We start from the raw sequence: 72,089 nt of genomic DNA, 5'->3' as shown, positions 1-72,089 counted from the left end.
GGTAGGTTTTTTTTTTTTATTTATATATTTTGTTTTCTTTTTTGTAACAGGGGTAAAGGAATTGTGGTTTATGGAAGGGCTAATGAAAGAAGGCTCGATTGGATCAGACTAGCGGAAAATATACTTAGGTGGAATTTCTAGCTATGTCGATCCAAAAGGGCCTAAATTCTCTCTTAGGACATGGTATAGTGGTCAAGCAAGTGGGCGTGTGATTTCTCTATTGAATATGCTTCTCCCTTGTGTCATTTCTCAAATGTTTCACTCATATAAGGTTTTAGGCTATATTCTCACGAGTTTGTAGAATAAGTACTCTAGCCTAGATTTCATAAACTTCTTGTAAAACAATCATAGATACTCATGTAATATATTTATAGATAGATGCAAAGATTATTACCTACATATTAACCTAAGTTTCTAAAACTATTCTAATGCAAAAGCAGCGTGAGACTTACGGATTATTAAGAGCATAGAGAAAGAAACAATACCAATATTCATAAGTGTATAGCATAAACTTTTTTATTTTTATTTTTTATTTTTTATTTTATTATTATTATTTTTAAGACAAATAATATATAATATACAACCTAATATGTGTTTAACATTTACATCATGTTTCTATACCACCCCTAAGCAATTTGGGAGAAGGGGTTCATGAAACAATTCAATATCCTGAATTAAATTATGTAACTAACTAATTTTTATAATTTTTAACATTTTATAAATAAAAGTCGTAATTTACATCCTAAAAGTGTCTAATTTTTGCAAATGTTTCTATCCCTGAACAATCGAGCGCTTTGTCCTCAAAGTGTAAAGAGATAAGGAAAGAATTTGCCATAGAAAGCGTGGCAAAAGTGGTAGTACACAATAGAAATATTGTAAAGATGATATGATAAATGAAGCCTGAATTAAAAGTGCGTGCTAACTAACACAAACTCTTTGGAGTAAACATGCCAGGGCTTAGGGTGGCAACATGATTTGAAATGAATACCAAAATCGCCACCCCAAACAAAATTGGAAAACTCTTTTAAGTTTGAAAATTTTGTTTGGCCTATACTCGAAGAAGTTGGTATTATGCAGAAGAAGAGGCCTTTTCGATTTGAAAAAATTGGGTTTTGGACTGATTCTACGGCCCAGAAACATGGCTCAAGCCTATGCGATTTTGGATCTGAAGTATAAAACAAAAGCTTAGCTCTTTGTTAATGGTAGATAGTTAGGTTAGAAAATAAATTAGGTTGGGATAAGAAAAGTAGCCATTAAACCTTAGTTCTAGATCTAGTTTTAGATTAATTAATTAGTTTGTATTCTTGCCTTAAATTCGATTATTAAACTATTGTTATTGCTATTCATTAGATAAATAAAGTTAATTAGTTCTCCGTAATCTAGTTTCATTTTCATTTATTTATTAGTTTTAAATCCTTAGATTTTCTTTATTTGTCATTATTAGTTTAATTGATTATTGCCGGTAGTAGTTTGGAATTGAGTTTAAACAAGTAAAGTTCAATTCTTTATAATCATGTCTTGTTAGAATTTCATTGGGAATTATAGGCGTGATGATTCTCGACTAAACTTCCATTAGAGGGTTGAAGCGCGATGAAAGCTTGATTCAGGTGCTCGTTAAGTCGTCATAATTTCCTTTCCATTCTAGAAATGATTAGTTCACATGGAATGGGTGTGTCGTTCACATGCTAGTTATGAATTGGTAGAAATGCCATGTGTAATTAGGGATTGGGGTAACAAGATTGTTCTGCTTGAAGCTGATTCAATTCGGATTCGACGATTAGATGGATTAAGTAGGATTAAGTCATTTCCAAGGTGGAATCAATCCCCCTCTAATGCCTTATCATAGAGATCGGCGTAGTATTCCATAGTTGTTCTAATAGTGCGACTAGTTGCATCTTGTGGGTAGTTGCACATCATAGTCTAGTTGCCATTTAAATGCCATTTCCGTTAAACTTTAGATTGGGCTTTTGAAGAACATTACCATCTTGGCGGAAGGGACGCTGGAGTGGAGGAATCATCGCTCCACTATATCTCAAGGGATGAAATCTTTGAAAATTAGGCGCATTATTAAGTTTTAGCTGGCGTTTTTGAGTTTTCATGGATTCACTAGGTAAACTATCATTTTGACGTTTATCAATTTTGGCGCATAATCATAATCATAGGTCTTTAATTTCTTTAATTTTTTAGAAATTACAATTCTTATTTCTTCAATGGTTTGATTCTTAACTTCAAGCCACTCTCATAATTTTTTCAAGTTACATGCACCACGGTTCTAATTTGGCATGCGGCGGTTTTGGCAAAACCGCCCGTTAGGTACTTGGTTTTAGCGGCTCCGCCATAGATGCCCGCCCGGTTTCAGCGCGGTTTTAAACAAAACGGCCACGCAAACGGAACTGAAATATTGGCGATTTGGTGTTTGGTTTTGTTTTTATCGACATGCGGTCTCACGAAGTTGAAAAAACACCAAATTCTTGATGCTAGGTTGATATCAACGCTAAAGATGCTCGACATGTTGATGAAAACACCAAAAATAACCAAAGCTAGCACCAAATGAAGCCAATATTTGGTTGCTAGCTTTGATGCTATATCAAATCTCTCCCGCGGTTTTCTAATACCACATGGGCTTGGGCTACAAATGAGCTTCTATGTTGGCGTTTTGCCAAAAGAGCGTGAGGGTGGGAAAAGAAAATAAAGAATAAAGTTGATGCGAGACATTTAGCGGTTTCACCAATGGCGTGAATGAGCTTTTAAGATGGTTAGTCAAATTACCTTACTCACGTGGGATTGGTAGGATAGGTCGAGTAAGGGATCGTCCAAACCTTGGACGCGGATAGGTTCTGGCTGGAGTTACAACTTTAGGTGAGTAGGATTTTTAGGTTTCTTTTAGTTGGTTTTAATTAAAATAGCGGTAATGCAAATAATATAAATTACTCACGGCGATTATATGTAGGTAAATAAAAGTAGAGAAGCAGGGGAGAGTTAATCATGCTCATGCAAGAATCATTTTTCAACAGTTTTATTACTAAATCACTACATCTCTAGTTCGTCTCGTTTTGAGACGGCGTCGAGTATTGATCCCCTAGTGCATGCCCACATCTCTAGGTCGCATTTCACTAGCATAAGGAGTTTTGATAATACCTCATCTACGGTATATTATTTTCCGCTCGGCGCAGGTTCACATCATTTGGGCCGAATTGGGAGGCTATCGACACCGAGAAGAGTGTCGCGAGACATTTTGGGTGTGGCGGCTATCTGGAACATCGGCACTCCAACTTTATGATCTCGATCATTTTGGGACGGATGTTAATTCTATGTCTAATTCTAAGTAGTGATTCTAGAATATTAGCGAGTCAATCCATTTTTACGGCGGCATAACCACTCCCCACGGGGGATTAGCTCATCATCATAGGAGGAATAATAAAACTTCTTTGTATACATTAAGTAAATAAATGCGGACAGAAATTAAACAAGGAAAGAAATAAGCTGTTATTAAGGGTAAAATAACTTCTTTGTATTAATTTCTTTGAAATAAAATAGCGGAATGTAAGTCTTGAAAAAGAAATTTAGCGAAGCTAAAGCATTAAAATCTTTGAAGGCCTTCTAATGAAGGCGAAAGCCTTCATATATCAGGCAATACAAAAGTGACCATTGAATATTTAAGATTTTGTTCTTTTGCTAATTGAATGGTTGAAACCAAACTTTGTTTTCAATGTTTTAAGTTTTTGTCCTTTTTTGCCATTTTAATGTTTTTTGTTTTAGCTTATGTTAATTCAAACCACAGGTTTGAATTGATCGATCTTCTTTCTTGACGGATGGTATCAATTTGAAACCATCAATTGCCACCTGCCTATCTGACTCATCATGCCTTACGGCCCGCGTAATGTGTCCACTTAGTGTGTCGATTGGCAAAATTGGCGTTTTACGACTTTTGTCCTTAGCGCGAGTTAAATTCGCCGAATTATTTATAAAGCTTCACTAGCCCGCGTCGGCACCTAGATTTATCGATTTGAGCCGGAAGTTTCACGCCTCTTTTTATGTGGGCCCGTTCTGCGCTGGTTACGTTCTTTTGGAAACCGGCTCTGTCGGGGCTTTGTTTGGGCTTTACGGGGATTGAGCGGGAATTCAATATTCGTATTCTTGTACTTTGGCGGCTTCACTAGCCAGCGTCGGCACCTAGATTTATCGATTTGAGCATCGGAAGTTTCTGCTTCTTCATATGTGGGCCCGATTACGCCGGGTTACGTTTCTTTTGGAAACTTTGGCTTTTGCGGGGTCGAGTGGGAAACTCAAATATTCCGTATTCTGTACTTTGATGCATGTTTTATCGCTATCTTCATTTTAATTGCGGAAACACGCAAAGTCACGAAAATATAATTATTACATGATTATTAAACACATAATTGACCAAAATGCTATGTCTCGAGGGTTTAATATTACGGTTTTGGGTGCTTATCACACCACCCCAAAACGGACACTTTGCTTGTCCCAAGCAAAGAAGAGACGATAAAGCGATAAGTGATAAAAAAAAATGTGTTGTCTGGCTAAATCTCATTTTAGCGAGTGCGGTTGCATTGACCGTATGCAACAAGGCCTTGAACCACTAGGAATTCCCTAGTGGGCCGAGTTATAACCTCGTGAGAGTTTTCGAGAGAAGATACTCACAAACTTCATTTATCTTCTGGCGACTTCGGTAACAAGGGCTTGTTTCCTTAATTAATCTCGGGTATCTAGACATCTCACTAGCAAAGGGAAATAAGGATTTTTATTCTTTCGAAATTCAAGTTAATATACATACAATAATCGAAACATCTACGTATGAGCATGCATGATTGATCTAATAATGAAATGAAATACGAAGCGGGGCGTTTGGATCCTTTGGATAAGCGTCCTTAAGTAGGTTCTTACGAGGTATGTGTCGAAACACAATTTCTCTCTTATTTTTCCACTCGAGCTTTGCTATCTCCGGTTAATGCGGTGGGCACACGTTTCCTCATATACTTAATGGCGGTCGAGGAGGAGGCGAGGTCGAGAAGTCACAACTACTACTTATTATCACACTATCCTATTCCTAATTGAGCTAGAGGTCTTTATTAGGTGTTATGGGGCTTAGGTGGTAGTGTAAAAGAAACTGGAATGGAAAATTCAAAAAAATGATAAGTATGAGAGAATAAGGTCTTGAGATATTTATACTAGAAATCCTTTTTTTTTTTTTTTTTTTTTTCTTTCTTGCTTCTAACATGGTTTCCACACTTGGATTTTTCAAGCTTTTGTATTCCCCTTTTTATTTGATCTTTGGGGGAAATTCTAACCTTGATATTTCTTTTGATTTTTGGAAACATATTTCTATTTTCTTTTTCTTTTCTTACGAAGCAGTGGCGATTTTGATTTGTGACAAGGTTTTTCTCTTCATTTTTCTGCACTTCATCCTATTTCTCATACTCATCATCTAGGTAGGCTTATTTATTTGTAGTTTACTAGATGGGTAATGATTTTTATTGGTGAAGTAGAAAGGATTAATGAAAGGTTAGGTGAGGCGACTAAGCGGTAAATTTTTTTTTTGAGGTCGAATTTTTGGCTATATCGATCCAAAGAAGGCCTAAATTCTCGCCTAGGATTTGGGTAGTGATCAAGTAAGTAGGCGTGTGAACTTCTCTATTAGGAAGAACTACTCCTCGTGTCATTACTCATATATCATACATTTGAGGCTTTTGGTTAGATTCTTACGGGATATGGAAACTAAGTTGTCTAACCTTGGGTCGAAACTTCTTCTTTGTATACATTTAATGATAGTCGGTGCATGAATGCTCATGAAAAGATGTAAAACTATTGCATCATTATTAAATTAAGTTTCTAAGAACAAGTCCCTAATTCGATGCTAGGGTGAGATTTCTAAATATTTTTCATCATAGAAGAAAGCGAGAATTTGTCACTAAATCGTTTATTTAGATATTAAGTAAACTATATACAACTATGCATGCCTAATTTTTGCAAAAGGTTCTCACCACCCCAAGCGTCGGACCTTTGTGTCCTCAAAGTGTTTAAGAGGAAGAAAGAGTATACGAGAGGCTTTTGAGCAAAATAAAAGTGACATAGATCCACAGAAATTTATTGTAACACACTATATATTATACATCATAAAAGTAGAAGCCTGCTTTGTTAGTAGTAGCTTTGCTTTGTTAGGTCACTTATTTATTTCACATCAAAACATAAAACAAATATGTACATGCATCGACTCACATTGCCCTGACCTTGGCTGGGGGATAGTCCTTCCTTGCCTCGTCCTGTAGAAATGCCATTCCTTAGCATCCTTGCCAATCTATCATAGCTTTCGGACTTCCTCCACTTCCTTTTCTTTGCATTGTCTAGATGAGCTATCATTTTATCATCATTAGGGAAAGAGCGAACTTTCTTGAGATACCTTGCGGCGTGTCCATGTCGAAATCGCAAGGAGCGAATTATCTTGTTTGTTGGACACATAGAGTCGACCTTTACCCGTCTTGAAAGGTGGCTGCAAACTTCGAGGGAAGTATGTCCTCACTATCGCATCTTTATGGCTGGCGGGGGTGATATAGTCTTACCCGAAAAGACCTAGCCTTCTTAAGATTCTCAATTACTAGTTACGTAATGTCGAGAAGGTGAGTGCGTTCTTTGGGCCAATGCATGGAATGTCTTACCGCGCTTCCTTTGATGCGTGGAAAAATGCCAATCTCCCATGATGTTGAGGAAGAATAAATAACATGGCGGTTCCACATTCATGGTCATCTTGGCTAGTGGAATAGTGAATTCGGCCATCGGCCCGAAACCGGCACGTTCTTTGGCGTGGGCAAGGCCATCGCCATAGCGGGCGACAAAATCCTCCCTAGAGTAGTCATTAAGGTCATTCTCTATCATGTATTGGATGGGAGGTGCGGCTGGAGAGGAGGAAGGTCTAGAGCCATAGCCTTTGTTGGCTCATAAAAGCGTGTCGGGTGTTTCCAATCGTAGTGTAAATCCATTCAAAGGAAACCACGGGCCGGTGGTAGATCTTCCATGTTATTATAAAAAAAAGCGCCAAACTGGGGGTATATGCGCTCGGGTGTAGAATGAGAGAGTTCCACCCAACTTGAGTGATGTAGTCCACGAAAAGATGTCCATATGCGGGAGAATTCAACAATGAATGGAAGGATTGTTCGGAATCATCTTTGGAGCTTCCATTGTGTGAAAAAATGTGACTGTTTAGACAAATAAACAAATATTAGCATGATGAGAATAATTACGTAGAAACAATTTACCATCTGAAAATTAAAACTAAAAGAAAATGATAAATAATATAAAATTTCAAAATTTAAATGGTTTCATTGGCCCAAAAGTAGCGGCTAGGATCTGTTGTGGAAGGGATCCGTTTATAAGATTTTCTATGCGTCAATCCGTTACAATGACTGTTGCAACATTTTGCTTCTGTTTGGTAAATCTTGGCGTGGTTCTCCATTATGAGAGTGTGATTTGCCAAGAACTGGTTGTGGGTACATTGCAAAAATTGTGCTTGTTCCTCTTCGTTTATTGTCCATGAGTCACGAAATTCAAGAAAATTTGGTGATAATAATGTTACGGCGTTTGAATAATGTCATCGTCCTTGTTGAATTAAGCGAAGCCCTTCCATTGGATTAAAATCGTTGCATAATGCATTTTCAGTAAAAATGTTATCGATTGGAACAATCGTCGTTTGGTCACATACCGACATGGTTCTTTTGCGTCGGGGTTCGAGAATCCGTTCCTACATCTTGAGTGAATGGTAAGAATGTTAGGCTGTTGAAGAGGTGTATGAGGAGAACTGCTAGAAAAACCCCAATTTATCATGATAAGTGTTACAATGGTTGGTAAAAGGGCTGCCTTTTTTCCTATGCGTCTGCAATCGCATTCCAGAGAAATTTAATAATGCAAAATTCATTGCAGTTAGTCTGCAACACCCAGAGTAAATGGAGGAGTGGTTTTGTTATTTCGGAAGTCTTAGATGTGCCTAGGACATTATGAGCTACCCATTGGATCACAGATAATTGGTTCTTTTGTAAGGATCGCTGATAAACAATACGGTTCTTCCGGTTGTATTCGCCGTGAAGGATAGTTGCAAACATCAGATGCCGGATATTATCGAAAGGTGAATCTGAAGGTGTACTCCTTGGTTTGTAATAGGAATTTGAAATTACCTCGAGAGATGATTTCCATAGTCAATTCATTTCGCATCCATTATACGGACAAAGAATTGTCCGTTTTGGAAATAACGCTTTTATAAAATAACAAGACTAATTCTGCGGAATAAAATGTTTGCTTATGGTGTAAAAGAGGGTACCATCCTCTACGTAATATTTCGGTGTCAAAGAAAGGATGAAAAAGACCATTTTGAAAATTTTCCATAAAATTTTGCTTTCGAGGCCTGAAAACTTCTAGTGAGGGGCCATTAAAGATGGAGTGGTGAAAAATTATTTTGGAAACGGGGAAGTTAAATTTTTGAGGTGTCTATCCTTGGTATAAATAGGCACCCATCCGAAAAAAATGTAAAAGATCGTGTCGAGGTGTCACAGGGGTAGTTAGACCCGTGTATCTTCTAAGATATCATAAAAGTGGATGAAGTGTGGATAAGAAGAATGGGGCATATGACAAGGAGTTTTTTTTTTTATTTTTTTATTTTTTTTTTTTTTTTTATTATTATTATTATTTTTTTATTTTTATTATTTTTTTTTTTTTTTTTTAAGCGTAGTAGAAGGACAAAGGAAAGCGTAGATATATTATCACAATAGGATGTAGAGCGTTACAATGGTATGGAAACACAACATAATGATACGATGACTTAACTACAAACCTAAATATTAGATAGAACTATATGCCACATTAACAACATGACTATAATAAAACAACCGAGCATGAAAACTTGAGTAGCATATTCAAAAACATTCTTTGCTCAAACTTTTCTAGTGCATCCATGAATCTTGAGCTTGGAGTGATCCAAAAGCGGTTTTGTAGAATAAGAAGTGTAGAGGGAAGAATATAAGTGAATATGGAGGAAGAGTTGAACTTATTTATAGAAAGAAAATTGCCGTTTTGACCGTTTTCGACCGTTTTCTAGATGTGGTCATGACCGTGACCGTTTTTTTTAGATGTGGTTCATGACCGTTTTACGACCGTTTTTATAGATCGTTTTCATTATTGGTTTTACGAGCGTGTTAGAATTACGTTAAAATTTGTTGTTTAAGTATGACATATGAAAATATTTTATATATATATATGTATATAATTTATTACTACTAATATATGTTCCTACCTATATACTATAATATTAGATATAGCTAATATGTCAAAATAAAAATATTTTAGGAACTATCTCTATTAAGCTAGAAAGTACAAACCGTAAATAAAATATGCGATATAATATTATACAAGACCCGGAATAAATAAAACTAGCTCTTGATGATCCTGCGGTCTTTGTAGCGAGAATCCTCGGGCTGCTTGAGAAGAAGAACCGGGGAGTCTGCTGACGTCGTCGCGATCTGAGCTCCGTGGAGGCTAACTGCTCTGGATATCACCAAGAGTATCCATCACGAGCTGGCCCGATCTTTGGCTCGCCATGAACATTATTTGAAACTGGTTACGGCGGTAAGCATCTTGTCTGAAATGTAGTCATGGAGGCTCTCATCTCTGCTGGAATTCACCCATCTTTGTCAATCATCGACTTCGTGGCGAGTGGTCATATCTGTCCTTAACTTCGCCCAAAGTGCGTCTCATCGATACGGCGAGTGTACATGTCTCTCGGACCCTTTGTTCTTTGCGTAGGGCCCTATGGGTTGGGTGATCTTACTCATGGCAGTCTCATCAAAGTATGGTGGGTGAGAGGATCCTACTAAGCGTGCTTTCGGCTGCCCTAGGTCTTTGTGGGTTCCCAAAGGGTCTTGTATGCATTTCTTAAACACCGGCATATTCTCATATTGTGGTATAGGGAGTAGTGGGGTGGCGGACAAAATCCCAGATTAATCATGACTTGCGTTACTAGAGCGGCAAGGGGGCGGACCTAAGAGTGGCATGTGTGATAATATCAAAAGAAAGGTAGCGATGCGAGAAGTTACCCTTTTCGCTCTGGAGGATCAAAGAAGGTGGAGGAAGGTCTTGTTGATGTCGGAAGGCTTGAGGTGCCAATGGCGTTGAGTCCGACCATTGAGTTCTTGCTAGCTGGTTTACGTCGCACCGGTAAGCCGATCTGGCGCATTTTCGTCGATGTTGTACTCTCCCTCGATAAAGCGTGTCGAGCATTAGGTCGTAAGTCCGTGGGTACACGGACTCTCTTCTTGAAATCGATCCGTGGTCGACCCGATTGGAATGCCCGTGATCGGGAGAGCAACACCGGTGTGACTGTCGTGTCGCACACCCTCGACGGTGATCAAAATGGTCGCCATTAAAGCTTCCATTGTCGTAGAATTTCATCACCAAATCCTTAGAATAAAGCCCTCCATTGGCATATAACAAACTCTCCCATCCTCTAGAGTGAATTTCGGTGATCAAAGAATGGAGCAAACATCCGTTTTCAAACAAATTTCCAAAATTTTTTCCACACAAATCCGTCTGTTTCCAGCCATTCTTTGATCTAAGAGGGAGGATGGCTATGGATTATTGATGAGGGGAGAATTGGGATGATCGGCGGAAGGAAATTTTGATCGGGCTGTGAGGGTCTCGTAGCGAGACCTGGTTTTAGTGTGGGCCTATCTCGTGCGAGGCCCGATGCGAGAGGGGCAAGATCCGGTTTTAGGGAGGCGAATCGTGGAATAGTGTGGCGTGTTATCGGGTTGGTTGGGTTTAAATGGGCGAGAAATCGATATTTGGGTTGGGCCAAAATTTTTCGAAGCCCAAATCAAAGCCTAAAGCCTGATTTAAACCTAAAATCTAAATCGTACCCATGACTCGTTTGGGCTCGAATTGGGCCGAATGAGATATCGAAATGATCGGCACGAAAAATTCTATCAATTGTATGAGTCATTCTTTGAAAGTTTTTTTTTTTTTTTTTTTTTTTTTTAGAAGGAAAGTGTAAGGGTTTTATTTACATACAAAGGGAGATATCGTGAAAAACGAATGTCGGAGTCACCATCTTAAATCGTAGACAACTGTCATGTCGGCTCTGGGAGGCGAACCCAATCCGCCCGTTTGTGGCTTCACCTCTATGTATTATGGGGTTAGGGGCGGGGGCGGTACCATCTGGACCCGTTGGCCTTCTGGTCTATTAAAATTGCCCTTTTACATACGGCTATCCTCAAACCGCCCCAAAGGGACTCAAAGTAACCAATTCTAGGGTTGGTGCGGTGGAATCCATTGCCCGTTTGTGTTCCAAGTATGCAACATCGAGGTTTGACCGCGAATCCCTTGTGCAAAACTTAATGCAAAGGGAAAAGGTAACAAAATAAACATATTTACAAGGTGAGTCTTTTAACGTCGGATCCTCAAGGCGAATTGAGTCTTTTAACGTCGATTCTCAAGACAAATCGAGTCTTTTATCGTCGATTCTCAAGGCGAATCCCATCACGTGGGAGAAAGCGGTGGCGGCGGCGAAGATTATCTGCGCGGCTGGTGTTAGACAAAAGTATACCTTAAACTGGCTAGTATCGGATAGGAAGTCGGAGCCTAGGCGAGGAAGGGTGTTTGGCAATGCATACACCAGCCCATCGCAAGCGCCGCGTCGTTTACGAGCAAAAGAACTACGACCATTCCCTATTCGTGATGAGTGAGACTTACACCAAATGATTAGCTGAAGTTAGCGAGGTAGGAGTAGAAAAGGGAAGAAAAGGAAGGAGGTGAAATTTTAGGTACCCATCGTTTACCGAAAAGCCGCGTTTGCTTTCGTGTTGCGAGAATACATTTATACTCCGTTACGTAAAAGAGTTTTCGTGGACTAAGGTTCGGCTTGCAACCACACACTTCAAAAAGAACTTTGGAGATCATAAGATAGAAGATGGCCCGGCTACCAAAAATGGCGTACCCTCTATAGAACAAGATTAGAGCGTAAGCGAAACATCTAGTCGGTGTATCTTTGGATTACGAAGAAGAGTACATTCAACATCGGTGGCGTAAATTAGTGGTAATGTTTTTGGCGTTGTCCATTGACTTGAAATTCACTGTTATCTTTTGGATTAAGCAAAAGATTGCCCCATAATGTTTCACGGTGACACAATGAAAGGACCGGACCATCGTGTTTTCAATTTACGGGGAAAGATGTGTGTCACGGGTTATGCGGTAAAACTTTTTGGCCAATATTGAAATCCTTACGCCAAAATGTGCTTGTCGTGCACTCTTTTCATATTAGCTTTGTAGGATTTGAGAGATCATAAGCATCACTCGAATCTCCTCAAGCTCGTTTAATTGCGGTTTTAAACTTCTTCTCTGCCTCGATGATATTGTAATTGAGGCTTTTGATGGCCCAAAAGCCGCGATGCTCAAGTTCTCTTGGCGGCGGATGACAAAGGTTTTCCAAAACAATGCGGTAAGGAGACATCCCTATAGGTGTCTTAAATCTTTACATTCGGTATGCCCACAAGGCATCCGATAAAGCGGAGAGACCGATCCTTTCTTGATGGGTTGGCCAGTTTTCTCGAATAGACTTTATCTCTGTTGGAGACTTCCACTTGGCCACTCGTTTGTGGGTGGTATGGAGTAACAACCTTGTGAGTAACTCCATATTTCTTCATTAAAAACCAAATTTTTTGTTACAAAAATGTGTACCCCATCGGTGATGATAGCTTTGGGAACACCAAAGCGAGAGAAAATGTTTTCTTTTACAAATCTCACGGCAGTCTTATGGTCATTCGGCGACATCACGAGTGCCTCAATCCATTTGGACACATAGTCTACGGCGACTAAAATGTATAGAAAACCTTGAGAAATAGGGAAGGGTCCCATAAAATCAATGCCCCAAACATCAAAAATTTCCACAATCAAGATAGGATTTAGGGGCATCATATTTCGTTTGGTAATTCGACCTAGGTGTTGACAACGAATGCAAGCTACGCAATGTTCATGTTCATGTGCATCGCGAAAAGGGTAGGCGATAAAACCACATTGTAACACTTTGGCGCGAGTTTTCTTTCCACTGAAATGCCCTCCATAAGATTGTTCATGGCAAAAGGATAATCGTCGGTGTGTTCCCGGTCACGGAATGCGGGGACGAATGAGTTGGTCGGAACAATACTTAAAGAGGTAGGGTTCATCGAAATAATATTTTTCTGATGGATAAGAACTTTTTATGATCGGGGCGTGACCAAAAGGAGGGACTTCCTCGAAGTAACTAGGTAGTTAACGATATCGGCGTACCATGGAGATGAGAAAATAGAGTACAAGTATTAGATGCAGGAAGGAATCGCGATAGCTTCGAGAATCACTATCGATGTCACCAACCGGCCTTGATAAATGGTCGACTCACGACATTTTCGGTTCCTTTCTTGTCTTTGATTTCGGGTGAATTCTTGTAAGAGAAGGATCAGCGGAACAATCGTTGTTTTCGTCCTTTTTAGCGGTAAGTACCGAATTGCGGCATGGTGGATATATATACTATGGTCGATGTTCCAACTAGGTAGGGTGAAACTTATCAAAGCATAGACAATGACTAGGAACTCTTTTTCGGTTGTGGTATAATTACGTTGGCGTCGTTAAGAGTTTTACTAAGCGTAATAAATGACAACGGGTTTTGTCGTCGCGTCGTTGGCCTATACGGCACCAATAGCAAAGTCGCTAAGCGTCACACATCGATTCGAATGGTTGAGACCAATCGAGGGGGTTGAATAATAGGGGCGGTAGTCGAGGCGGTTTTAGTGTATCAAAAGCTTGTTTGCAATTGAAATTGAAGTCGAATCTGCATCCTTAAGCGAGGAGATTGGTTAAAGGGTCGAGCAACTTTAGAGAAATCTGAATGAATCTCTGTAAAACCAGCGTGGCCTAAAAGGCACGGATATCGAATGCGTGGGAAGGGTAGCGAAGAAATTTTAACAATTTTAGCTTTATCAACCTCTATCCGTCTTTTGAAACAATATGACCTAGAACAAGTCCTTTGGTAACCATGAAATGACACTTCTCCCAATTGAGCACCAAATTTTTTTCTCTTCGCAACGCGTTAAAACTTTGGAAAGGTTGGATAAATCGTTAAAGGAATTTCCGTAAATGGAAAAGTCGTCCATGAAGACTTCCATATAACGTTCCACCATATCACTAAAAATGTGAAGCATGCGGCGTTGGAAAGTGCACGGGGCATTACAAAGACCAAAAGGCATTCGATGCGTAAGCAAAGGTTCCAAAGGGACGCGTGAAAGTTGTCTTTTTCTTGATCGGTGGGATCGATGACAATTTGGAAGTATCCGGAATAGCCATCAAGAAAACAGTAGTAAGCATGACCGGCTACGCGTTCTAGCATCGGTCAATGAATGGGAGAGGAAAATGATCTTTCACGGGTTACGGCATTAAGTTTCGCGATAGTCAATGCAAATTCTCCATTTCAAAGGAATGCGAGTGGAGATGCATTCACCATTTTCATTTTGCACAACTTGAATGCGGACTTTTTGGGAACAACGTGGGCCGGGACTAACCGATCACTATCGAGATAGGGTATATGATACCCGCATCAAGTAAGCGTAGAACTTCCTCTCACTACTTCCTTCTTAGCGGGATTAAAGGCGTTGTGGTTCTCGTGATGTCTTTGTGCCGTCATCAAGATGTATACGATCGTGCATATGCTAGGGTCTATTCCCTTGATATCATCTAAGGACCATCCGATGGCGGGCGGTGTTCACGAATGACATGAATCAAAGCGTGTCTCTTCATGCGTAGTCAAGTGGCAGAAATTATTATAGGGTGACTACCATCGGGATCGAGATATGCGTACTTCAAATCGGGGGTAGAGGTTTTAAATCCGGAGTTGGAGGATTGGGGATCAAGGATTCGTGAGGATCATCTCTTCAATGGAAAAAAGCGAATCCGGTTCTTACGAATTAGTTTTGCACCGCGCATTAGGGTCAAATAGTGGTGCCCGACTCTAATAATGCATGGACATCCCTTATATGCGAGTCATCGTCAAACTCGGATTATCAAAAGAAAGAAATTGGTGTATCTCGTGCGGGGAAAAGAGTTTATGAAATAATCATGTTCGGACTATCAAACAAAGCTAATCTAAGCCCTCCATTATAGGATCGGAAATTGTTTCATTATTTTGAATACGTTGAGTTAAATGAAAAGGTTCGAAAGACAATGTCATTGAACCATCCGACAATTTATGAGAGGCGTTAGCGATTGCAAGGAAAGGGCGTCCCAAGATGATAGGGATGGAGTCACAAGCTGCCGATTATCTAGAATGACAAAATCAACCTGGATAGTAAAATCTTGGACCTTTACTATAACGTTCTCTACTATGCCTTTTGGGTACTTGATGGAGCGATCCGCGAGTTGCAGAGTCATATTGGTAGGTTTCAATTCATGAAGACCTAACTGCTTAAATAAGTAGTAGGGAAGTAAGTTAACACTGGCACCTAGGTCTAAAAGTCGCGATGCGGTATATACTTGTCGCCCTAACGTGCATGGTACCGTTGGTCGACCTGGGTCCTTGTACTTCACCACACCATTGGTAGTGGTAATGGAGGGAAACTGCTCAGTGAGGAACGCTTGTTGAGGTACATTTGTACGTCGTTTGGTGGTGCACATGTCCTTCAAAAACTTGGCATGCTTGGGTAAATGCTTTAGCGCATCTAGGAAAGGTAAGTTTATGGTCAAATTTTTGAAGGTTTCACGGATCTCATCAAAATGTTCGTCACGTTTGTTCTTTACCAAACGGGCAGGGAACGGAGCTTTTGGACGGAATCTGCGTATAAGGATCAGTGGTATCTTTTCCTAGGGACGTAGGTGTAGATTTTGAAGGTACAACTTCGTCCATTATAGGTTGCGAGGTAGGAGTTGGAAGGACGTCAGTCGTGACTTCCGTCGATTCCTCGTCTGGCATACGTATATTATTGTCGATGGTTCGGCCAGAACGAAGAGTGGTAATGGCATTTACCTCACCCTGGCTTGGATTACTAGGTCCTGGTGCATTGTTGAGTTCAAAGGCGGTGTTTGGGAGGCTTAGGGTTTGGAAGCTGCTTGGCGGGGAACACGCCCTTTTGACTTTTATCTGAGCTAACAATTTGGAGAGACTGCATTGGATAGAAGCTAGGATTTGATTTCTGTTGATTCATGTATGTCGGGGAAAGTTTCAGCCGTTTTATCGGCTGTGGATTGTACCAAAGGAGCGGCAGGAACTAGTTCACGGTTATTATTTACGGGTTGATTTTGGTAGCCATATCCTTGGTTAGCGGGAACAAGGTTGCGGTTGTTTTGGTATCCCATATTTGCGTTGTTGGGAAAATTACTTTGCCCTTGCTGAAATTGTGGAGGATTTCCTTGACGATAGGAATTGTAATTCGCGGGTGGTCGTAACGAGGAGCGTTGTTGCCACGGAGGAGCTTGTTGTTGGACGGGGGTGCCCAAGCTAAATTCGGATGTTGTCGCCAAGGTGCGTTAGGGATGTTGAAAGCACAAGCCTCTTCAGAAGGTTGGGGAGGACACTCGTATACCAAAGGACAATAAGAATCGGCGTGCTCAGGACTTAAGCAAAGAGGGCATGGGGAAGCGTTGGCAGCCATGACCTGTTTGGGTTTTTGTTCATTTACTTGTACCGAAAGAGCATCGACCTTTTTGTTTAAGGTCTCGATTAGAGTTTTTAATTCCGGATCGGGTTTGACCTCGAACATAGACGTAACTTTGGTAGGAGTGTCTTTAGAAGATCTAGAAGAATCAGTGTTTCCCCAATGGGTGCTTCGTGAGGCTTGTTTCTCAAGAAAAGTGTATGCTTCAGTAGCGCCCTTGTCCATGAAACAACCGCCGTTCATGATGTCTAATGTTTCCTTTTGATGGTCAGAGAGACCATTAAAAAATGAACGGACTAATACAGCGGTGTCGAGTTGATGATGGGGACATTCGAGAAGTAGATCAGTAAATCTGCTCCCGCGCTTCAAAAGGATTCCGGGGGGTCTTTGGCGAAAGAATTGAATCTTTTGAAGCATTTCTGTAGTTTTCTTTTGAGTATAGAACTTTATCATGAATGCTTGAACTAGTTTGGCCCATGTGTCAATGGATTGCGGCGCTTGTCCTGCGAGCCAAACTGAAGCTTTGTCAGCTAGGGTGAAGGGAAACAACCTAAGTAAGACTTGTTCGTTGGTAACAGTCGGATGGCGGAAAGTGGTGACTACTTGTTGCATCCGACGAAGATGATTGTACGGTTTTTCATGGTCTAAACCATGGTAAGCGGTAACAAACCGAAAATGTTTGGCGGAATCTGAAAATCACCTACAATCGCGATCGAGTTTAATGCGGGAAGCGAGTCCTTCGTAGGTAGGCGATATAGAAATCGAAAGGGTTTCTCGACCGTGAGGTTTTCTTCAACCATAATTAAAGGAGATAATGGAAAGCGGGGATGTTTGGCGAGGTTGATTTACTGAGGAGGAGGAACTATGCCTAGGAGATAACATAAGCAGTTGTTTCTTGTATTTTCGGCGATGATATGTAAGTTCTAATTCCTTATGTTTACCGGACCGTAGTCTCATACAAATATAAATTTTAATTTAGTGCTCATAAGGAGCGAATAATGATTTTTTTTTTTTTTTTAGAAGTTAAGAAGGAGGAAGTTGAAAACGCCTTCACGGTACATTTGCTAACTTTCGGCGGGGAAGCTAGGATAGCGTGTGAATATTCCGCCAGCCCGAGTCTCTGAGAGAATTAAGGGAGGTTGTTACGTGCTAGCACGTTCCTTAATTAGGCAACCTCAATTTTTTTTCAAGTTTCCTAGGCAGCGATGGAATAGGATGATTTATGATGGTGTATTATGCGGGGGTGTTATTAAGATGATTTAGATGAAAATTTTTAATTACTATGATTTTTTAATTTTTTATTTTTTTTAACTTTTTAATTTTTTATTTTTTTTTTAATTTTTTTTATTTTTTTTATTTTACGTAATTAGTGTATTATGGAGGCGTGATTACGAAATATGCAATTAAAAGCGATAAATGTCAAAATAGAAACTAACTAACATATACTAGTTTCGAGAAAAGTCTACCCATGCAAATCTATATTACCTATCGTGCAACTATATGTAAGTTATCGTGAGCTAGGGGAATGTCAAAACGAACTCATGCAATTGAATACCGTGTACGCGTGAATTGATGTTACATACACATACAAAAATATTCTAAGCAGGTGGTTTGACTACGCATATTATCAAAATATATTGAATCATATTAATTGTGTTACGTGAATATGTGATGACGAACCACCTTTACATGCACAGAGTTCTCATGTTAACATACAAATATACGAGGTAAAACAGGTTATAGCGAATAATATCCTCGACAAAGTTTGAGGAGTTTAAGAGTTTGAAACCTGGCGTCCCGCGATTCCTCGTATAGCGATCGACTACTCCCGAGCTTATGCTACTAGAAAAACAGGACCAAAGAGCCCAAAAGAGTACTGAAAAGGAAAGTGGCTCAGACCTGAAAAACCGGAGTGTTGATACTCGAGGGTTAGTTTCAGCGTGCTTACTAATTGGTCTCGTCGAGACTCTTTTTGTCTGTTTTAGTACTTCAAATTCCCTCACGAGTACTTAGACTGTGCTAATGAAGATAAACAAAACTTGGCTCACAGTTATTTGTTAGTAGAAAAAAAATTACGGTAAAGAGTTAGTATTGTAACAGAAATGACAATTAAAAAGATGATGAGGTAAGGGAGGGGTTTTATGGATGTATTCCGGTTATTACGTTAAGTCGAGTCCGCCCGGTGCGTGGCCATTTGATAAAACGGTTTTTAGGCACGTTTATTGGTTTTGATTACTTATTTTCTTAAGTCCGAGGTCCACAGTCCAAAGTCCGAGGTCCGGTCAAGTCCAAAGTCAAAGTCCAGCGTCCGTATTGTCGTGCGTTTTAGTCAAGTTACCTTACACGTGGGATTGGTAGGATAGGTCGAGTAAGGGATCGCCCAAACCTTAGGACGCGGATAGGTTCACATTTGGAGTTACAACTTTAGGTGAGTAGGATTTTTAGGTTTCTTTTAGTTGGTTTTAATTAAAATAGCGGTAATGCAAATAATATAACTTACTACGGCGATTATATGTAGGTAAATAAAAGTAGAGAAACAGGGGAGAGAGTTAATCATGCTCATGCAAGAATCATTTTTCAGCGGTTTTATTACTAAATCACTACATCTCTAGTTCGTCTCGTTTGAGACGACGGCGTCGAGTATTGATCCCTAGTGCATGCCCACATCTCTAGGTCGCATTTCACTAGCATAAGGAGTTTTGATAATACCTCATCTACGGTATATTATTTCGCTCCCGGCGCGAGTTCACATCAATTTGACCGGAATTGGAGAGTCATGCGACACTGCAGAGTCGTAGCGAACATTTTAGGTTTGGCGAGGCTATCTGAACATCGGCACTCAACTTTGTACAGTCTCAGTCATTTTGGGACCGGATGTTAATTCTATGTCTAATTCCTAAGTAGTGATTCTAGAATATTAACGAGTCAATTCGGATTTTTACACGAGCAGCATAACCCTCCCCCTGAGGGGGGGGATTAGCTCATCATCATAGGAGGAATAATAAAACTTGCTGTATACATTAAGTAAATAATTGCAGGACAGAAATTAAACAAGGAAAGAAATAACTGTTATTAAGGTAAAATAACTTACTGTATTAAGCTGCTGAAACAAAATAGCGGAAGGTAAGTACTGAAGAAAGAAATTTAACGTAGCTAAAGCATTAATATGCTGAAGGCCTTCTAATGAAGGCGAAGCCTTCATATATATAGGCAATACAAAAGTGACCCGTGAATATTTAAGATTTTGTTCTTTTGCTAATTGAATGGTTCGAAACCAAACTTTGTTTTCAACGGTTTTAAGTTTTTGTCCTTTTGCCATTTTAATGTTTTGTTTTTAGCTTATGTTAATTCAAACCACCAGGTTTGAATTGATCGTCTTCTTTTCTTTGACGGATGGTATCAATTTGAAACCATCAATTGCCACACTGCCTATCTGACTCATCATGCCTTACGGGCCGCAGAGTGTGTCCACTTAGTGTGTCGATTGGCGGCGAAAATTGGCGTTTTACTACTTTTGTCCTTCTTTGAGTTAAATTCGCCGAATTATTATGGCGACTTCACTAGCCCACGTCGGCACCTAGATTTATCCGATTTGAGCTTCGGAAGTTTCCTGCCTCTTTATATGTGGGCCCGTTCTGCACTGGTTCTGTTCTTTTGGAAACTTCGGCTCTAGTCAGGCTTTGTTTGGGCTTTTACGGGATTGGCGGGAATTCCAATATTCGTATTCTTGTACTTGGCGGCTTCACTAGCCAACGCGTCGGCACCTAGATTTATCCGATCCGAGCATCGGAAGTTTCTCGCTTCTTCATATGTGGGCCCGCGCGACCGGTTACGTTCTTTTGGAAACTTCGGCTTTTACGGGTCGAGTGGGAAACTCAAATATTCCGTATTCACGTACTTTGATGCATGTTTTATCGCTATCTTCATTTTAATTGCGGAAACCTGCAAAAGTACGAAAATATAATTATTACATGATTATTAAACACATAATTGACCAAAATGCTATGTCTCTCGAGGTTTAATATTACAGTTTTGGGTGCTTATCACATGTCGCGCTCAACTTCCATTGTTTTGAGCGCAGGTGCACTCCTTTTGGGCGCAGGTGCGCCTCAGGGTTTTGTGATGTCCAGTGTTTGAGCGCGGGTCGCGCTCAGTTTGGGCGCGGGTCACGCTCAGGGTTTTCAAGTTTTAGGCCTTTTATCGTACTCCAAAAAATTTTAAATTTTGACAGTAATTTTCTAAGACGTCTATCAAGTAGCCTGTAAAATTTCAGATCAATCGAAGCTATGAAAGTCCCTCTACTGCTCTGCAAAGTTTGCAAAACAGTTTTCGGACACAATACAAACAACCGAATGGTTAACCCATCAAAACAAAGCCAAAAATTTCCAAAATTTTACTGGAGACTCCTGACAGATCCTAATTGTTCCTGTAAAAACTTAAGAGCAATTGGAGTTCTACAACCTCTCCTTATCGGCTGGTGTTCTAGATATTAAGTGTTTGCAACACTGCAGAAAAACACTGGAAACACTCTACTATTTAGGAGGTCAAAACAAATCAAAAACTCGTCAAATTTTTACTACAAACTCCTGACTTAGGATAGATACTCCTGTAAAAATTATAAATTTTTAGAACTCCCTAAGTAACCTTACTCGTCTGTTTTTCAAGAACATACGGTGTGAAAACTGAAATGCAGCACTGTAAAGATCGTATTTTTTTCACATGGTAAACCAACTTTGAAAAATCTGAAAATATTTCAGTAAATCAACAACACATTAAATATTATGTCTGAAAATTTTCAGAATTTTCGAAAATTTAGAAATACCCTCACCGCAGTGTTTTTCTCTGTGAATCCGCATCCCCTATGCCTAAAACAGTGAACAGTTCCGAAAATTCAAGAAATAAGAATGAAAAATTAAAAGGGTGGGTGGGTAGAGAATGGAGGATTGCCCCTTGGATTCAAGCAATTGAATTCTTGTCTTGAATGAGATTAAGATGGCAGCGGCTCCATTTGATAACCATAAAAATAATAGTATCCTAAATATTAATGTTAACAACACTAATACGTAATCCTACCGTTCTTACGTTTAAATCAATTCTTCTTACTCTCAAAACATAATCATGTAATATAATGAGTAAGGATTCGTTCCACTCTTAACTGTTTAGACTTAAATTGAATTCAACTAATCAAACCCAAAAGGAACAATGGTGAGAGTAATGATTTGATGTGAAATTTCTATACTACCATTCCCAACACAAGAACAATAATAAGAACAAGACATAATTAAATTAAACTGAAATTAAAACTAATTTAGAACTAAGATTGTGAATAACTAATTATGAATTTAAGACAACTAAATCCAAATAAGAATTTAAGCAATAATCTAAATTGAAATGAAAAACTAATACTTTATTCTAAAAACTAAATATGATTCTAAACTAACTAATTGAATGAATGTAAAAAAAACTAGATCAAGATCTAAAAGCTAAGGTTTAATGGCTACTTTTCTTATCCTAACCTAAGTTATTTTCTAACCTAACTATCTACTCTCGTTTCGCTGAGTGCGATTGCATTGACCATATGCAACAAGGCCTTAAACCACTAGGAATTCCCTAGTGGGACGAGTTATAGCCTCGTGAGAGTTTTCCAGTGAAGGTACTCACAAACTTCATCTATACTACAACGACTAAGAAATAAAACTATTGTTTCCTTATTTATGTCTCAATTATCTATACATCTCACTAGCAATGAATACAGAATAATCATGTCGAAACCTAAGCTAATATATGCATAATAATCAATCATCTACTTAATAAACATATATACAATGAGTAATGCTATGAAATGCAAGAATGTGTCCGTTTAAAAACTTTGGAATAAGCGTCCTTAAGTAGGTTCTCACATAAAAGTCAAGACAAAAATCACTCTGATTTTTCCACTCAAGTTTTGCTACTCCGTGTTAAGTGCGGGTGGGCATACTTTACCTTACAATCTCAATGACACACAAGGAAGCCGAAGTTGACCAAACACATCTGCCACTTACTATCCCACTAACATATTCCTAATTGAGCTAGAGGTCTTTATTAGGTGTTGCGGGGATTAGGAGATGGTTTAAGAATGAAGGAAACGGATATTCAAAAAGACAAGTCTGAGATAATAGGGTCTTCATATTACGTAAGTAGAGAAAACCTTGTTCTTTTGCTTCTACACTTTGTTCCCATCCTTAGCCTTTTTCTTTTGGCTTTTCGACTCCTTTTATTCTATTTTTGGAGTTTTTATTTTATTTCTATTTTTCTTTTTCTTTTATTTTCTTTGGATGAAAAAACTTTTTTTTTTCTTTTTTTTCAAGCAACTAACTAATTTGTTTTACGTGGTTTTTTCTTTCTTTTTCTTCACTCATCCTATTCTCAGACTTATTCTAAAATGGGTAGGTTGATTTTTTTTTTATTTATATATTTTGTTTTCTTTTTGTAACAGGGTAAAGGAATTGTGGTTTATGGAAGGGCTAATGAAAGGCTCAGTGGGTCGACTAGCGGAAAATATACTTAGGTCAGAATTTCTAGCTATATCGATCCAAAAAGGGCCTAAATTCTCTCTTAGGACATGGTATAGTGGTCAAGCAAGTGGACGTGTGATTTCTCTATTCGGAATATACTTCTCCCTTGTGTCATTTCTCAAATGTTTCACTCATATAAGGTTTTAGGCTATATTCTCACAGGATTTGTAGAATAAGTACTCTAGCCTAGATTTCATAAACTTACTGCCAAACAATCATAGATACTCATGTAATATATTTATAGATAGATGCAAAGATTATTACCTACATATTAACCTAAGTTTCTAAAAACTATTCTAATGCAAAAGCAACGTGAGACTTCTGGATTATTAAGAGCATAGAGAAAGAAACAATACCAATATTCATAAGTGTATAGCATAAACTTTTTATTTTTATTTTTATTTTTATTTTTATTATTATTATTTTTAAGACAAATAATATGTAATATACAACCTAATATGTGTTTAACATTTACATCATGTTTCTATACCACCCCCAAACAATTTGGGAGAAGGGGGTTCATGAAACAATTCAATATCACAATTAAATTATGTAACTAACTAATTTTTATAATTTTTAACATTTTATAAATAAAAGTGCGTAATTTACATCCTAAAAGTGTCTAATTTTTGCAAATGTTTCTATCCCACCCCAAACAATCGAACGGCTTTGTCCTCAAAGTGTAAAGAGATAAGGAAAGAATTTGCCATAGAAACGTGGCAAAAATTGGTAGTACTGTGAATGTAAATATTGTAAAGATGATATGATAATATGAAGCACAATTAAACCGTATGCGTACTAACTAACACAAACTCTCTTGGAGTAAACATGACAGGGCTTAGGGTGGCAACATGATTTGAAATGAATACCAAAATACGCCACCCCCAAACAAAATTGGAAAACTCTTTTTAAGTTTGAAAATTTTGTTTGGCCTATACTCCAGAAAGTTGGTATTGTACGAAGAGGCCTTTTCGGACTGAAAGAATTGGGTTTTGGACCTGATTCTCTGGCCCAAAACATGGCTCCAAGCCTATGCACGATTTTTGGATCTGAAAGTATAAAAACAAAAGCTTAGCTCTTTGTTAATGGTAGATAGTTAGGTTAGAAAATAAATTAGGTTAGGATAAGAAAAGTAGCCATTAAACCTTAGTTCTAGATCTAGTTTTAGATTAATTAATTAGTTTGTATTCTTGCCTTAAATTCAGTATTAAACTATTGTTATTGCTATTCATTAGATAAATAAAGTTAATTAGTTCTCCATAATCTAGTTTCATTTTCATTTATTTATTAGTTTAAATCCTTAGATTTACTTATTTGTCATTATTAGTTTAATTCAATTATTGCACGAGTAGTTTGGAATTGAGTTTAAACAAGTAAAGTTCAATTCTTTATATCATGTCTTGTTCGAATTTCATTGGGAATTATAGCGTGATGATTCTCGACTAAACTTCCATTAGAGGGGGTTGAGAAGCCTTGATGAAAGCTTGATTCCGATTATCGTAGAGTCGTCATAATTTCCTTTCCATTCTAGAAATGATTAGTTCACCATGAGAATGGGTGTAATCGTTCACATGCTAGTTATGAATTGGTAGAAATGCCATGTGTAATTAGGGATTAGGAGTAACAAGATTGTTCTGCGAAGCAGTTCAATTCGGATTACGACGATTCGTCGTTAGTAGGATTAAGTCGAGCTAAGGTGGAATCAATCCCCCTCTAATGCCTTATCATAGAATCGACGTAGTATTCCCATAGTTGTTCTAATAGTCGACTAGTTGCATCTTGTGGGTAGTTGCATCATAGTCTAGTTGCCATTTCGTAAATCTCTCATTAGACTTTAGATTAGATTACTTATACGTAGAGAACATTACCATGCGGAAGGACTAGGAGTGGAACGAATCATCTACTCCACTATATCTCATAGGATTGAGAGTAGAAATCTTTGAAAATTAGGCACGTATTAAGTTTTAGTTTACTTGCGTTTTGAGTTTCATCGTTCATTTCGTAGGTAAACTATCATTTTTTACGTTTATCAATTTTGGACTGCATAATCATAATCATAGGTCTTTAATTTCTTTAATTTTTTCGATTTTGAATTACAATTCTTAATTTCTTCAATTGCACAATTGTTAATTTCTTAACTTCTATGCACAACTCATAATTTTTCAAGTTCTATGCACCACAGTTCTAATTTTCAGAAAAAAACGCACGCGGTTTTGGCAAAACCGCGCCCATTGAAGCCCAAGCCCACGCGGGTTTGCCAAAACCACGCCATAGATGCCCATTTAGCAGCCCAAGCCCACGCGGTGTTGGAAAAACCGCGCGGTTTTCACAAAACCGCGTGAGTGATTTGATACAGCACCAAACCTGGAACCAAATATTGGTCGATTTGGTGTTTGGTTTGGTGTTTTTATCAACATGTAGTTCTCCTGAAGTTGAAAAAACACCAAATTCTTGATGCTAGGTTGATATCACTGCTAAAGATGCTCTGACATGTTGATGAAAACACCAAAAAATAACCAAAGCTAGCACCAAATCGGCCAATATTTGGTGCTAGCTTTGGTACTGTATCAAATCTCTCACGCGGTTTTTCTAATACCACATGGGCTTGGGCTTCTAAATGGGCTTCTATGGCGCGGTTTTGCCAAAACCGCGTGAGAGATTGGGAAAGAAAATAAAGAATAAAGTTGATGTGCGAGACATTGCGCGGTTTTCTCAAAACCGCGTGGGCTTGGGCTTTTAAGATGGGCTTCATTGGAGCGGTTTTGGAAAAACCGCATGGGCTATATGGCGCGGTTTATCCAAAACCGCGTCATTTGATGTCGAGAATTTGATGTTGCTCCTAAAGTTGCTTGGCGTTTTTTTGGTTTGGTGTTTTTTTGGTTCAAAATTTTGGCGTTTTTTTGGTTTCTCTGCTAAAGATGCTCTTAGCATTGAGAAGCTAGCCAAACAAATTTTATATATTAGAGTTTCTCTGAAAATAAAAGTAATGTCCATGTATGTGAAAGTCTGATTAGTACAGCATGTAGCTGTGCAGTGTAAATGAGGTTTTGTCTCTACGCAACCAGATCCTCATCTTTCTTTGCTATTATATAATCCCTTATGGTAATTTGGTTTGAGCTGCTAGATGCTGTTAGAAAAATGATTTGCTCAAATTCATTTGAGATATGAATGAGTAATTTGTCTCCCAAGTTATCCCACATTGAGATGAAATGGGTTTCTCTTGAAACAGTACGTAAAGTGAGAAAAGGCCTCTTGAGAGCAACGAACAGTAAAGCCTCTTGAGAACAATGAACAACGAAGGTTCGTTGAATTTGTGAGTGTATCTTCTTTAGTGAATATAATTTGTTTATGCTTTTTGGTTTTCAGGAATAACAAAGTGGGTTTCTATTTCAGAATAGAAATGACAACACCACCAGGTTCTCCTATTCATGCTGTTCCTATGTCATTTGCTTTACCTACTAGTTCGTTGAATGGTATGAACATTTCGGTCCCTGATGATGACCTTATGTTCGTAGAAGTGGAACTCAACAACTACGGGTGTCTACTAGCAATGGTGGATACTGGTTCAACTCATATGTTAATCTCTGAGTATGTATTCGAGGCTATTGGATTGAAACTCGCAGAGAATGTACTGGGCTCTATGAGAGGCTTGAACCAAGAAGTCGAACCGGTGAAAGGACTCGCTTTGGAAGTTGACATTAAGATGCTGGCGAGGAAAGGTAGACTGATGGTAGCTTCGCTTAGACCATTTTCAAGTCATTCTTGGAATGGACTTCTTGAAAGCAAACAAGGTGGTGGTAATGCCACACTTGGAGGGAATTATGATCCAAGATTTCGAGAATCCTTGCTTCATTCCGGATGTTAGGAATGGTCGGTGCTAAAAGGGTTCTAAAAATATTGTATTATTTGTAAGATGTATGCGTTTTACTATTGCGCCAAAGAGTGCCAATAAAGAAGATTGTTTAAGATATTGTTCTGTAAGCATACTTATAAGCAAAATTGAGGTCTTAGAAGTGTTTCGACACTATATGAATGATATGTGATATTCTTTAACAAGACGCCTCACTTGCTAAACATATATCTAAATGGTTTTCCAATTTATTGACTTTGTCATGAGAAATTGGGAAAATGTGGGGATTATGAATCTCCTTGAATTAATTAATTCAAAATTAGAAATTTGTTGAAGCATTACTTAAAAGACATCAAATGTGGTGTTTTACTCTAGGAGAGATGCATAAATTTCTTGGAAATCCTCAAAGCAAACGTGCATATCAAGGTCCACTATGGAATCAGAATTCATAGCGTTGGACAAGGCTGAAGAAGAAGCAGAGTGGCTTCGAAATTTCTTAGAGGATATTCCAAATTGGGTTCAACCTGTGCCAGCAGTGTGTATACACTGTGACAGCCAATCTGCTATTGGTAGAGCACAGAGTAGCATGTATAACGGGAAGTCTCGACACATACATCGTAGACATAATACCGTTAGACAATTGCTCTCAAATAGAGTTATCTCAATCGACTATGTAAGGTCAAAAGATAACATTGCGGATCCGCTTACAAAAGGTTTAACAAGAGAGAAAGTAGAAAGATTATCAAGGGGAATGGGCTTAAAGCCTTTGAGATAATCAACCAAGAGTCATCATAATGGAAAAACCAACCTAGTTGACTGGAGATCCCAAGATCTAGGTTCAATGGGCCAACTGAATTATGTTTGTGACTCAGTTAGCACTGGAGAGTAATATTATACTCTAACCCATTCCTATATAAAGAAGAGAGGAGAAAATTAAGAGAAGAAGAATGTGAGTCTCAACAAATGTCAAATGTTGGTCCACATACTTGCAACAGAGCAATAGGGAAATTTCATGTTTACATTACTCCCACTCGGTTAAGTACTTCAATGAATGACTTAGTCAATTTGGCATTTTGATTCTGTGTTAAGTGGAGACACAAAAGAAAGAAGGATGTCTTATAATATGGAAGGAATATGTACATAGGCATTCGTCAAACATGCATTTGACTCCATGAGTGATGATACGTAATGAATCAAATCAGGTGTCCCTTATTCAGATTGTATATGCTCGAGATAGAGACACAATTTAAAGGAGATTCATCCACAATCAGGTTTTGCATTTGCATACTTTTTTATAATGTATGTGTGTTTGATAGCTCTCTGCTCTCTCTTGTATTAAGGAATTAACTATTTTCTATTGCAGATGCTGCATCTGTATTAAGGATGGGAAGAAGCACATAGACTGTAAGTTTATAGAAAACATTAAAGGAAACCATAGCTAGAATAAGTGTATTTCAAGAAATTAAAAGCATTTTGAGGGCGGGGTTCAGGTCGATATTCAAGAGGGGAATGAGGAAGGCTTTCACTTAAGGTTTTATTTGATTCACACGTCCACATGCAAAACAGCTGACCTGTAAATAGACAAAATCTCCAATATTAAGTTGAGTCCCAGGAATTATTTTTAAGTTTTATTATAAAAAAAAAACATGTTTTAGTCCCACATCGTATTTTTATACAGTGTTTATTACGTATTTATTAAGTTTGATAATAGAAACAGATGCTGAGGACTCGGGTCACTCGAGTGGAAACCCCACTCCCCGACGAGGCATCTCACCACCTACCGCCCCACTTCCTGCTGAGGACTTGACCGGGGAAACACGACCCCTCACTGAGGCTGAACCCCCCATGTCATCGAGGCACTTCCACCCCCTTCTCGGTGAAGGGGCTCCGCCCAATTTTTTTAACTTTTTCAAATGGTTTTGTTTCCAAACTCTTTTAGAAAAAATAATAATTTCTCACTGTTTTTTCTTACCAAAGTTAACATGAAAACTCAATGTGTTGTGTGATTCTTGGCCAATATGCGGCTGTCTGGTTTAATGTAAGACATTCAGTGGTACGAGTTTCTCTTCTGTTTAGCTCAACTCTGAATTTTGCAGAATTATTAGTTCAAGTGCAGATACATTCCGGGGACAACTAAAATCTGTTGCTTTCTTTTCCAAAGAGTTCCTTCAGTTTTCTATGTTTACTTGTAGACCTAGTGCTATGTTCTCAATCCTATGTTTGTGTAGCATCAATTATTTTCGTTTAAAGAACAGATTAAGAAGACTGTATCACTTGCTAAATCCACTGAAGTAACTATATAGCGGGGTGAGATAGGGAGTAATTTGCATGTCTTTTTCCAAGTATCCTGTTCACACACAATTTCTATCCATTGGCGCGTTAATTTTTTATCAGTTTTTGTTTTCAGAAAAACTCTATCTAATGGGTGAAAGCTGCACATGGCCAAAGATCCTTGACATGTTTTTGTGAAATAGTTTAAAATTATGTGCATGTTGGTATGTCTTGTCTTCCGGCTACCTGATGCACTTTATTACCAGAGTATGCCTGACCAAATATGTAATATTAGTATTATTACAGATGAAGAGTATCTAAGTGCTTCGCCTTCATCAATCCCAAAGCATACAAAGCTTATGTCCACTTGTTTACTTTGCCATCAATTTCTTCTTCCAAAGGTTTATTTCAGTTACTCTAGTTTCAGTTTGCAATATGGCTTGGTTGGTTTTTCATATCTTTACATGCTATGTCTTGACTGATGAGCAGGGGAGAACCAGAAAGAAATATTAGAGCTAGTTTAACTCTGTGTCCTGAGCAGTCCTGTCAAGTTCAGGTAGTTTCTTCTTTGTTTTCTTTATTTATCTTGGATCTAAATATTGCTGCCGTGTTTCATCTATTTAAAGTAGACTCTGATTAGTAAAATTTATATCAGATGTTGAGTTTAATACTATTGTTTCAAGGGAAAAGAAACCTGCGTGCAAAGGTATTTCCCTGATTTCTTTTTTGTATATTACTCCTTATCATTTTTTACTACGCTTATCAAGATTACAATACTCAAAATTTAGGATTGGTATTCTTGATGGCAGGTAGGAGAATTCATTGATGTCAAACGATCCACGGTGTACCCACGCGCAACTTATTAAAACTGAAAACAACGATCTCTCACTCATCAACAATCTCATCACCTCGTATTCCAAATCAAATCTCTTATCTGACGCTTTACGTCTCTTTCGTCAAATTCCATCACCCAATGTTGTAACATGGACGGCGCTGATTTCTTCATACACAAACACCGTCTTCTCATTTCATCACTTCATTTCCATGCTCCGTTACCCTAAACTCCCCAACGAGCGTACCTTTGCATCTCTCTTCAAAACCTGCGCATCTCTTTCTTCGCTACCTTTTGGTCTTCAACTTCATTCCTTTTCTCTTAAACTTTGTCTCTCTCACTCACCATTCACTGGTTCTGCTTTGGTTCATTTTTATTCAAAATGCCGTCTCCCCAATGATGCTGTCAAGGCATTTCATGAAATTCCTGACAGAGATGAAGTTAGTTTTTCTGCTATAATTGTTGGTCTTGCACAAAATTCTCAGCCAATCCATGCGTTATCCCTTTTTGCTGATATGGTGTCTAGTAATGTTGGATCTACTATGTATAGTGTGTCAGGTGCGCTTCGTGCTGCTGCTCACCTTGCTGCACTTGAACAATGTAGGATAATTCATGCCCATGCTTTTGTTGCTGGCCATACTGAGGTTGTTGTAGGGACTGCATTGGTTGATGGGTATGGAAAGTCGGGTACTGTTTCGGATGCGCGTCGAGTGTTTGATGAGATGTTAAGTAACATGAATATCATTGGGTGGAATGCTATAATGGCAGCTTATGCGCAACAAGGGGATGTGAATTCAGCAATTGAATTGTTTGATGGGATGAAACAAAGAGGATTTGTTGCTGATGAACTTAGTTTCCTTGCGATTTTGACTGCTTGTAGGAATGCAGGTTTGGTTCTTGAAGCTGAGAAATGGCTTAATTGTATGATTTCAGACTATGAGGTGGAACCTGGACTTGAGCATTATACCTGTGTGGTGGGTGCACTGGCTCGAGCTGGAAGACTAAGAGATGCCGAACGATTAACCAAGACAATGCCGTTCACGCCTGATGCTGCAGTGTGCAGATTGTTACTCTCAGCGTGTGCAATCCATGGTGAAACAGAAATGGCTTCCGAAATGGCTCAGAAATTATTAGAGAAAAATTCACAAGATGATTCAGCTTATGCCATCCTTGCGAATGTCCATGCGGCTTCGAAAAGTTGGGACAAGGTGGCTGATGTCAGGAAGATGATGAAAGTGGGAAGAGTGAGGAAGGAAATTGGGCGGAGTTGGATTGAAGTACGTGGAGAGGTCCATGAGTTTTTTTCTGGGGATACAAGGCATGAAAGAACCAAGGAAGTATATGACAAGTTGGAAGAATTAATGGAAGCAATACGGAAGTTGGGTTACAAGGAGGTATCGGATGCAATGTTGCATAACATGGATGTGGCAGAAAACAGCAAGGCACTCTGGTATCATAGTGAGAAGTTGGCTGTGGCCTTTGGGGTTGTTAGTGGCGCTGCACCTCCAGGGAAGGCCCTGAGGGTGGTAAAGAATCTAAGGATATGTAAGGATTGTCACGAGGCTTTGAAATACATGAGCATAGTGATAGAGAGGGAAATTCTTGTAAGGGATGTGAACAGATACTACAGAATCATGCATGGGAGTTGCACATGTGGTGATCATTGGTGATTATATTGGCAGAGTGTAGAACACTGCTACAAAATGTTTCAAAGACATTCGGGAAGATCGGAAAGAACACAACTACAGAATCATACATGAAGATCAATGAAAGCACCAATGGAAGATGTTTACTTCAGTGTGAAGACCGCAGAAAGATCAGAAGGAATTGATGCCAGAATTTATTCAGTGCATGCCTTGATTGCAGACCCAGTCACATAGCAACCCTGGTGATGTGCGAAAACTTTGCAGCATGGGAGCAAAATTTAAGTTTCAAGGTTTCGAGATCGACTTTTTGCTGTAAACGTTCTCAACTCGACCATTATGAAAGGGCTGTTCTCTTGTAATTATTCTCTGATATTGGCTCGTATATAAATCTTTTTAATCAAGAAATACATTCTTAATGTGGATAGGCTTCTCCTTGCCTCCTTCAGTTATCATTATGTATTAACATTTTAGCATTTGCAGTAGTGCTAGAACTGCAAAGCCAACACTAGAGTTGTAATTAAAAGCTAATGAGTATATGATCAATGTAAGAAATGTAACATGGGCCATTGTAAACTTAACATCTATGGATCCACAACCCATTTTAATGGTGTGCCCTAAAACTAAACAAAAATAGGGAAAGCAACAAAAACAGCCCAAAACCCAACCAAACAGTGACAAAATCTTAATGATTAGACTCAGAATATTTAAAACACTACGCATTCCCGTTGAAAGTGGTGAAATAGTCAGATCCCACCGTTGGTTATTTAAACCAAAGGAGGCACTATATATATTTGAATACTTTGCTTTCAAGTCAAAGAAAGACACATTCCATTCTGACATGAGAAGAGTGCTTCATTGCCGTTTCCACACTTTCTCCTTTTTGACTCTTTGCCTATAATAAGAACTCATGTGATCATCTAGTTTTCACTCCCGGCCTGTTCTTTAAAACTCTTCACACCATATTATCCACAACTCAAAACCTCAAGTTTGCTAAACCAGTAAGTTTTCCACTTGGTTATAACTATGATTCTTTGATGAAAATGGTGTTTTCTGATGTGGGATTTCGTTTATTGTTTGTCAAGTGTATCCTAGAGTTAAAGTGAGGCAAGTGGAAGAATCAGAAAAGGATGATGAATATGTTGTTCCAGCTGATAGACCTGCTTTGCTGTGTTTGAAGGATTTCAATTCTCCAACTTTACAGGATAATCGACTTTCGCACGGTAACGTAAACTTCTAATAATAATTTTATTGTATTCTGTTTATTATATAGGACAAGTGTATGTTTCCAATCCTTTTAAGCCTTTTCTAGGACCTAGCTTAGCTTTGGTATTATCTTACTTGTCTGACCTCAGCTAGGCATACTATTGAGTAAATGAAAATTTGGATTCTAGAATTTTGCTCAACCTATGTAGATAATCAAAATGAACTGTTAAAATTCTGTCAATTACCTGTATTCCACTTACTAGTAGATGGGATCTGCAGACTACAAACAGAAAGGAAGCATTGGATCATAGTTTCACTGTGTTGCTGAATTCACATTGAACGGATAAAGTAGCATAAACCCGGGTCATTATGACCCTGTACCACTCCCCTCGATCGAGCCACTTCCATACCACAGTTTCCAAAAGAGCTTAATAAGTTGTTCCAGAATCAACTAGAAGTTTAAATATTTATAATTGGCCTAAGAGATAGAAGCTCATTTGCACAAGGGTAAGCTGGAAAATATGAACCCTGATGCCTATGCAGCTAGCTAAAGGGATATGATGCTAAGTCTGTGAAATTTTGTTTGAAATACCATCTAAAATTATCAGTACTTTAGTATTGCATACTTGTGTCGTGGTGCTTCTGGTTGCTATCAATATATGTAACATCTCCAAACCGTCAAGCTTGAAGAGCTTAGAATCGATTACTAAGAAATTGTGATAACTATTCTAGAACTGATTATTTATTCATGCACATATTATAAAGTCTTATTTAGTGGCTATATATTCAGCACATTACCATATTTGCCTGACCAAATGTGCCATATCTACAGATAAAGAGTACATAAGTGGTTCGCCTCCTTCCATTGCAAGAATTCCAAAGTTTTACGTCCCGTCATTCACTTTGCCCTCAATCTCTTCATCAAAAGGTTTATTTCAAATTTTCTTGTTTCATTTGCAATATTGCTTGGTTGGTTTGTTTGTTATAATTTACATGCTATGGATGGATGGATTGCAGGGGAGAACAACAAAGAAACTGAGGATATCAGACAAAATATTAGAGCTAGTTCGATTCCACCCCCTCGAGCAGTCCTGTCAAGTCCAGGTAGATCCTTCTTCCTGTTCATAACCTATTTTGCATTTGAGTGTAGTCATGTCTTTTATCCTGTGTCCATGAAGGTGATTCTGAACTCTCCTTTAGTTTCCAATCAGTTTTGATGATCTTGACGTTATGAACACAGACTACACGACCTTAATTAGAATATTTCCGTTACAAGGCTAATTAGTTAGGGGTTTTTCGTAAAAAAATAAATACGAGTTGCTGGGAATCAGATACTTCCATCTGAGTGGAATAGTTGATTTAGTGTCGGTTTTTGATAGTTCATAACTTCATAAGCTGACACTCCACAACTTTTGTCCTACAAGAGTATGAACAAAAAGTGTAAGTTTGAGATCAAAGTGAAAAGTCTTTTCAGCCTTTAGCTTCTTAAAAGTAGAATACTTCTGTCATTGCAGTGTAATGAAACCAAGTCAATTAAGTTTCTAATTCCATTAAAACTATGACTGACCCCTCCTTAACCAAATTTCAGTTGGGGATACTAATATTGATTTTTGATTTTAAGTTGTCAATGGGAGATTCAGTATTAACTACACACATGATCTATGCAAATGGTCTCTAGTGTCTGCATATAGGTAATGAATCCAAGAAGAAGTTAGACCTGATATATTATTACATCGGTCTTGAATCAACTATGTTTTTTTATTTTCTACTGATAAATTGTATTTCATTGATGAAGCAATTTATATCACTACAATGAGACTAGTGGTGAATAGGCATCTGCATAGTAACTAAAATATACCAACTAGGTCCACACCTCTTAGTGTACTCATCCTTTTCCATCCCTCTCCTTACCCCTTAGCAAGGCACTAAGGTAAGCGTATAACCCAAGATGGATGCATAATATGGAATTCCAATTGCAAACGGAGTCCTGAAATTTTAGTCTTGAAATTGGATGAACCATGTCTCAGTTCAACAAAGACCTATTGGAACGTGTATGAGTTGCTGAACTAGGGCATAAAAATTAGTTCGAAGTTGTATTCATAAACCCTTTGACAATCCTGTTTAGTTAACTCATTCACTCAAGTAACCTGCAATTAATTTTGTAGGAGTTCGAAACCATTTCAAGCTTTATACGGATGAGGTTTCAAATAATTACCACCTCATCCACTGTTTAAATCTGATAGGTAGTACAGAGCGCATCACATGTCTATCTACGGAGATGATTTTATTCCTCTTGTTTCTACTCTTTGACTCATTCTATACTCTCTTGGGCTCTCCGGCTTGTATTGTATCTAACTCTTATTTCATTCATTCTAGTCTCCCAACTACATAGCTAGTGCCTAGTAGTGCTAATTTAAGAGTCCTTTTGTTTCAGATAATGATGGGATCATTGGAAACAGAAATCAAGCATCTGGCGAGAGAAACTCAATCATGAAAAAATCCAATTTAGGAGCACATACAGCTTCTCAAGGGAAGGTCAACACAAGAAGTGTTACAGCAAAAGTTCCTGTACACATGAGAAGATTGTGTAGGGAAACTAGTAGCAAAAAGAGTGACCTGAAGGGAAAGGAAAATCCAGAGCTAACTGTTCCAAAACAGAGTCCATATCTTAGAAAAGGAAAACAAAGATCTACTGAGAATTTGGGTTCTACCATCCTGTCCCACTCCTAAGTAAGATTTGCTGATCGATAGTGATACTAAGGCTATTCGTTGTGGTAATAACTTGTGGTTTGAGCTTTTCACATAAATGGATTGCTTAAATATGCGTGCCCTTTGACAAATCTACATGTATTCTCTCAGTTTTGCATATATGATTTTCTATCTGTGATTGTTAAAAAACAGTTGTATCACCATCTTTTGGTGTAAGAAGCAAATCTGAGACATCTGACTTGAGTAGTTGAATAATTTGAACTGTCTATTTTGGTCTATCAATAGAGGCTCATATAGTTGAACAATTTAAGTATTACGCATACTGGTCACACCCCTGAAAGAAAGTGAGTTTTGATGTGATTAAGCAAAGCTCTATTAAGTAATAACACAGTTGGGGTTGCAGGTACAAAGGTTAAGTGCCTTGAAATATCTCCTTCATATGTATAGTACATTGAGACTGAAAACAGGACCGATGAGAAATTACAGGGTGGGAATCCGTTCTACTGATCCTTGAAGAACAGTGAGCAAGTTGTTGGCAAAGGGGTCGCTGAGATGAGCCGAAAGGTTTTCAACAGGTCCTTCGCCAGTAACATAGGCCTGGATGAAGAACCCAAGCATAGCAAACATTGCAAGTCTCCCATTCTTAATTTCCTTAACCTTCAAAATTGCAGCTTGATCAGGATCCTTTGCGAGCCCTAATGGATCAAATGGACCGCCTGGGTGAAGCGTGTCCTCAAAGTCCTACAGAAAGAAGATGCAAGGCATTAACATCTTTGTTCTATACTTATTACATATAGTAGTTTCATATCCTATTTTGTAGATCTAGATGATACGAGTATGTGCAAGTAATGACGTACCAGACTATTGGTAAGTCTGTAATATTCAGCACTTCCAAGAAGAACAACCTCAGCAACAACAGCAACAGCAAGATTGATCGGAATGTTATTTCCGAAGTAGCTCAATGTGTTCCCATCGAGGAGTAGAGCTCCAGTCTGCACAGTATAAACATGCCCTTCGTTATGCATTTCACACTAGGACGTCATAATGTCAGTAGTTGGGTTTTTTTTTTTTTTTTTTTGAAGCAACTAGGGGTTAAGGTAGACCCCAACCTTTATTTTAGTATTACATTATTCCAGATATCTAGAATACACTTCTAGTATTCTAGTATCATACACTTCTATATTTTAACCTGGTTACTTAGTTACCTTGAACCAAACAGCTTCAGGGCCACAGACTGCTCCGTATTTGTTGAAGGCCTCAGGGATAATGAAACCAGCAGCACCGAGCATAGCCCAACGAGCGTGAATGAGTTCATATGCTTGGTATCTGCAAATCAAAGAACACTCATCTTGAGTTACTCAGTGGAAATTAGATGTGTCAGTAACATTGGTTATTCAGAAAGAGAGCTGCTCACTTGCTGAAGTTTTCTGGTTTCTTGCTTAGGCCAAAGGGATCATAACCATAGCTGCAAGTCATTAAGTCAAGACAATGGTTGTTAAGGTTCTATCGAGCTAGAAAGTTTCTTTGAAAAATCACTCTCAGTTGAGAACTAATGATGCTTACTCTCCGGGTACTTCTCCAGTTAGGTACTCGGGAATTTCTGATCGATCCAAGAGCCCATCGGGTAAGAAAATCCTTCTGTCAGGACCTGCGTGTCAACACACAAGTAACCATGAAAGACATGTACATAAAACTATCAACAGTTTCTTCGAAAACTCAACTAAGACAAGCAAGAATGTTAAAATGTCAGCATATCTGATTGACTTACCATACCACTTGGAGAGTTCATCGTCAGCTGGAACGACAACTTTTGCTTTTGCTGCCTTCTTCTTGGAGAAGAGTGCAACAATCTTTGATGTTGAGGGACTTGAAGCCGAAGGAGCTGACCGTGCAGCACTTGTAAAGTTGAGGGGGTTCCCAAGCATTTCGGATGCTAATGCAGTTGAAGCAGCAAGAGAAGCCATTTGAATTGGTTGTGCCTGAAACTCTTTTTTTGATTTTCAGGTGTGATAGTAGTATAGGAACCTTATGGGAACGAATTATAGAATGTGGAGAAGAGTGATACTAAATGGATGATTTGGTGGATATGAATGTGCCTCGTTGGATTTTGGTTCTTAGAATGTGATTGGTTCATTTTGAAGATAGCGTAATCTAATGTGAAATTTTGATAGGGTCTAGTTGGAACTTGGAAGAGGTGGGAGATTATGTGGTTGCTTAGCTGGTTGGTTCTTGTCATTCCTTAACGACCTCGTTCTGGCTTGTGGATGGAATTGTGTTTTGAGTGACAGTTACTTTGGCAACTGTTAAAATCAATTATGATCATCTTAAGTAAATAATAATTGGCGTGCTTACAGTGGTCACACGGTTCACACCATACTGTGAAAACTAGATGAGTCTACTCAAAAATCATTTTCAGTGACTCGAATGAATGATGGGGTTTCGGATTATCGGATATACTAATCCATTTTCTTAGGACCATAGAGAACGTGGACAACAAAAGCTGTGTCATTATCATTCGTTCTGTGAGAATACTTTTGTGTAGTACTCTACTATCTATGTTAACAACTTAACATAGTGCTCTACGATATTCTCCCATGTTGATTCGCAAGTCTACAGACTACAGAGACACCTTGACCCATTTGAAATTTGAGTTGGCCAACATCTTTCGACATTGTGTTACACTGGTATTCCCCAAGTCCCAACCATTCTGAGAAACACATAGGACTCTCATATCCAGTTACAAAAAATATCGCGATGGGGAATTTGAATAAAACATATTATCAACTTTATCAAAATACTCATTCTGAAAATACCCTCTAATCATGGGAATTTCAAGTTACTTGACGAGGCCATTTCGCATTGGGTGTTGACTAATTTAGGACGTGAATAACCCACCAAGCAAATATCCAATTCCTATGGAAGGAAGTCGCCTGAGCTATGGTCTATGTGCGTAGAGCCATTCCTATCGATAAAATGCATAATGACAAAACTCATAAATGATAAATGTAACAAAGTTCAGGATGTAGATAACCCACCAAGAAAGCATCTAATTCCTACGGTAGGAAGTCGCCTGAGTTATGGTAAATGTGCACAGAAACAAGTATCGTGCTTGGAGAGCAACAAACCATGGAGAGTATCGTGAACAGCATTACCAACCACACTCATTTTAGATTTCCCCCCACACACACAAACTTGTAGCGTGTTTTTGTGGCATGTGTCCTCATATTTACACTGAGTTAATATAAACCCCAAAAAAATAATAATGATAAAAAAATGAGCACATGTCGAAAATATTTTGTGAGGTGTGATAGGTTATGATTTACACCCGGGGGATATGCACTTTAAAGATTATAGGATAAATTTCAGCTTTCTCAACTACTTAGACATTTATATATATATATATATATATATATATATATATATATATGGGGAGGGATCCATATACAATACGTTTTATACAAGAGTTTATACAATGGCCTCCATCTCACTCTACAAATTTACTTACTATTTGGTTTTTTGTGGATGTCATCTTTCTACCATAGAGAACATCTTTGCAAAAAATGGGCTCATTTGGAAATTTCTAAAGATACTAAAAGAGGGTTGCAAATTAAATTTTAAATCCAAACCGTTAAAATAAATCACATTTTCAAATCAAGTTTTGAAAGGGTTAGAGATTTTAGAATGATATGAAATTTTGTGAATGTGATCTCTATAGAGGTAAGATCATACCCATATTAGCCATTTGTTCAACTTATAAAAGAGTGGTGTAGATGGATCCCTCCCTATATATATAGTCACTCTATAAAAAGTACCTACTTAAGTTAATTTAAAATAAATATGTAAGTGAAACTTCACCTAGAAAATGAATTAACTCCTAATTTTTTGTAGATATGATATACTCACCATAAAGACTATTTCCACAAAATTTCAATTCATTTGGATACCTCTAACCTAGGCAAAATATGATTGCAAAAACTTGGCATTTCTAGATCGTTAGATTTTTTTTTAAAGATGACAACAATTTTTATCTAGGTTAAATATTTCTAAATTAACTAAAATTTTATGGAGATGATCTCTATGGTGAGTACATCATATCCACAAAAAATTATGTTTGAATTCATTTTGTAGGTGAAGTTTTAACTTACATACTTATTTTAAGTTAAAAAAGTAGGTACTTCTAAGAGCGGGACTATATAGAAAAACGAGAGGTTTAATGAACAGTAAATTTGTGTCATAGGGGCAAAATTGTCTTTTCATTTTCGATTGCGGGGGGTATTTTGGTCTTTTTACCATGGAAAAAGATTTTCTCTATGTTTCTTGATTATTCTCTCTCTCTTCTACGTCTTTTTACACTCGTCATCAATTTTCGTTCTCGCTCAGAAGAAGAAAGGAACCAACTGTGCAAAGATCAAAACCCACTCAACGAGGAACAAATTGCAGTGAGGGTTGTGATAAGCACCCAAAAGTATAATTTAAACCCCTTAATAGTATTATATTTAGGCCAATTATGTTTATAATAAATAAGAGTTAGTACTGTTTACGAGTTTTTGTGTATTTAAAGTCTTGAAGTTGTTTATGTGCTTAAAGATGTCATTTTGCATGAAAAACGAGTCAAGATGATTGCTAGAAAAGTTCTATGTTTAAAGCCCAAAAATCAAGAAGAAAAAACATTTTCAAGCCTAGTCAAAACTGGGAAGTCAAAGTCAATTCGGGTAGAGAAAAAAACAGAAACGTCAGCATAACTTCAAATAGACGTATCGTTGGACTCGGGCCTACTTTATGTCAAAATGACCGGATCAAAATAAGCTTTCCAATTAATCCAACCTTGCCCTAATTAGAGCTGTAAAAGTGGACGAAAAAGATACTAAAGTAATTTCCAACAGTTGTGGCCTCTTTAGACTTAACCTAATTGACTTTGGGCTCACATTAGAGTCCCAAAATCTCTTTTTGGCCCATGCACGAAAATATAACCCTAACCCTCTCCTATATAAAGAGAGTTAAAGCTAAACAAGGCTACTCCCCCATTAGTTTAGTATCAATTATGGTTCTCTCTTCTCTCCCTCTTTAGTTTAGTTTAGGTTTAGTTAATTAGTTTAGTTTTGTAGCCACCGTTAGAAACCTTCAATAAGTGCTTAGTTATTTAATTCTCTTTTACTTTAATGTATTTGTTTTATTGCATTAGTTTAATTATTCCGATGACACAAGGCTAAACCTCCATTAGAGGGGGTTTATAAAACCACGTGAGGATGATTGTTAATGTTTGGTTATTGTTTAGAATAGAATTTCAAGTTCATTGTTGTGATCGAGTGTTTAAAGATAAACCTCATAATGGTGGACTAGAGATTATAAACCCCATCAAAGAGATTTGTGGGGTGCTAATCTCTCATGCTAGGTTAATAATGACTATAGAGATGTAGGTTGTTAACTAGGGATCAAAACAATTGATTCGATGACTAAACTAATAGGCAATCGAATTGTGTGGTGGATTAACCCCTATCTAATCCTTTACCATTCATCAATTTACTATTTTCGTACCTTAGATTTACTATTTTCATAGCATATTATTACTCTCATTAGTGAATCGTTTGTTTAGTCTAAATTTGTGTCAAGTATGTGCAAGCAAGAGTGGTTCGAAAATGGTTACTCCTATATAACAACTGTTTTAGAGAGTATTATTATAACTTGATATGCATGATTTAGTACTGTAGAAACACTGTTTTTACATCTAATTTTATTAACTTATCAAATGGTGCCGCTTGCCATCTTGCTTTGTTACATATTACATGTTTAGAATTCACAAAACTATTCACTATTTTCAAACCAAAACATTGTTTTCACTGTTTACGATTTTTCAAAATATTTCTGCTACTGTTTGATTGCATACGAGTTGAGAAGCCAACTCCCTGCAACTCCATGACCTTAACCTAAAAATTTGAACCTACTGTTTTTACTTACGAGTGCGCCCCACGCCTTAAATTAGCATTCACACAACACGCCCCGCGCTCTTTTAAATTTACATGGGGAAAAAAAAAGGTACCAAAGCGCGACCTATGCTCAATTTAGCCTATTTTTTAGCGCACCCGCACCCTATTTGAAGTAGAATAGATTTATTTTTTTTATAGTAACTGCAATATTACCTCACGAGTACAGTGCAATACTCGTATGCCCAACCATTCCAGTAATTGCATAATTTTTTTTTAGTGCTATATGGTGTCTAAAAAACTGAAAGAATTGGGGTTCTTTAATTAATAAACGTGCACGTATGGACAACCTCCCTCAATTCTTAAGTGGCATGGCCGTTGGTTTGAAAAAAATTTAGTAGACGTGCTTCAAGGCTGTTGAAGGCGCTATTTATATGCGTAGCAAGGACGCTCTAGGTAACACCTCTATACATCCTCGAATCTACTGTTAGAGGATTCTATTTCTAGTAATAATCAGGTTAATTTTTGCATGCTCATTAGGAATTGCCTATTAGACTTAAAACTTGCATGAGATTAAGATTTGGTACGCATAAACCTACCTTATTAGTTTATCATAGATGCAAAAATAATCGCCTATCTAGAAATTCACACATCACCACACACGTACTACCCACACCCACCCCAACTACATTTGTAGCAATGGGTGAAGAAATAGCAGAGAGACCCCTCTCTGATTTTTATAAAGCTTTAAATGATGGACCTGAGTCCTGCATCATTCTTGCAAATACGATGGGAGATTTTAGAATCCCCCCAGATATATTTAATCTGCTACCTGTTTTCCATGGCTTAGACCATGAGAATCCTTACTAACACTTACGTAGGATACAACAAGTTCTTACTACATTTAATCATCCTAACATAAGACCTGAACAAATAAAGCTCATGGTGTTTCTTTTCACCCTAGTTGACAAAGCGGCTGCTTGGCTAACAACATAAAAGCCGAACTCTGTCGACACATGGGAAAAACTAGTTGAATTATTTATGGAACAATTCTACCCACCACAGAAAACTGACGAAATGCTTCAAAATATTCATTTCTTTTGCCAAAAGCCTCAAAAATCTTTTTCTGAGGCTTGGAATTGTTTCACTAATCTTCTAGTAGAATGTCCTCATCATAATCTTGGTAAAGACACACTAGTTTGTGCCTTTTTCAAAGGCCTATCCAAACACCATAAGGAGACTTTAGCCATCATGAACGGAGGTAATTTCTTAAGTAAAGGAGCCACAGATGCTTATAACTTCTTAGATAATCAATCCAAGAAAAGTAACAACAGGGGAGGTAACAATTACTCCCGCTCCAATACTTCTTCTTCAACAGTTAAGGCAACCAGTATGTTTGAGGTAAAATAAAATCCTGAACTTAGAACTTTAATTGAATCCCTCACTTGTAAGGTAGATGCCCTCTCTGTACATAAACAATAAAGCGAAACCCACTCTTGTCATGAACATCAACTCTTCTTGCTATAATTTCTGTTTTAGTCCTGAGCATTCTAACTTCTATTGTCCTCTTGTCCATAAACAACCACCACCACAACCAGAAAATATTTGCACTTTTAATAACAACCCTAAGACACAATGGAGGCAAAACACTAAATATAATCAACAACAACCTACACCTCCATGTTTTAATAATCAAAATGTTAGGCCCACTACAAACTTCCACCAATTTAACCAACGTCTAGGACAAGTAGAATTAGGTGACCATAACCGAAGTTTAGTTCCCATTTCCCAGAACTATCAACATCACGACATGAACGCTCAACAAGCCTTAGTTCTAGTCACTCCTCCTATGACCACTCCACCAGTTAAACTATCTACAGAGGACGTAGTAGTAACTTTGTTGCAACAACAAAATCAAATTATGCAACAAAACTCTAACTTAATGAAAGATCAACATGATCAAAATTCTAACATACTACAACAAATGATGCAAATGATGCAGTCTTTGTGCCAAAAGGTACTTGAGCTGTCTCCTAACCAAAATAATAACCAACAAGGCGTGTTTCCAAGTCAAGAAGTGCCTAATCCTAAGTCAACAAACAATGCCTTCGAAGTAAACAGTAATTAGTGTAATTAGTGTAATGGTAATATAAACTAAAGGACCTAAAGGCCACCACTACCTTTCATTCTAGGAAAGTAGTTGATAACAAAGTGACTATGCCTAAATATCGCCTGCAAACTAAGAATGAAACCATACCAAATACTGTCATAGAAACTGAAGACCCTACAACTGTAAAAGTTCTAGTCCAACCACAACCAAAAGGGAAAACCTTACAAGACCCAATAATAGAAATTGATGATCCTACTACACCTATAGAGGTTCTAATATGGAAACCTAGTTGGAAAGCGGCAAAAGATAAAGACAAAGTTAATACTACTGTTGACCCTTATGCTAAATATAGAGAAAAACCACCGTTTCCCAAGAGACTAGTTGTGTCTAAAAAGGACAAGAATTTTGATGAGATTAGGGAAGTGTTTAAAAATCTGACTATAAACCTACCTTTTCTAGATGCTATAAAAAGTCTACCTGAACAAGCTAAGTTTCTAACAAAGTTGTGCACCACGAAGAGGAAAACCAACATACCCAAAGAAGCATTCTTAATTAACTGAACAATATTCCTCTTTATCTGAATATAATGGAATATTTAAGTACAAGGACCTTAGTCGTCCTACTGTACAATGCACCTTAGGTGATAACTTCATAACAACTACACTATTAGACCTAAGGGCGAGTGTTAACTTACTCCCTTTTTATTTATATAAACAATTAGGTCTCCATGAACTTCAAACCAACCAAAATGACTTTGCAGTTAGTTTATTGTTCTATTAAGTATCACAAGGGTGTAGTTGAAAATATTCTCGTTAAAGTTCAAGATTTTTACTACCCAGCCGACTTCGTTATTCTTGACACAGAAGTTGCTCATGATTCTATTCTCATCTTCTTATGGTGCCCTTTCTTGACAACTGCCAATGCCCAAATCAATTGCTGGGATGGATCAATGACTCTTTCTTTCCTTTAGCATTCTTTATGTGGAAGTTAACATGTTTAGACTCAAGCAAGGACAACTAGGTTTGCATGTAGAAGGAGAAGTGAAGTCCATTGAGAGTTTTATATCTCACGTTAGTACGGCCGATTTCGTGCCCACCCTAGTAGATACCCCTCTTATGGAAGAAGACAAAGATCACGATTTCTACTCCCTGAACATAACTGAAATAGATGAAGAATTTTCCACCCTGCCTTCCGACCTTATGGGAGATAAAATCAATCTCACAATGGACGAGATAGATGAATTCCTCAAAGATGCAGATGAATACCATAATTATGTGGATGCGATCAACCTAGATGAGAAATTCGATGAGTTTCTAAGAGCCTGTGATGATCCACCTTCTCAAGAACTACCTAAAGCACCACCCGACCACCATCCACCTGAGCTAATCCTTAATAAATACCAATCATTTGCCACCACCTTGATTCCCCTCCCTCCACCTTTTCAAAGGCACCCTCAATTTCCACTAAACCTTTTTGTTTCTCCCGTGCTTCATAACTTTCTAAACCCATCTGGTGAAGAAGTAATACCCAATGACAAGCCACCTGACACTTTCTCATTTTTTCCATTCCTTCTTTCTAAAACTTATCCATATCCCACATATCTTCCACAACCACCCATTTTCTCATGATCATTCACTAAGAGACCCTTTCGTTTGGAAAAAAAAGAAATTGCATGCTCGATTAGGTTCTATGTCCATCAGACTTCGCTCTCGTTCCACTAAGTGACGTCATAGAAAATCTTGGTGCCTAATTATGTGTTAACTATTTATGGAAAGATCCACAACTATTTAGGTTGTTAATATATGGTAAATTGCATGTTAATATATATTAGATAAAGTTTCAAGTATCTAACTATAAAAGACTCATCTTATTCTTTGGTGTACTCCATTTCATTTCATATTTTATGGGCATACACCTTCAATGTGACTCACGCATTCATCTCTTGCACTTTTTCTTGTTATTTGAATAGTGTTTCTCTATGGAGTGAGTTTCATTTTTATTTCATTTTTTTTGTTGTTTTTCCAAAAATCAAACATATAAAAATTAAAAACATAAACATATATTAGTAAGTCTAGGGAATCTGACTTTAAAAGACCCAAGTTTCGTACACTACCACCTTTTTGGAATATAGACCAAACAAAAAATTCAAACTTAAAAAAAGTTTTCAAATTTTGTTTGGGGGTGGCATATTTTGGTCTTTCATTTCAAAACTTTTTGCTACCATTGGCCTGTCTTTTATTCCATTAGAGTCTAGGTTAGTTAGTTACGTAATTTAATTGTGTTATTTAATTATTTCATAAACCCCCTTCTCCCAAATTATTTGGGAGTGGTATATTTCATTTTAGCACTGCACATTATACGTTCACATATTGAATTGCATGTATAGATATCAAAATATATAACCCATGGTCCTTGTTGATCTAATTGGGATGCATAATATAATTAGGTACCTTAATTCTATAAAATTTCACTATTTTCGCGGAATTTTGGAAGCTAATCTTAGAGGAGCCACGATATGTGCATGCTTGATCTGTGAACGTATGATATTATTTTGTTTCTGTCAGAGTCCGCTTATGTCTTAAGTGTTATTTATTATTTCATGGAACTCATATAGGAGTTATGTGTGTTTCTATTTCTTAATTACAGAAATATGCAACGCACTTAAGTCCTCTTAGCACTTGTATCAACATACAATATTTTTTAACAAACGTATTAATATATTATGCCCGATTTCACAAAAATAGCAATCTATTAGCACCCGTCAGTTAAGTGATGATATGTCTATTAAATGATGATGTGTCCGTCAGTTAATCATTTAATGGACACATCATCACTTAACTGACGGGTGCTAACATATTTATTTTTGTGAAATTGGGCAAGTACATTGATACGTTTGTTAAAAAATTATATGTTGATACAAGTGTTAAGATGACCTAAGTACATTGCATATTTATGTAATTAAGCCTAAAAAAATCATGTCCAAGTTTATTTGCAAGATTTTTGTTCTCGTTTCAATTCCTTTTGACTTCTAGAAATCCATCTTGCAAATAAGTTATCAAAAGAAAAATAAGGGGAATTCCTATTACCTATCATTAACCTAAAAATCATATGCCTACCAAGATTAGACAGTTGAAGATTCGGTAGTTATCATTTATCATTATGGACGTTGATAAGATCCTTCCATTTAGCAGCCATATGCTCCCATTTTTATAAGATTCTAGCTAAAAGCATACATGTACTATAATATGATTCTCCACGGGTGTAGGGGGGATTTCCTGCTAGTGTCTGGATGACATGTGGAAGGGAAATATCTTGTGGCTATGTGCCCTCATTATAAAACAAGGACTACCATATTAGTCCTATCGGCAGCTGAACTTGTGCTTGACACGTCATTTAAATGGCACACGTCTATCACGTGACGAATTGCCTCTAAGCAAGAGTGTTCTCGAAGTTGTTAGGAACTGATTTAGATAGTTCCTGAACCAAGGGAAACACAACATAGCAGTTCTTGATGATAAAGAAGGGATTTTGGAAGTACATCCTGAGGATTGCCTCTCAAAGATCGATAACCTTCTATTCAGAAAAGAGTTATCTTGATTAAGAAGGAAACTCATATCAGAGGAGATATTGTCCAGATCCAGACTTTCAAAGAGAGTGGATTCCTAATAGGAAAACAGGACCTTCGAAATGGAATGGATTCGTTTTAGGCGAGGCAAACCCTAACCCTAGGATTCCTAGCTCTCTCCTATAAAAATGAGAAAGAACCACCTCTATGAACTATGCGTTTTGGGTTTGATTCTTCCATACTAGGGAGATACGTAGGCAGCCACACGTCAGTTCAACCCAAGCAATATTATCTTATATTCTCCTTCATTAATCACATTCCTTAGTCCTACATCACACGATCTGATGTAGGATTAATACTAGCCCCTCTTTCTTGCTAGAATTCCTTCTGTTTTTGCTAAGATTATTATTTTTAAATTATAATTATTACTTATGAGGAATTTGGAATATTTTCTATTTTCTATTTAGAGTTTAATTAGATTTAGAAGTGTAGGTTTTTTGGTTATCAAGTATGGCTTATCTATATAAGGAGGCCATTATAGTTTAGTTAAGGTATTCAATTATCAATTATCAAATTATCAAATCTCCAAAACCTATTATACTTTTCTCTCTCAAATTCTACAATATTCTTTCTCCTTAAATTTATTCCCCCTTTTGAAGATCTCAGCATCTTTTCTTCTAAATCTCTTTTATTCCGCATCAATTGGTATCAAGAGCCTCATTTTTAAGATTCTCATCTAGAAAGCGATACACCACCACCACTTCCGTAAACTACCCATTTTTTTTTTCTCTTTCAATGGCTGAGTTTGTTACAAAGGAAGAATTCAACAATTTCGAATTAAACCTTGATTCAAAGTTTGAAGTTTTTTATGCAAAACTTGAAGTTTTGGAGACGAGACTCATGATTATGCTCAAAGAAGTATTCCCTAACTCTAACGCTTTTGCAAAACCCAACCCTAGTGCCATCACAAACCCTAACACCACCACTTTCACAAATACTAAAGCCACTTCCATAACCTCCACCACAACTTACACAAACCATAGCATCTCCGCAAGCCATGAGATCGTCAACCCTAAATCTACGACAAAAGATTTCCTTCAAAACCCAATATTAACCCTATATCATCTACACCACCTCTCAAAACTTCCAACTTGGAAACCCCAATTACACATCCAACCCAACTTCAACCAACACCCACCTATAATCCTCAAGAAGTTGAAATTGTGAGAGAAGAAGATGTTGTTTCGTATGTTAATTCTCCATTAGAGGCTACCAAAAATGCTCTACATATTATGTATGAAGATCCTAACTTTCAAAGTTTACGGCTTGGACAAAAAAATGAGATTTTTCAAAAGATAGAGTTTTTTATTGAATGGGAGAGTGCACACCAACTTTTATCTTTCCAAGTCATGAAGATCCGTTTGTCTTGTTCTCTTCCCCAATGGTTACATGTTATTCGAAGAAGCGCAAGAAATATCATAAGAAGTGTCGTCGAAAGAAATTCGTTAAAAGTTCGTTTGAAGCTTCTTTTGGACATGTGTTTATTTCAAGCAAAAGACTACGAAAATTTCATCCAAGAAGTCGAAAGAAACGTTGGAAAGATTGTGAAAATATTGTTTTCGACAAAACAAGGATATATTTTTTTTTTCCTCTCATCAACTCGAGGTTGAGTTTTTCAAAAGAAGGGAAGATTGGTGTAGGATTACTAGCCCCTCTTTCTTGCCAGAATTCTTTCTGCTTGTGCTGAGATTATTATTTTCAAATTATAATTATTACTTATTTGGAATTTGGAATATTTGATATTTGATATTTGATATTTAGAGTTTAATTAGCTTTAGAAGTATAGGTTAGATTTAGAAGTATAGGTTTCTTGGTTATCAAGTATAGCTTATCTATATAAGGAGTCCATTGTAGTTTAGTTCAAGTATTCAATTATCAATTATCAAATTATCAAATCTCCAAAACCTATTATACTTTTCTAACTTTACTTTTACAATTATTCTATTCAATCTTCTTTCTCCTTAAATCTATTCCCCTTTTGAAGATATCTGCATCTTTTCTTCTAAATCTTTATTTATTCTGCATCACGATCCAGTCGAGGATCGTCGAATATATACTTAGAAAAACCTCCACAATGGGTATCTGGTATGTAACCATGCTTGTAGGGTTATTATCAATAATTTTATAACATAAGCAATAAACTTTTTGTTTATTGATTGATGTAATTATATATGGTAAAAAATAATAATGAAAAGCTTGTTCTTTGTTTAACTAAAAATGGTAAGGCAACGGAAATACACTCCAAATACGGGAAATCATCATCACACTGCACATGTCGAGAAACATGCACTAAAGAAACAAGGGTGATTTTGTGCTAACCCCCCCATAGTATCACAGCGTTTGTAATAAACCCCCCAAAGTAACAATCGTCCACAACCCCTAACTCTGGCCTCAAAACTCCTAACAGACCGTTTGATTTTTTAGAATACCTAATTTGCCCTCTCCCCCCCCCCCTTTATTGGAAAGCGGGGCTAGCTACAGGAAATAGGTTCATAGATAAAATAGGGTTTCATCCTATAGTAAAAAATGGGGAACTCAAACCTCAAACAACCGTGCGCCATCCCTACTACTAAAGGACATCGAATACATGCTTTTTTATCTCCACCAACTTCCTAGCAAGATGCCTACAGTTAAAAACCACCGACATGTCAAGATCCAAATTCGAATTGGTTCCTGGTCTTGGTTAGAGACCACTGTGTTCGTGCCGACGGTCCAACAAAAAGGCGAAGTGGTGGTATCTTTCTTTCCATTACGAACAACACTCTTCGCTTGCTCCCTCCCACTTTGTCCATTAGCCCCTGTCTAGAGTGAAGAGAAGGTGAAAAAGTGCCGCCGAAGCTGCATGAGCAGACTTCTATTGCTACGCAACAATAAAGCAAGATAGCATTTTGCGCCCACATGTTTGAATTTGAGGGTAAAGAGCTCTACTGCTTTGACCTCTAGGTGAGTGGATTCATGTCCTTTCTTTTTTGTTGTTGGAATATGTTCTTTCCCTCTCTGTGTGGGAGAGTGCGCGTAGTCCCGATCGTCGATGAGGAATCCATTCTTTCAAGTCTTCCCCAGTCAAGTCGAAGAAATGCCTTAACTGCAATCCTGGGGATGTCAGTCTCGTCTAGGATGCTTGAGAGGCAGACTGAGCCTAACCTAGCAGCTTAACGACTAGCTATAAGGGTAAATTTGGTATTTTGAAAAAGCAAATGATTTCGTGGCAGTTTTGAGACGGACTCGAGATGGAGTGGGGGGTCTTTTGTGACGATTGTTACTTTGGGGGGTTTATTACAAACATTGTGATACTTTGGGGGGTTAGTACAAAATCACCCAAGAAACAAAAGAAAACAAGGATTTGAAGTTGTGAAAAAATTAAAGGGTGATTTAGCTTTAGGTCCTCCCAATAATATGGGTATTTGCGTTGGATCCAAAGTTTTTTCATTTCTTAGCTTTAGGTCCCCCCTACCGTTAGTTGACCGCATTGACCGTCATTGACCAAGTTTGACCATCTGTTGTGGTGTGTTTGGTGTCGTGCACTTTCAAAATGTCTTAACTACCCCTCACATGTTTTGGACGTGCCCACACCATAAAACTCAAAATCCAAATTTCAATTTACCCAACACGTGTCGTAATCGTGGCTCCTAATCCAACAGCTGTTGTGGATCCAACTAACGGTAGGGGGACCTAAAGCTAATAAATGAAAAACTTTGGATCCAACGCAAATACCCCTCTTATTGAGGGGACCTAAAGCTAAATAACCCATTTAAAATCGACTATAACGAGTTGTTTTGAGAAAGAAAAATATAGCAACCATGCATCATGAATTAATGATTTGAGTTGTATGGTTATGCCTTAGTCGTCCACTTGCCAGATTCATAGGGGTTTATGAAATTCCCATAATGTAATGACAAATTAATCAAAGAAAAACATTGTTAGCAAGTATACAATTACAGCAATCAAGTGAAAGTACGTATCCAATGAATTGATCCATCTTTAACCAAATTCCATCCATTGACATTAACCAACCGAGAATCCCTCCGATTTTGCGATGAGCAAGCATTCTTAAATTTGGATCTTCTGGCCATGATTAGATCTCGATTTCGAAGAGATTCTTCAACAACGAGCTTCTCCCTGTTTGTAGCCTCCATTATGTTCAAAGTCACTTCATTTAATTATATTGATTTGGTGCTAAGATGTGATTAATTAGAGTTGTGGGTTTAGATATAAAGGTGATTTCAGATTATGGGTGTTTAGATGACCCACTTAATGGCGTGTTGTTTATGTGTTCTTGAATTTCTTTAATTGGAGAAGATGCCGAGTCATGAGTCGACTTTTTTTTTTTGCTAGGTAAGCGAAACATATTATAAGATGAAAGTGAACAAAATTGGGGAGTGGGTTGTGACAGAACCACACCTCACTCAAGTTACACTTAGCTTGTCAACTGACAAACTGCCATTAGTGGTAAACGAAAGTATCATTAGCTAAATCGATAATAGTGCAAATCCGGATATTCCCACCTTGTGAGCCAGACGAGTTTTCCATCTTCACTCTTCTTAATTTGTCGGGTAGTCGGCATCCTTGGTTTGCAGCTTGGTCCTCCTAAAAGTTCGCTTCTCTCCAAGTTGAAGTGATGAAAAGTTTTTGAATATTATCGAGGATGTACATCCATCTGTTGGAGAGTTGTCACGGTGGTGCCGAAGTGCCAAATGCTTTAACTGCAGCTTCTGAGTCACTTTCAATCCATACATCCATCCAGCCTTTCTCAATAGCCACCTCGAGTCCTTCTACAATCGCTAGACATTCTGCCCAGTAGCTAGTAGAAATGCCTATATGCCGATGGTAGACAAGTAGGAAATCTCCATTACAGTTTCGATATGTGGCTCCAATCCCAGCATTTCCTGGATTGACTTGTGAAGCACCATCGGTATTGATCTTAGTGGTTGGTGCTGTTGGTGGAAGCCATTACGTGCTTCGAATTCTCGGGGCATTTCTCAATCGCCCTTTAATCCCCCAGAAGCTAAGGATGTGGATGTCATCATGGTTCATGTGGGCTTTGGAGAGATGTGATGTGCAAAAATGTGACTTCAGATTTGCTGAAAGCATTTAGAGAGATTAGGCTTCTTGTCTTCAAAGACAATCTTGTTACGATGGTTCCAGATAATTGTCATGGTACTTACGATTGTCGTATTCCAAAGTTGTTTGATGAATGGGCTGCTGTGTTGTGAGAGCTTCAGTGTATCATCCAACGAGTTAAAAGTCCCTTGCATTTTGAATTTTTGTCTCAGCCAACTCCAAATCTTGCCTGAAAAAGAGCAATCCCATAATAAGTGATTAAGAGTTTCTTCATCTTTGTTATAGAGTCTGCAGCAAGATGCCAAATGGATGCCTCTTCTTTTAATGGCTTCATCTACTAGAACTCCCTTATGATAAAGCTTCCATGCCAATGTAGAAGTTCTTGGGTTCCAAATGCATTTGGACCAACTGACTTCAGTTCTTTTCCTTCTGATTTATTGATAAGCCGAAGCTACTGTGAAACATCCCTTTAGTTCTGGGCACCAGAGAAGTGTATCTTCGTCAGTATCTCTTCCTTTTAGAATGTTAGATGTGTCAAGGCCTGCAGCATCTATCAACTCTTGAAAGTTTTCTAGTAACTCAATTGTTCCATTGTTAACAAGGGTACTAACTTTGGAATTACAGTCATGTAACTCTTGTTTAGTGAGTGCAAGAGTTTCTTTAAGAGATTTTTGCTCAATCCAATTATCTCTTCAGACATCGACTTTGTCGCCATTACCAATGGACCATTGGATTCTGGGATATACTTCCAACAATGTTGCTTTGATGCCTTGCCATATAGATGTAGGTTTGAAGTACCCAACCACTTCCCCATGTGTCACACCCCGAATTTCGACAGAATTCGGAAAAAAAACATTATTTGTTCCCGACTCTTCGATCTCTGAGGTGTGACGCACTCTCCACTTCCAAAAACCCATAAACAGTTTAAATGTGCGGATAATTAAAAACCAATAAAATTTGTAACTTAAACAAAAGTCCTCTTCATTGCAAAAATTCACAAATAAGATTAGGTTACAACTCTCCTTTCTATAACTCTTTAATTAAAATTACAAATGAAAATACGTAAACATTGTCTAGACTGAAAATCTATATCACCTCAAGGGAAAACAAAACCTATCTTGAAATGCAACGCTAACGCAAACCACAAGCAGCAGCCAACCTTCTTCAACACTAAACCTGTCAAGACTTATCAACTATGTTCATTTAATGAACACACTCGATAAGCAAACATGCAAATCGGGTCAGCATTATAAAATGCTGGTGTGAGTAGCCCTAAAATACAACATATAATTATACATATATATACACAATCCATAAGGCCGTTAGTTCCTCCAACGAGGCGCCTTAACTTCTAACAACTAATACAACATCCTTAAGTACAATAATTAAGGCAGGTAGTTCCTCCATTGAGGCGCCTTAACTTCTCACTAACCACACAATAAACCATACACATAATAAAAAGGCATTTAGTTCCTCCACGAGGCGCCTTAGGTTCTAACTAAACTATAAACAGTCAAGCATATTATATACTTACCTCATTCCATGCTCAATTACAGAGTGGGTCCTCTCTGCACAAGGAATTAGTTTGACCCACCTTTCTACAAAACCCTATACAAATCATAAATTTAAAGATATATCATTAACCAACATATTACCATAATTACATTATTTATGGCTTTCTTTGCGTGTCCCTAAAATCACGTCGTATCTATGTCTTACCTAGTTTCCCTAGCTACCACAATCGAGAACATGTACATCCACATGCCTCCCCTTACATAATGAACCACTCCGTATGCGTAACTACCCCGAAGCGGGATGCCGCGACGGGTAACCCTCACACGAAAGCCATTATGTAAGTACTGCCATTATTCGGCATAAAATATCGCGTGTCTCGTTCTAATTTTGCGAACGGAATAATCAAGCCACTATTCGGCTACGATTGCCCAACACATGGGTCAATCAACATCTCATATATATACACCCTATACAGGGGCCAATCATATCACATACGCCCACACAGGGCAAATCACATGAGTTGTGATAGCGAGGTTCTAGGATTTTCGTTACGTAATTTATTCAGGTGTCATACATTTATATCTCAGAATAATTCTTATTCTATCTCATGCCAGTATACTTAATTGTACTGAAGCTCAACGTTTCTCGTTATAATACAATTCATATTATCACGTGCCAATACTATTCATTGCACGATATCCACGTATCTCTATATCAAATCTCGAAACTTATTATTTCACGTGCCAATCATATATTGCACTACACCATATGGAATATCTCAAGCCTTCTTACATACTACAATTCATTTAAGTAGCAACTCATAATAGCAATCAATCATGTAACGTATTCATTCCATATATTTATGTGAACTCAATTCACCATCAAAGGCACGCATTATTTCCATTGGTGCACAATATAAGTAGTATATAAATAATCAAAATATAAGACCATTCCACCAAATATCAAAATGAAACGACTTTAAAAGAAAGAACAACTCAAGTCCAAATATCACGCATAATTATTCGAGTCCAAATCACAAGTCAAGTCAAACTGATCAACTGTCAAAAAACCCAAAACTAAAGTCCATGAATCTAAGTCCGTATGTAACTTAATTCTCATAAAAACCAAATTGGTTCAAAACTTAATTGAACTGGTCCGGCCTAACAACTTAAAACAAAATCGGGCCCAACCAAAACAGTTGAAATTGGTGTGGTCCGGCCCAAAGAAACCAACCCAGGCCCAAGCCCAATTCGTCATCTCCCTCACCAGCTCCAGCATCCTCCTCCACCACCAACCACCAAATCGGCCACCACACACCACCCTACACAAACCCACCGAAAATTATCAGGGGAAAAACCCCAACCACTTTAACAAAAGCGACAACTTCCATTATTGAATTCCCAATCCTGACCAAAACTAGATCTGGGAAATTTCTTGCCACCATTAATGGCTTCTACAAGCTCCTACAACCCTCACACACCCTCACTAGCTACCCATCACCAGCAACCCCTTTCAAATACCCAACCAAAACCCAAACAACAAAAATTGAATACAAGTGGGCGATTTACTGTTGGCCGCCATTAACAAACACCCAAGCTTCAACAGCACCTCCATTGACGCTGTTCAAAGCTATCAACAACCCCGACATCACCCAAACATCAACCCAACAACCTTCCCACACCACCAACAGTTTACCCAACACTTCATAACAAAAAGAGTTTAAAAACCACAACCAAACAAAACGTTAAAAACTATGCCAAGACGATTGCCTAGGTCGACGCCATTTACTGTTCAAAACTTGAACGAGCTTCAATGATTCTATAAAATCTACAGCAATACTATCGGTGGGGCTTTAGTGCCATGAACAAAGCGATAAGCTCCCAAAATTGCGACCACCAAGGAAATCAACTCACACACAACACAAGATTATCCGGTTCGATAGTTCAAATACAATTTTCGATATTTAACGTTTAATATTACAACAGTACGACCGAAAGTAAACCAAGATAATAAGCAGTTATCAATAGGCAGAATCTTAGACAAGATACATCGTAACTAAAACTATAAATTTGGTGAAATAACAAAATTAGCTACTCACCTTTATTAACATGCTAATTTATCCCCTCGTAGTCGAATCGTCGCGCTCTTGTGAATAGCAACCGAGCTTCTATCTCATTTCTATTTTTATTTTATTTTATTCTTCAAAACCCTATTCTCTAGAACAATGTGATTATATACTTGGGTTTGAAACCCAAGCCCAATACAGACTCGGACCCATAAATCAGGCCCACATATCCCAAATCCAATCCAGCGAATTTTAAATAAATAATTAAATTAATAAATTAAAAACTCCTTATTTTAAATACGGGCGTTACAGCTATACACATTTCAAAAGAATCTCGTCCCGAGATTCGGAAGTAAAGTTATACGAACAAATAACGTTGGTTATTAACTTAGAACCTTCACAAAAATGTACAGAGATTAAACTTAAACAAGATAACATTGATATTAATTATTTTAAATAATTCCAGAATATATGTCCTCATGCCACTACAAAATCTATTATAGTTTAACTGTCTATATTAAAAGAAATTATTATTGTCACTTAAATACAAGACAAATATATCATTTCTCATTAGCATGCATTTTCTTGACACGTAGCAATCTCTACGAAAAATAATATTCTACTTAACTAATCAATAATATGGGGTAAGTTCATCCCTGCATAAAACATTATGGAGTTTTCATTATCATGCACCAAAGAAAAATTAGTGCCTTAATACACTTAAAACAAAAATCACTCATGTCATTGACACTACAATAAAACTTTATATTTACTTTAGTCATGCTATCAGAAATATTAAATTTAAAACAACCCTTGAATCCTAATTCATGCTTGCAACTGGATCAAATATAGCACGTATCAAAAAATAAATTTTCATATTCATCTATCAAAAATCATATAGACTGAAACAAAACAATTAAAAATAAATACTCGACGCTCATTGCTATTATTATTATTACTATTTTTTTTTAAACGGTGAAAAGATTCAAAAATTAATCTCCATATACAATGACAATTAACATAAGACTTGCTATCGTATCATATAAATTTTTAAAATTCTTTAGGATAATATAAACTCACTTCTAATATATCACCCATAACAAGTTATATTCTCACGGTAATATTTATGAACCATAAATCAAGGTACATATTTAAGAATACTCGAATATGCAAAAATCAATGTGAAACTAATTTAACAATATTAATCAATCATGTCATAATTTATAGGCACGACACATACTTATAAGACAATAAAAATCCGTTTGTTGTTGAAATACGATCATCATTATATTAAGACATCCTCTACATAAATTCCAATATAGTTTAAAAATAACAATTATCACCATTATTTTAATTAATCATTAATAACGTGACCTTAAGAAAACAACCTACACATGCATGTTTTATTGGTAAAACAATATTAATCATCACATACGCACGGTAATAGTTCCTCTATATACAATAATATAAAAATGGGTATACGCAAGTATACACATCTCAAAAAGAATACACATATATTTTATTTATTATTCGGTCTATTTCTAACTAATCACCTCTAACATATTAATCTCTTATACTTTAAAATATTATTCATCCATTAAAGTGTACGAGTAAGGCGAGATAGTTCCTCCAACACAGAGGCAATTAGTTCCTTACTTAGTACGTCACAAAGTCATCAATTAAAGCAGCTCATTCAATATATATAATATCTTCTTGTTTCTTAAATAATAACATAACACTCCAATACAAAGTTCACAGACATGTAGTCGCACTTAATCAATAATCCATGTGAAAATGAACACCAACAAGAAAACAATATTATAGCAGCACACATCATTTTGATCAAATCCGTTAATAATTAACATATTACACATACAACCACTCCTCATATGATAAGGAAAAATAAAATCATTTCCTATGCACTCCACCAGAGTAACTAATATAAATATACACATTACACATACAAACAAATCAAGAAAAATATTGACTCTTTTTATTTTTGTACCTCTTTCATTTTCTTTGTAAAAATAAAACAACTAGCGGAAATAGTTTTTGAAAATAAAACTTCTTAAACACTACCCATAAACCACGATCCGAGAATCACTTAGACTCACCTAAGTCTAAGCTAACCAAATGCTCGATACCAAATCATTACACCTCGAATTTCGGCGAATCGAAAAAAACATTATTTGTTCCCGACTCTTCGATCTCCGAGGTGTGACGCATTTTCCACTTCCAAAAACCCATAAACAGTTTAAATGTGCGGATAATTAAAAACCAATAAAAATTTTAACTTAGACAAAAGTCCTCTTCATTGCAAAAATTCACAAATAAGATTAGGTTACAACTCTCATTTCCATAACTCTTTAATTAAAATTACAAATGAAAATACGTAAACATTGTCTAGACTGAAAATCTATATCACCTCAAGGGAAAACAAAACCTATCTTGAAATCGCGACGCTAACGCAAAACCACAAGTAGCGACCTAACCTTCTTCAACACTAAACCTGTCAAGACTTATCAACTATGTTCATTTAATGAACACACCGATAAGCAAACATGCAAATCGGGTCAAGATTATAAAAAATGCTTGGTGTGAGTAGCCCTAAAATACAACATATAATTATACATATATATATACATCCGTAAGGCCGTTAGTTCCTCCATTAGTTTTAACTTCTAACAACTAATACAACATCCTTAAGTACAATAATTAAGGCAGGTAGTTCCTCCACTGAGGCGCCTTAACTTCCTACTAACCACACAATAAACCATATGCATAATAAAAAGACATTTAGTTCCTCCACGAGGCGCCTTAGGTTCTAACTAAACTATAACCAGTCAAGCATATTATATACTTACCTCATTTCATGCTCAATTACAGAGTGGGTCGTCTCTGCACAAGGAATTAGTTTGACCCACCCTTCTGCAAAACCCTATACAAATCATAAATTTAAAGATATATCATTAACCAACATATTACCATAATTACATTATTTATGGCTTTCTTTGCGTGTCCCTAAAATCACGTCGTATCTATGTCTTACCTAGTTTCCCTGGCTACCACAATCGTTTCCCAACGCCGAACATGTACATCCACATGCCTCCCTTACATGATGAACCACTCCGCGTAACTACCACTCGGCGGGATGCCGCACACCAGGTAACCCTCACACGAAAGCCATTATGTAAGTACTGCCATTATTCGACATAAAATATTGCGCGTCTCGTTCTAATTTTGCGAACTGAATAATCAAGCCACTATTCGGCTACGATTGCCCAACACATGGGTCAATCAACATCTCATATATATACACTCTATACAGGGGCCAATCATATCACATACGCCCACACAGGGCAAATCACATGAGTTGTGGTAGCTAGGTTCTAAGATTTTCGTTACGTAATTTATTCAGGTGTCATACATTTATATCTCAGAATAATTCTTATTCTATCTCATGCTAGTATACTTAATTGTACTGAAGCTCAACGTTTCTCGTTATAATACAATTCACATTATCACGTGCCAATACTATTCATTGCACGATATCCATGTATCTTTATATCAAATCTCTAAACTTATTATTTCACGTGCCAATCATATATTGCACTACACCATATGGAATATCTCAAGCCTTCTTACATACTACAATTAATTTCAGTAGCAATTCATAATAGCAATCAATCATGTAACGTATTCATTCCATATATTTATGTGAACTCAATTCACCATCAAAGGCACGCATTATTTCCATTGGTGCACAATATAAGTAGTATATAAATAATCAAAATATAAGACCATTCCACCAAATATCAAAATGAAACGACTTTAAAAGAAGGAACAACTCAAGTCCAAATATCACGCATAATTATTCGAGTCCAAATCACAAGTCAAGTCAAACTGATCAACCGTCAAAAAACCCAAAACTAAAGTCCATGAATCTAAGCCCGTATGTAACTTAATTCTCATAAAAACGTATATATCTAAGTCTTATAAGAATTCCCTTTTTGTTACGTGTCAAACATTATATGCTTTACACACTACTCACGTCAAATCTTAATTAGATAATGACAAACAAGGTTATACAATATCGACAATATTTTATTACTACATTTGTCCATATTCTTAAATATGTGAAAAACTGGAAAAGTCAACATTCCACAGTCAACGGTCAAAGTCAAAGGTCAACGGTCAAAGTCAAAGTCAACACGTCATGGTCAAAGTCAACACATCATGGTCGAAGTCAAACTGTCATTGTCAAAGTCAAACTGTCGTTTCTATGTTCAACAGGTTCATGGTCATAGTCATGGTTTATGGTCATAGTCATGGTTCATGGCTAAGGTCAAAGGTGCATGGTTCATGGGCTCATGGCTAAGGTCATGGTTCGGACCCACTAGCCAAGCCCAAGCCCCAAACGTTATAACCCAAAAGTCAAAATGTTGAAAGACCCATTTGGATCTCTATTAAGTCCTATGGGCTGGCCCCAAACAATCAAGCTAAACTAGCCCAACAACTTAAAACAAAACCGGACCTAATCAAAACAAAACAAACCGGCCCATTGAACTAAACCAAATTGGTCCAAAACTTAATTGAACTGGTCCGGCCCAACAACTTAAAACAAAATCGGGCCCAACCAAAAAGCGGTTGAAATTGGTGTGGTCCGCCCAAAGAAACCAACCCAGCCCAAGGGATTGGCATCTCCCTCACCACTCCAAAGATCCTCCTCCACCACCAGCCACCAAATCGGCCACCACACACCACCCTACACAAACCCACCGAAAATTATCAGGGGAAAAACCCCAACCACTTTAACAAAAGCGACAACTTCCATTATTGAATTCCCAATCCTGACCAAAACTAGATCTGGGAAATTTCTTGCCGCCATTAATGGCTTCTACAAGCTCCTACAGCCCTCACGCACCCTCACTAGCTACCCATCACCAACAACCCCTTTCAAATACCCAACCAAAACCCAAACAACAAAATTTGAATACAAGTGGGTGATTTACTGTCGACCGCCATTAACAAACACCCAAGCTTCAACAACACCTCCATTGACGCTGTTCAAAGCTATCAACAACCCCGACATCACCCAAACATCAACCCAACAACCTTCCCACACCACCAACAGTTTACCCAACACTTCATAACAAAAAGAGTTTAAAAACCACAACCAAACAAAACGTTAAAAACTATTCCGCACAATTTCTGCGGGGCTGACGCCATTTACGCCTATTCAAAACTTGAACAGAGCTTCAACAATTCTATAAAATCTACAGGCAATACTATCGGTGGGGCTTTAGCTGCCATGAACATCGCATAAGCTCCCCCCCCCCCAAATCGCGACCACCAAGCAGAAATCAACTCACACACAACACAGTATCACAGTTCGACAGTTGAAATACAATTTCCGATATTTAACGAAGTTTAATATTACAACAGGCACGACGTCGAGTAAACCAAGATAATAAGCAGTATCAATAGGCAGAAATCTTAGAGCATCTCTAGGTGGTGGTAGCATACTCTTCAAATTTGAAGAATGCTACCACAGAATCTGATAGCAAATTTCGACCAACTCTAGGTGGTCGCAAATTGCGGGTCGCAGAAAATTCATTGGGGACCCTGCGCGGCGACATTACCAATCGTCCCAAAATCAAAAACTCACGCCCAGACTAATGTCGCACCAAATTGAAAAAAAAAAAAAAACTTGCGCGACATTAGTAGTTCATCTCATCGGGCTACCGGGTGCTAGTCAAAAAAAAAAAAAACTTGGGGCGACATTTACAATGGCTACGACATTACTAATGTCGCCCGCGATCCGTGATCCAAATTGCCAAATTCTATAACAAGAATGCTAACAAGCGGTGATGTTAATGCGGTAACCACCTAGCTAGAGTTGGAATTCCGGGAAATTCCGACGCATTTCTTCAAATTTGAAGAATGCGACTACGGATACGTCCACCTAGAGATGCTCTTAGACAGTATACACCGATACACGAAAACTATAAATTCGGTGAAATAGCAAAATTAGCTACTCACTTTTATTAACAGCTCCACGAATCCCTCGTAGTCCGAATCGTCGCGCTCCCATGCTCTAGCAACCGAGCTTCTATCTCTGCCTCCATTTTTATTTTATTTTATTCTCTCAAAACCCTATTATCTAGAACAATGTGATTATATACTTGGGTTTGAAACCCAATCCCAATACAGACTCGGTCCCAGAAATCAGACCCACATATCCCAAATCCAATCCAGCAAATTTTAAATTAATAATTAAATTAATAAATTAATAACTCCTTATTTTAAATACGGGCGTTACACCATGCCTTGTGTAGTACTTAAGCTTCATGAATTTTGCAAATTCGTCATCTCCCTGTAAAATATTTCGGCCAAGTTTCATGAGCATAGACTTGTTAACCTCCTTAAATTTTCTGATCCTGAGACTGCCTTCTTTGTAAGGTTTACAAGCCTTATCCCATGCAACAGTAACTCCTTTTCTTATGGTAGGGTCACCACTCCAAAGAAAGTTCCTCATTGCTTGTTTTGCTTCTTTGATCACCCTGTGAGGCCACTTGTATATAGACATATTATAGATCGGGATGCTACTGATCACAGATTTGATTAAAGTACATCTGCCTTGTAGTGAAAGCATGTTTCCTCTCCAGCTACTCAACTTCAATTTGATTTTCTCGGCTTCTGTGTTGAGTGTAGTTCTCGTAACTCTACCTTGTGTTAAGGGAACACCAAGGTATTTTTCAGGAAGAGCACCTTCAATAATACCCATAACAGCAGCAGCATGTGTCTTTCTTGCATGAGTGAAGTTGCTAAGAAAGAGTTTGCTTTTGTCTTTGTTCATAGTCTATCCCGAGGCCAATTCATATTTGTGAAGGAACTTTGAGATTGCTTTGAGATATCTGATTTGGCCATTTGTGATGATGATGTCATCTGCAAAGAGCAAATGACTTGGGGCTGGCATACCCTTTACATGTAGCATAGGCATGACGATTCTTCTGTTCATTAGGTCATTGATTCCCCTGCTCAAACAATCTTCTGCCAATGCAAATAACAATGGTGAAAGAGGATCTCCTTGTTTCAGTCCGCGTCCCACTGAGAAATAGCCCACTGGTCCACCATTTAAAAGAACTGACATCCTGGCTGCTTCCATGATTGCTCTAATCCAATTGATCCAAGTGAGGGAAAATCCCATCTTTGACATCTCTTAACATACAAATTCCCAGCTCATAGTGTCAAATGCTTGTGATATATCAACTTTGATAGCGACACTGCCACCAAAGGATTTCCTGTTAAGCTCATTCTTGAGTTCAAAAGCAAGTCCAATGCTTGACTGCACACACTTGCCTTTGATGAATCCATATTGTTCTTTGGAGACTAATTTGTGCATGACGCCATTGAGTCGCCTTTGTAAAACTTTGGATATGATTTTCATAAGGAAGTTACCCATACAGATGGGTCTGAACTGATTGAGCTTCTTTGCTTTGGTACACTTGGGAATTAAGGTGATGAAGTTAGCATTGAGGCCTTCTGGAACAGTGGTATCTTTGAAGAAAGATTGCACTGCTATGCAGACATCGACCTTGATTATACTCCAACAATGGTGATAGAAGTGACCCTGAAATCCATCGGGGCCTAGAGAACTGTCGGCTTTCATGTTGAAGACTGCCTCTTGAATTTCCTGGAAATCTGGAATTTTATTGAGCATCTGGTTGTCTTCAATAGAAATAGCTTGAGGGATGAGATTCAAGAGTTGCTCATCTTTCTATGTCTCACAAGCTTGGAATTTGTACTCATAGTACTGGCCGAGTAACATGATGTTGGATACTGTCTTGGGTGGTAAGAATAGTATTATCTCTAGTGTGAATCTCAGTGATATATACAACACCTTGTCTGATCTTGTGAATGGTATGGAAGTATTTGGTGTTCCTGTCCTCCTTCTCATCAAAGTTAAGTCTACTCTTCTATCGCCAAAATGAAGCTTTATTCTGGAGTGCCATTTCCAAATCTAGCTCCTTTTGTATTACCTCATGTATCATATTATCATCCTGAAGGTGATTATCTGCCTGAGTTTGTGCTTTTAGAAGTTCCGATTCTGCCTTCCTTATATTGACTTCTATATGACCATATACTTCTAAATTCCATTTCTTGAGATTCGGTTTGAGTAATTTGAGTTTCTTGATGACTCTAAACAATGGTGCTCCCTCAACATATTCTTGCCAACTGCTTCTGACCGTTTCCATGAAGGTGGGATGCTCGATCCAACATTTGTTAAAGCGGAAGGAAATGTTTTTCGGCTTTGGGAGAATAGTAAAGGCCCCACAAAGTGGCGAATGATCATATCCCAACCTACTGAGAACTCGATAACTTCAACCACTGAATTTGTGGTTCCAGGCATTGTTGTAAAGAGCTCGATCAAGTCTGCTGCAGATTCTCCTGTTGCCAATCTGGTTGTTACACCAAGTGAATTCATTTCCATCAAAGCTGTTTTCCATGAGATTGCATTGGTTAATACAATCAAAGAATTCATGCATGGGTGTTATGTTTGGAGGTCATCCACCTTTCTTTTCAGAGCATCTAAGAATGGCGTTATAATCTCCAATAGTTAACCAGGGAAGAGAAATCGAGGTTGCCTTCAATTCTCTCCATAATTGTCTTCTATTGTTGTATAGGCAGTTGGCATGTATGGCAGTAATGATGCATTCCTTGTAGAGAATGGTAACTTGCTACTCTGATGCATGTATTTTATGAACTGTGACACCTTTTTTTGTGAGGATCCAAATATTGCCCAAACGGGAGTCTGTGTCATTATGCAGGAAAAAATCCTCAAAATAAGTTAAGCCATTAGCCCTTAGAGCAAAGGAAGTAGGCTTAACTAATGGCTCTGCAATGCACAAAATGTCCGGACTATGGGATTTAACCAAGTCTCTTATTCTTTCGACTGCTTGTTCTTGTCTTATTCCCTTTAATTATGTTCCAGAAACTAACTATCATTGGAAACATATGGGGTGGTGGTACTAAATCTGGGGAACTAGGGTGGGGGAGTAGGCAAAGACTTGCCTTTATCCACCATTGAGTCAGGCTGAGAGAGGTTGGCCCATCTCTCCTTGATGGCATTGATTTTAGCAGCAACAACAACTTGAGTGTCAGTATTCTCTTCATCAACAAGAGCTTCAAAGTTATTGCTAGTATTAATGCCAAGTAATACCATATGAGGAGTCTCTTGGTTGTCATGAATTGAGGTGATAATGTTTTCTCCTGCCAGTCCTCCCCAAAGATATCAACATAAAAGTGGTCAATTTTGTTTGGATCAATGATCACAATTTCAGAGGAGTTAGAGCCCAAGGTTAGTGCTCTATTATCTTTTTCAGTGGCATTGTTTGCATCATGTTCTACCATTTGTAGAGGATTCAGTTCCTCAGGTTGACTCTCCACCATGACAGTGTCATTCATGCTTGTTTCAGTGGCCGGAGTTGCAGGTGCATTAATTTCAGTTGTTGGTGTCTGCCTGGTGAGTGTAGCTTCTGTAGTACTGGGAATAACATTGATGGTACTTGTAAAAGCTCCATTAGTGTTCACATCCACTGTAGTTGCAGTTGCAGTTGCAATTGTTGTCTTGTTTCTTTGTTGCCATCTGCGTCTTTAGTTCCTAGTCATAGTAGTAGTATTCACCTGAGTAGGAGGTGGTGCTACTGGTGTCGGTGCTGGGTCCTTATGATGTTCAGAACCAAAATCCTCTCTCAAGGCACGACATTCTGAGACCAAATGTCCCACAATTTTACAGTGGTTGCAAAATTTGGGGAGTTTACCCAATTTAACTTCTTGCCAGAATTCAAGATTCTTCCCTTCTACTTCTACAAGAATCTGATCATGAATGGGCTTAGCCAAGTCGATATCGACCATAACACTTGCATAGAAACCATTGTCTCGGTCTAAAGAATTTTTGTTGACTCTGATAGGGCAACCTAATGTTCTTCCCATGGCCATGAGAATATCGACCTCCCAGTATTCGAAGCTCAAGCCGGGGAATCTAGCCCAAACCAACGCAATGGATTGTTTATGGCTATCAATGCTGAAATTTGGGGTCCATTTGGATATCCTCAACAACTGATTACTGAGATAAAGGTCCACCATGCCAGATTTTGTCAAAAGCCTCTTGATTTGTAAAACGGAATATAAGATAGCCTTTGCCAAGTGGGGAGATCTTGATTGGAGCAATTAGATCCCATTCAACAGATGCTTGTGCTTTGATTGTTTCCAACTTAGTTTTCGTCATATCCAACCTCGCTACAAGTGCAAATTTGCATGCTTCTAGTCCTTTTTCTACAGATGTGGCTGGAATTTTAATGGTTGGTGTTTCCCCTCTTTTGCTTGGGATAGGTAGAGAACCTAATTCCACTGATCTCTACATTCTAGTTTTTGCTTTATCAACATATGTAGGAGCTGGGTCCTTGTTTCTGCCATCAGGTGGTTGTTGACGAGAATTCCCCACTTGTGACGCCTCACTAGTAGAAGAAGTTGGGGTTTTAGCATAGAGGCAAGAGTTCCTTCCCCTCCAAAACCAAAGGGTAAATTTGTAGATCCTAGTGCCATTGACCTTGAGGAGGTCGAGAGAAACAGCAGCAAAGAACTGGAGACTCCAGGGCGACCAGGAGATGGCCAGTCGGGTTTCTAGAGGGCTGGAACCCTCCCTAAAGGGGAAAGGTTTGGTGAAGGTACGATACGTACTAGATTGTAAAAAAAGGGATAAGATTTATCTAAAATGGGTAATAAAAGTACATGTGCGCCTGGATGCAAGGTAAGCTAAGAAGCATCAAAACACCTTAAGGATGTCCCCATTTTAACTATGCAAGGAAGGTTAGTCTCGATTATAAAATTGTTCTAAGTTTTTGTTTTGGAATCTAATACACATGTTCTAGTTTTTCCCTTATTCCGATTTTAAATGGGTTATTTAATTTTAGGTCCTTCCAATAATAGGGGTATTTGCATTGGATTCAAAGTTTTTGGTTTATTAGCTTTAGGTCCCCTACCATTAGTTGGATCCACAACAACCGTTGGATTAGGAGCCACGATTACGACACGTGTCGGGTAAATTGAAATTTGGATTTTGAGTTTTATGGTGTGGGTAGTTAAGGCATTTTGAAAGTGCACGACACCAAACACACCACAACAAATGGTCAAACTTGGTCAATGATGGTCAACACGGTCAACAAAAGGTAGAGAGACCTAAAACTAAGAAATGAAAAACTTTGGATCCAACGCAAATACCCATATTATTGGGAGGACCTAAAGCTAAATCACCCAAAAATTAAGCTCCGAGTTACAACAAAAACTATGAAGAAACTAAGATTGAGTTATTACAACGGATCTGAAGGGCCACAACACCAAAAGCTCAAACCCTCACGGTCAACACGCTTAAGAAACTCACGTGATGCTTTCTCCACATCTTCGTCAACAGTAAACAATTTTTCTTGATACAACTCGGGCTTGACTTTATGCCCCACGTACACAAACAGAATTAAATCTGCCAATTCCCTAATCACAACATATCGCAGGCTGTAATCTTGTGAAAAGAAAACTCCTATTACAGTGAGAATACCGAGTTTCAAGTAGAAGTATATGAAGAAGTACACTCCTAATAACGAACGGACTAGTAAGAGATACTTGGCACTCACAGAAGCTTTTTCAATATCCGGTCGACACTTAAGCCACATGAAAATTACATCCATGAATACAACAAAGTATAACAACTCTCCCCAAAAAATAAGAACTCGATAACCGTAAATTGATGCGTAAAACTCTTGTGGTGGCGATTGATCAATAACAACTTTTATAACATTCAAAATCAGATTGATGTTGATCACACAGTTCACCCTATAGACATCCTTCCTGGTCAAATAAGGTTTTACCAAAGGCCAACCACTGCAGATAATAGCAATCAGTGTTACCGGAGGAACACCACTCAAAACAGCTGATGTAAAAGGGAGCAAAACTGAAACCCAGCACTGCGCACATCCTGTGCGGCTTATGTAGAATTCATACAAAAACTCCAACATGAGACTACATACTTTGGCAATCAGAACCATAGCCATAAGTATATGTATCTGGACACGATCCATCTGTTCTTGTAGAGAATACAGAACCATAAACACGCCAATAAAGCATATATCAATGAGAAAATAGGGCAAACCTTAAAAAGGTGAAGTTTAAGTGCCGATAAGTAGCAGCGACGTCCTCCACCTCCGCTCTCGAGATTGTACATAGAAGTACGCAAATTAAAGGAAATTGCGGTACGATTGTCATTGGCACAACAGTGTTGGAAGTAAAGACTGTAATCATCTGTTTCATTGAAACCGTCATAAACAAGATCAAAGTTGTTGGCACCATTGAGGTTGTCAAAGGTGTAGACGATGGTCTTGGAAAGATTGTCGGAACGTCGGAACGAAGGGGAAAGCATACGGAGGTCGTTTGTGGCCGAAGACGTCATTGCGAGCGAGAAAAAAACCAAAGTTTGAGAGATTAAGATTAGGGCTGTTAGGGTTTGAGAAGTGAATATCAGTTGGAGACGACCTAGGGTTTTGGTAAATCCGAAATCTTCAATGAAGAGCAAAGATTGCTTCACTTTTGCGTGAGCAACAACAGCACTGGGAAAAAAGAAGAAGATGGTGAAACTAAGAGGGCGTTTGGCAACACCTCTAAAAGCCACTTTGTGGCTTTCTAAGAGGATAAAAGACAAAAGTTCGTTTGGTAATGTCCCAAAGTCAAGAAACCATAAAGTTAAAAAGGCAAAAATATAGCTTTTTGAGAAGACCAATAATTGCTTTCTATGTAGCCTATTTTTAGGCTTTTTCCTTTGGGCTTTGTGGCTTTTTATTGTGAAATTGGGTCCGCACACAAGTTATTTTACCCGGGAATCAACCAGCCGTTCCGCCTTCCATTTTACATTCCCCGGGACCAACATTTAAACTAGTGGCTATTTCCACTATCTCCTTTAATTCATCTGTTAGTAATGAGATACTATAATATTATAACCTGGATAAAGACAAACGGAATTCATTTTAAAAAATGTTGATTATGAAGCATTTTGAAATTTTGTTTACACCAAACAAACTTTTAACTTCTTGGTTTTTCAATTTCATCTTTTTGGCTTTAGAAATTGTGTTTTTGACAAACGTACTTATACTTTACATTAAGTGAAAAATCAAATAAGGACTTTTTAGCTTGGTAGCTTATGACTTTTTATTAGTTGCCAAACACCCCCTAAACAAGGCTATGAAGGCTAAAGTAGCTTTTGTTGAAGGCGGAGCCATGGTTTATTTTAGAAACGAACAGAGGAATCAGTACTTTCTGTACGGCTGATTGCCATTAAATAGAACTAGTACTTTAACCCTAAGTATGTTTGTCGGGTAACTAACTTGAGTATTTTGTTCAGGTGATTCATGCAGTCCGACCCATATTTGGAGAGACAGCCTAATCCAATCAATCCACGGATTTTATCAAACCCAGGAATGCATTAAATAAATAAATAATAAATTTTCAATTAAAATTTTCCCTTTTCCGCGTTAGGAAAGATTGTTTCCTACTTAAGTGTTGAATTATTACGAAAACCTATCAATTTTACAAGCCAAAGCGAGTTAGTATTAATTGCATATTATTTCGTTAATTTTCTTATTCGTTTCATTCACTTGTTACGAAATTACTGTTATATATGCATATTCTCATTTTGCATTGAGCAGGTCACTGCCAATATATATAATCGTGATCAAGAGTAAGAGCATCGTCAACGCAATTGTTAAAACAATTGTGACACACCAGCAAAAATTGCTATTCTGATCTTTTAGCAAAGTTTAGCCATTTGAATTTAGGTTTCATTTTGGACGAGACAAATTTAACCATTGTAATTTGGGCATGACTGGAAATGTAGGAGGGGAATGTCTCATATATATAGCAACTCTAAAATGGAAAGAACCACAACTCTTGGCACTAGAATTAGGAGTCAAAGTAGCCAAGCAACACAGAAAAGAACGACAACTAAGCAACAAACATGTTTGTGAACCTCGAACTGTAGCTTTCAACTGTGTTCGGCGACCAACTATATAGTATAACTTTGTTAATGTAGAACAATTTAAACCTACTGATGCAGATACTGCTAGAGCTTCTACGAAGTTGTGTAGTAGGGTGGTGACTCTGCTCACAACTTCGTTCATTTGGTAAAATACCATAGGCTCAATACTGTATTTTCTACAAAAAATGGGGCACATCGCCTTGCAAATTCAACTGTTTCAGATCATTTAACAAACAACAACATTGAAGCACCATCTATAAAACCTCTTTCTCCATATGAAGTACGGTATTGCAGTTGTCACTGGTGGTCCTTTTAATGGATCAATGTGAACTGACAAATACATCAATTTGCCTTGCAAACAACGCAGGGACAAATGTACGTAGGCCTAGGCCTGGACTGGGGGTCAAACAAAAAGCCCAATAAAGAGATTGGCTACTTGTTTCGTTCAGATTCAGCGTTCCAGATCTCTTTTTGAGGTTTTTAAGTCAGGCCTGGATCCAAAGGTTTCTATTTTTAGTTGATGGGCCGGACCAAGGGCTTTACGGAAAAGATTTGAAAAATGATATCAAAGAGGGGTTTATAAGCAGTAGTCGGGCTCTGGGAGAGCATTTAGCGCCTAAGTCTTTTAGGCAACGCCTAGATGGGCTAGGTGCTAGGTTTTTTTTTTTTTTCCTAATGTAATATATAGTAGTATACACATATACTATAAAAATGAAGAAAAACCCTAACTCGGCCCAAAATTATGTTGGGTAAACCCCGTCCCAATTTGGGGTCCTGACTAGCTAGGGGTGGGAATTTGGCCCTAACGAACCTAACTCGGCCCTAACCGACCCAACCCTAAGCCCTATAAAACCCTCACAACTAAAGCACTCACAGAGTTTAGGGCAGGGCAGGCCGGCCCTAATGCTTTCTAGGACAGGACTAGGGCTAAGGTTCTGAAACATAGGCCCGACCCTAATTCAGCCCTCATTAGCCCAACTCTAACCAAGCCCTAGTTATAGTTTCACACTTTCACTATAAATACATATACCATAATTGTTCAACTCTTAAATATTTTCAATTAAAATAATATTGTCCTTTGTAATTTATCACTTACACCCAAGGGTGCTTCCAATAACTTGTCGCATATAACAAAAATTTGTCAACCTAGCAACCATGAAGAACAATGAGCACTAGCCTAAACCGATGTTGTAAAAAGAAGAAAATATGTAAGCACGGCCCTAAAGCCTTTAAAAAAGGCTTAGGGTAGGGTTAGGACTTGAGATTTAGACTTTGTGACCTGCCACCCCAACCAATTCTCTATAACTTTAGGGTCGGGCCGAAAACTTTAATATCGAAGAGCACCCCCTAGTCCAGACTTATCTTAGGCACTACACAAATTCCCGTACACCCCACCCCCACCCCCCAATTCACCAAGAACTGAGAAACCGGTACTAACTTGTTTTAGCCTTCGTGTTTTTTTTTTCTCTCTAACCGCATTCACCAAATTATCATCAAAATTTGTATCGATATTTGTGCAAAATCTCAAACATTTGTAGAAATTTTGAGTAAAATTTGAAATTAAGATAGCTATTGAGAACAATTTACATGAGACTTTGGTACGAAATTTGTTAACCCTAAACTAATTGTTGATTCACAATTGCACAAAATAAAATAGAAAATAACAAGTTTAGATTTAAAACTAAATATTATTTAAAATTTGCAAATGTTTTATTATAATCATTCTTATTGAATTTGTTTATGTAAACCATAACTTTGAGTTTTAAATGTGGGAGGAGAAGGGCGTTATAAGAGGTTGCCAATAGGTTAACTTGATGTATTTGAGGGTGCCCAACACAAAACATGTTTTTTAGGTCAATGGCAAATTTGTAATAAATCTTTTTTTATTTGGTCTGCCCAACACAAAATAGAAGGTGCCCGTAGCGGAAGCCAAAAATTATCACAAACAAAAATATTTATATTACAAAAAAGCGTAAA

The 72,089-nt window shown here is 37.8% G+C and overlaps 4 protein-coding genes and 1 pseudogene across 7 annotated transcripts; 2 read left to right on the top strand and 3 right to left on the bottom strand.

The window, feature by feature from the left end:
- Positions 1 to 28,792: 28,792 nt before the first annotated feature.
- Positions 28,793 to 32,245, top strand: LOC147506226 (pentatricopeptide repeat-containing protein At4g33170 pseudogene; annotated as a pseudogene). 3 transcript variants are annotated; one of them, XR_015193653.1, is made up of 5 exons: positions 28,793 to 29,127; positions 29,652 to 29,746; positions 29,835 to 29,901; positions 30,001 to 30,051; positions 30,155 to 32,245. The product of XR_015193653.1 is annotated as a pentatricopeptide repeat-containing protein At4g33170 pseudogene, transcript variant X2 (transcript). The 3 variants fall into 3 exon arrangements; XR_015193654.1 differs by having other exon boundaries at positions 29,641 to 29,746; XR_015193652.1 differs by having other exon boundaries at positions 28,793 to 29,746.
- Positions 32,246 to 32,504: 259 nt separating this feature from the next.
- LOC147506225 (uncharacterized) lies at positions 32,505 to 36,011 on the top strand. The gene is made up of 5 exons (XM_086558470.1): positions 32,505 to 32,821; positions 32,906 to 33,043; positions 33,859 to 33,954; positions 34,044 to 34,130; positions 35,461 to 36,011. Coding segments are annotated over exons 1-5 (618 nt in total). The 5' UTR covers positions 32,505 to 32,820; the 3' UTR covers positions 35,757 to 36,011.
- Positions 36,012 to 36,070: 59 nt separating this feature from the next.
- Positions 36,071 to 37,878, bottom strand: LHCB5 (light harvesting complex of photosystem II 5). The gene is made up of 6 exons (XM_086558469.1): positions 37,504 to 37,878; positions 37,299 to 37,383; positions 37,150 to 37,200; positions 36,941 to 37,061; positions 36,593 to 36,727; positions 36,071 to 36,476 (listed from the first exon to the last, which is right to left on the bottom strand). Exons 1-6 carry the CDS (start codon positions 37,697 to 37,699, stop codon positions 36,216 to 36,218), a joined length of 849 nt encoding a protein of 282 aa, XP_086414595.1. The 5' UTR covers positions 37,700 to 37,878; the 3' UTR covers positions 36,071 to 36,215.
- A 27,811-nt stretch (positions 37,879 to 65,689) lies between these two features.
- Positions 65,690 to 66,181, bottom strand: LOC147506223 (uncharacterized). Its single transcript, XM_086605717.1, has one exon. The coding sequence runs from the start codon at positions 66,179 to 66,181 to the stop codon at positions 65,690 to 65,692; it is 492 nt and encodes a 163-aa protein (XP_086461843.1).
- Positions 66,182 to 67,404: 1,223 nt separating this feature from the next.
- Positions 67,405 to 68,534, bottom strand: LOC147506222 (protein CANDIDATE G PROTEIN-COUPLED RECEPTOR 7-like). Its single transcript, XM_086605716.1, has 2 exons — positions 68,238 to 68,534; positions 67,405 to 68,166 (listed from the first exon to the last, which is right to left on the bottom strand). Exons 1-2 carry the CDS (start codon positions 68,532 to 68,534, stop codon positions 67,405 to 67,407), a joined length of 1,059 nt encoding a protein of 352 aa, XP_086461842.1.
- Between the last annotated feature and the right edge of the window lie 3,555 nt (positions 68,535 to 72,089).

The sequence above is a fragment of the Coptis chinensis genome, chromosome 4, assembly GCF_015680905.1.
Source record: "Coptis chinensis isolate HL-2020 chromosome 4, ASM1568090v1, whole genome shotgun sequence".
NCBI classification, from domain to species: Eukaryota; Viridiplantae; Streptophyta; class Magnoliopsida; order Ranunculales; family Ranunculaceae; genus Coptis; species Coptis chinensis.
This window is presented reverse-complemented; position numbering and strand designations above follow the sequence as displayed.

Coding starts and splice junctions, on each gene's coding strand:
- LOC147506225 (XM_086558470.1), top strand. Junction 33,955..34,043: donor CTCAATCTCTTCATCAAAAG/GTTTATTTCAAA, acceptor GATGGATTGCAG/GGGAGAACAACAAAGAAACT. Junction 34,131..35,460: donor AGCAGTCCTGTCAAGTCCAG/GTAGATCCTTCT, acceptor CTTTTGTTTCAG/ATAATGATGGGATCATTGGA.
- LHCB5 (XM_086558469.1), bottom strand. CDS start 37,699: ATGGCTTCTCTTGCTGCTTCAACTGCATTAGCATCCGAAATGCTTGGG. Junction 37,384..37,503: donor TGAACTCTCCAAGTGGTATG/GTAAGTCAATCA, acceptor GTTGACACGCAG/GTCCTGACAGAAGGATTTTC. Junction 36,728..36,940: donor CTGAAGCTGTTTGGTTCAAG/GTAACTAAGTAA, acceptor TATACTGTGCAG/ACTGGAGCTCTACTCCTCGA.
- LOC147506223 (XM_086605717.1), bottom strand. CDS start 66,181: ATGGTGGACCTTTATCTCAGTAATCAGTTGTTGAGGATATCCAAATGG.
- LOC147506222 (XM_086605716.1), bottom strand. CDS start 68,534: ATGACGTCTTCGGCCACAAACGACCTCCGTATGCTTTCCCCTTCGTTC. Junction 68,167..68,237: donor TTAAACTTCACCTTTTTAAG/GTTTGCCCTATT, acceptor CTACAAGAACAG/ATGGATCGTGTCCAGATACA.